The 72,089-nt window shown below is 35.0% G+C and overlaps 1 long non-coding RNA gene across 1 annotated transcript; it reads left to right on the plus strand.

Moving 5' to 3' along the window:
- The first annotated feature begins 14,340 nt into the window (after window positions 1-14,340).
- On the plus strand, window positions 14,341-32,662 carry LOC116662109. Its single transcript, XR_004318092.1, has 3 exons — window positions 14,341-14,425; window positions 22,782-22,787; window positions 32,652-32,662. It is a non-coding gene; the product is annotated as an uncharacterized LOC116662109 (long non-coding RNA).
- The last annotated feature ends 39,427 nt before the right edge of the window (window positions 32,663-72,089 follow it).

Here is a 72,089-nt window from a genome sequence, read left to right on the forward strand (position 1 = left end):
GGGAACTAGACTAGTTTATAATAATGAAACACCCCCAAAGGAGAAGAAAATGCTTCATTCTGATGAGTATTGATTCAGAATGGTCTTCCATATATAAAAAGTCATCAGTGTCATAGCTCATATATTTTATTTATTACTTGAATGAAGCTAGAGATAATAACACTCTCTAACATTAATGGGTGACTTACAGGAGTCATCCTTGTTTCCTGTCTTTCCTTCGTCTCTAATACTGAATCCATACACAAATTCTGTCAAATCTAATTCCAAACGTGATTTGAAGTCTATGAACTCCTTCTGTTTACACTGCTATCACCCTGGGTCCAGCTGCCATCATCTCTTAACTGTCTGCTGAACTTCCATCCTAACTGGCCTTTCTGCTTTCACTCCTTCTATAGCTACAATCTATTCTCCACACAGCATTCAGGGTGGGGTTTAAACAAAAACAAACAAACAAACAAACAAAATGTAAACCTTCTAAGGCTTCCTAATGGACTTGTAATAATGTCCAAAATCTTCCCATAGCATAAAAATGCCCTGAATGATCCAGCCCGTGTCTGTCTCTCTGACACATCTTGTCCTTCTCTCCCTTATGTTCACAGTGTGCTAACAACACTGACCTTCATTGTGTCCCTTGCCTGCTATAATCTTGCTCTTTCCTCGGGGTCTTTAGCCTGCTGTTTTCTCTGCCTGGAGCACTATTCTCTCAGTTATTCATGTGGCTGCTTCCACCCTCTCACACAGGTATCAAGAATAAAGCCTCTTTAAAGATTGTCTCCCTCACTCATTCCTTTTTATCCCTCTAGCTTATTTTTCATAGCATTTGCCACTCTCTGAAATTATTTTATGTATTCATTTTTATATGTTTATATGTTTATTGTCTTGCTTTCACATCTCCATCTCAGAATGTAAGCTCTATGAAGGGTCTTTGTCTGCCTGTTCAATGGTATATACCTACCATCTCTTAGAATAATGCTTGAAAATGATTAGTCACTCAGTAAATGCTTGTTGAAGGAATCGATGAAAGACTCTGCCAGGTACTATGTTAAATTCTTCATAAATATTATTACATGTGATCCATATAATAACACTATAAAGTAAGTTTATTATTTTCCTCATTTTACTGATAAAGAAGGTGAGCTTAGTCAAGCAAATTCTCAAAGGCAATGGAGATATTAAATGTCAATGCTGGGACCAGGATGCAGAATTTAACTCTACTTGACTTCAGAGCCCATTCTTTTAATCTCATGCTATACTTCTTCTTATCTAACTTAGGAAATCTTTACCAAGTTTTCAGATTTTAAAAAAATATAAAAAATAAGCAAATATAGTGGAGGACTGAATTACAATCCCTTAAATTCACTACTACAGTTTGAAATGATGATCCAAAACTAATAAAGATGAAGTTTATTGGGATAAGTTTGAAGTCCTGCTCTTAATGTTGGAAGAATCAGCTGAGAAAGAATGGATGACAGGAGCCTTGACATATAAACAGCCTTTGTGAAAAAAAAGTCCTGGAAGTTTTATTTGACTTCAAGTTCCATGTGAGCTAGCAGGATGATGTGACTGCCACAAAAACAAAACAAAAAACAAGCTGCTACAAATAGGCTGTATTTACATAAGTCTAGTCTCCAAATACAGCCACACTGGACTCTTCACTGGCCAGAGTATCACAATCAATTATGGAGGTCAAATTTTAAGAGAGAAATAGGTAAACTAGACCTTGATCAGGAGAAAATGACCAAAAACAAGAAGGGTCTGAAATGTATGCAAAATAAATGAGAATGGGAGGAGCTAGGTGTCTATAGCCTACGTCAGAAAAGGAATAGGTTATACATTTTAAGGGACCACCATTTAGGGTTGGATTATTCATTATTTTTTCATAACCAAGAACTTTGGCCAGTCAATAGAAGTTAAGTGAGCTAGATTTCAGATCAACATGTGGAACAACTTTCTAATACTTTTGTTAACAAAGGACCCAGTTGACTCACAAAGGATGTAATTCTGTCACTAGAAATTTTTAAATAAATGAAGGAAAGCACTGAAAAGGAATACTGTGGATGCATTTCTGCATAGGGAGTGGAGGTGGACTAGACTAGCACTTGCCAAACCTCAGTCCAATACAAATCTCAGTCCAATAATTGGTGCTAGGCTGTAAAACAAAAACAAAAACAAAAACAAAAACAAAACACATATGCCTGGGCAGCACCTAGTATATTTGTGTTGGTGGGGGAGACAGAGTAATATGTATTTTCCAAAAAGACCTGTAGAATACCATGGAACCCTGGGAAGATTCTAAGATAAACAGTTCTTGAGTCCTCAGCGCCTTTATCTGCTAGATTTCTAAAATCTCATTCACACTTAAACTGCTGGATTGTGAGCTCCTTTATGATAAGGACTACATCATTGCTTCTTGTGTAATGCCTAACACATAGTAGGTACTCAATAAATGTTTATTAAATATATTAAATATTTATGAATAGATAGATCAAAATTCTTAGGTACATTTGTACAGAGCCAAGAAATCTTCCAAATGTCCTTAACAGGAAGCAAATGACATATATACAAAAATTCAGGCTTTAAAAGTTCAAAATGGTGCTAAAAAGTTTATAATTTTTTGACTATTTAAAGGTAGATTTCTCAAAATAGAAGGCAATAGTACTTAATTTTTTGTGAGACAAGGAAATGAAAGTAATGGAAGGCTTATTACTTTCCTGGGGCTGCTGCAATAAATTTGCTACAAAATTGGCAGCTTCAAACAACAGAAATTTATTTTCTCACAATTCTGGAGGCCAGAAATCAGAAATCAGGGTGTCAGCAGGGCTGTACTCCCTCTGAAGGCTTTAGGGGGATAATCCTTCCTTGCCTCTTCTGGCTTCGGCTGGTTCCTGGCTTTCCTTGGTTTGTAGTGGTATAACTCCAATTTCTACCTCTGCCTTCATGTGGACTTCTCTGTGTCTCTGAGTCTCCAATCTTCCTTTCCTTTCTCTTATAGGGACTCCAGCTACTGGATTTAGGACTCAACCATCAAGGCAGGATGATTTCATCTTGAGATCCTTAACTTAATTATATCTGCAAGGACTCTTATTTCCAAATAAGGTCACATGCACAGATACGGGTCGGGGTGAGGACATGGACATAGCTTTTAGGGGGAAACTCAAGCCATCATGGGAGGACACATTCATATAACCTCTAGAAGTAATAGTTAACATTTAGTAAGTCCATACTGAGGACAAGGTATTCTTTACAGCATTTTAAATGTGACAACTCATTTAATTCCTCATGATGACTAGGTAAGATGGAAATGGAAGCACAAAGAGGTATTTTACTTTTTTAGGATCGCACAGTGGTAAGTGGTAGAGCTAGATTTCAAAACCATTCTGGCTCTAGAGCTCATGCTCTTAATTGCTCTACTGTGCTGCTTCCTAATTATTGTTAATGCTATAATAATAGTAGTAATAAATGTAGCTGTTTCTATTGAAAGCTATGTGCTAGGCATTGAGCTTAGTGCTTTACATGGATTAAGTCACCTAACCCTCATGACAGCCTTGTAAGGAAATTACATTTATGATTTCTACTTTTATAGTCAAGAAAACCAAAGCATGGAGAGCTTAAGTAAAGTTTCCAACATTATACATGTAGGATGTGGGAGATTCAAAGTTAAGTGACTTGACTCTGGAGTTGATGTGCTTAACAACTCTATGACACTGACTCTAAGACCGAAACTTTTTATTTATTCATCATGTATCTCTCTCTTCCATAGTACTTGTGCATATTATGTGCTCAGTGAAATTTTACTGAGGGAATGAACGAATTACATTAATAATGCTACAATAATCACATTTTGTCCAGGCTCTCAGCCTGTTTCATTGTTCTTATTTCTCAGTATATAGATCTCTGCCTGACTCTGTCTCTTCCTTCATGCCCATATGTCGGTATTGGCAAATATGCCATTCTTCAAGGACTTGTATAATGCAGCCAGATGGACGTATGGAAGGAAGGTTCTTAAGAGACATGTCCACAGGGAGACGTGCTCCAAGCAAGCATTCTCTCCAAACCAATCCATTTCATAGGCTTATCAAACAATTTTTGAGAACAAATTAGAAGCCACACTAAATATGCTGAAAATATTCCACCAGGATAGTCCATATGCCAAAGCAACTGGGTGTCAACATCTTCCCTACTATGCTCATATTTCAGCTGTCAAATCAATAATTTTTAAAAAAATCTTACAATTAATGCCTCAAGAAGGAGTTAAAGTAACATGCCTCCACCAGTCTTGCTTTACCTTACCTCTTTGAAATTAATAATTAGTGTAAAGATCTAATTTTAAACAAAGATATCATTTAAAAAATACTAATAGGAAATTAGAGGTCAAATTAAATTTGCAACAGGATCCACAGTCCCAAAGGTAGACTCTGTAAATATCAGCAGCCATGCCAGACATATTACACAATTCCAGGGGGTCGATATTCACATTCTATTCTATGTGAATGGCATCCCCTGGAGTTGTAAAGTGCACAACTTGCAGGGCTGTATCTGGAGACCCTGGTCAGCAGAACTGATTTAGGGTAACAAAGGACCAATGCAAAAAAGCAATTGATTACAAAGAATGCTGATCCACACCAGTGATAATTCAAGTTTTAGCAAAGTCAAAGAGACTGTTACTCTTGCAGCTTGTTAAACCTGAGTTCTGACCCGGCTTTGATGAGCTGAAGGAATTCTAGTGAAGGGCAAAGCTCAAAAATTTGGAGTTTTATCTGAACCTTTTCTCAATTCTTCAAACCACCAGGTGCTGGATACCTCATGGGGGCTAGCTTTCTTGTGAGATTTTGTTGTAATTTCCATTAAAGGTTGTTAAGAAGGGAAAAGTATATCTTAAGAGACTAACTGAAGGCACTCCAGTACTTCTAATAACAGCAGGAAACCCGGTCATGCATAAAGACCTAGGAGATCAAAGCCAGCTCTGCAAACAAGGAGGTGCCCATGCTGGTCCTGGACTTTTAGTTCTGGGCACTTCCTGCATTTCTCTCTCCTGCCATGGGGGCAACTACTGTATATTTTACCCAAACCTAGATTTTCTGTTGCATTTGACTGTTGCTTGTGCCTAGGAACTCTTTTCCAATGGCTGACTAGCATTTAGCTTATATCTAAAAATCAGTTTGGCTTGGTTTTGGTTTGAGCATCCAATGTGCCAGAAATGGTGAAGGTGAGAAACAGACTTTATAAGATCCTATACTTCACTGAATGCCCTGTGTGCCAGGGAGAGCTTTAAATAACTTTACCAATTGTCTCAGTGCTGGGAATCAAACCCAGGACTCTTTGATACCGGAGCTCAGGCTATTAACTAGTAAACTGTACCAGCTTTTTACAAATAGGCTTAAAAAATTATTAAGCCCTTTAACGTGCCCTCTTTTATACTGGACACACCCAAAATATATACCTTGGCTTTTCCTCTCTTCCCCATCTCCCTTCTTTATTTCACCTCTGTCATTAGCTGAAGAGGACACAGAATTGTGACAGATAGCTCAGGAGTTTCTCTAGATATACATTCCCATGAAATAACCAAATAGAAAGGAGACAGCAGCAATGTTAAATTGCTATTGAGTCTATCACAATCTTTTGATTAATCCCTACTTCCAAAACCCTAATTTCTGTACATTTTTTATGGTGTGGAAAAAATGAATGGTTTATTTTTATGACTCCATTGTCATCTTTAAAACCTTATTGTAAAGGAAAATTTACAAAAGCTCTTATAATTAGAGAATCATCGTTATTTCCTTTTTACAGAAAAGGAAACAAAGATGTGGTGAAGCAAAATTCCCTCATCCATTTTTCAGACGAATCACAGTGTCAAACAACCAGTTGGTCTGAAAATGACCTAAATGACCCATTTAAAAAAAAAAGACTTGCATCTCCTGAATAAATTCTTAAAGTTGCCACAGATTCTGGCATCCAACTTTATTCTAAGATTCCCGTAATGTGGGCTATGGAAACTACAACAAAAATTGCAGTTGCATCTGATTCTGAATTGCAAATAACATACAGCTGCAGCACCACTAAACCTCAACATCACAAACATTAGATAAAATGACATTTAAATATTTGTAATATTATTAGCTACTCTGCTTCCCTAGTCTCCCAAGGGACTGGGAATTGTTTGAAGGAGATTACATCTTTTCTAACCTATTTCCACCTAGCCTTGGACCACCCATCCTTCCCCAAATTTCTATGTTTTCCTTTATATTAACAATGTGATACAGATCCAGGAGAACTGTGGTTTTCTGATGGACATAGAGCAGGTCTTGGGAATTCACAAGACACATCAACACTTTATACATTCCTTGGGTAGAAGTCTGTGAGGACAGTAATGATAGTCATGATTTGATTGATTTATGTCAGCTATGTATCAGTCTTCTTATAATCATGTCTATTCCTTATAAAAATCCTATAAATTAGGTAATACTAACTCCATTTAACAGAGAAGAAAACTGAGTCTCAGATTTTTTAGGAGTTAGAAACTAAATTAATATTCCTTTGATTTGGATTAAGGTCCAAATTCCATGATCCTTCAATTTCCTTTAATGTCTAAATTAAGTTCTGCCTACTGCCATTTAGACTTTTTGTTGTTGTTGTTGTTCTATCCTTGGAGGGAAGCAAATACAAGGTTTCTGATTCTCAAGTTAATTTTTTTCTCTTTTAATCCATATTCTTTCTTTCATAACTTAAAACAATACCAACAAAAAAGTATAAACTGAACTTTCTTATGCCACAGAAATTCCCCAGTGTGGGTCTTCCTGGGTTAAATTCAATACTGGGGCAAAGGTTCAATCGAGTTGATATTCCAGCAAATTTAAATTGATCTATTTCCTTCCTTCTGTATGCTTTTTCAGTCTTCTCTTTCCTTTAAAGAAATAATGTGAACCACCAGTTTGTTCTCTGTGTCTAGGAGTTGGCAGAGGGGAGGGTGTTAGGGGGACAGACAAAATAGTTGAAAGGGATTAAGAGGTATAAACTTCCAGCTATAAAATAAATAAGTCACTGGATATAATGTACACGTAGGGAGTATAGTCAATAATACTGTAACAACTTTGTGTGGTGAAGGATGGTAACTGGTCTTATTGTAGTAATCATTTCATAATGTATAAAAATATCAAATCACTGTGTGGTAAATCTGAAACTAATATAACATAGTATGTTGATTATAACTCAATAAAAAAGCTCCCCTAAATGATTTTTGTTTATGGAGATTCTTTAAATCCATATATATATGGACCCTAAAAAAAAGAAGTAATGTGAAAAGAGAAGGCTGATGCAACATCACAGAAAAACATAAAAGTCCATTTTATTCTTTCTCCTTTGTTTTCTTGTAATGAATACTCAAAAAGGAAAAATAGTTTATGGGTAGCCTACTCTGAAATTGTCCACACTAATATCAGATGGAAAGTGTTTCCTCATTAGGAAGGAGTTCCCAAAATATATTCAGTTCTTCAACTGGATATAATTAAAAATGCCGAAGTTGTTTGGTGATTATTTTATCCCTGCATACTGCTAGCTTGCCCCACCCGAAAGCTCAGCTATTTTGAATGTTCCTGTCAGTTTCTTTGACGACAGATATGCCTGGCCCTTCATTGCCCTCCCTCCCGTCTCCTCTCCCCCTTCCCTTTGTGTCTCTCATCAAACCAATTCAGTCACAAAGGACTTTAAGTGTGAGTTAAAGCAAGGAAATTGGGCTGCTTTATGGCATCTAACCTTCAACTGGAATTTTTGCTTGGAATACTATATTTCTGGGCCCTGTTGACATTCACCCTTTCTTTGCCCTTAGGACATATGGCATACATTCATGAATTTTAAGGAGTATTCCTTCTCTTCATCTCCCAGCCGGGAAAACACCTTGCTATGTGAAGCTGTAACCATTTCTTTGCCTGAAGAATTTATATGGCCACAGACCCACTGTATGTCCATTGAAATATTAGCAAATAGCAATATAATTAGTCTTACAGAAGGAATAAAAGAAAGATTTATTCTAATACTGGCAGAAATCTTGGAGAAAATCATTTGTCTTTTGAGTTGTTTCATTTATTACATTTTTAATAACACAATTCTATGAATGTCTTATCTTTTAATTTTGTAAGTCCTCTATTATATTATCTTCTAAAAATTCCATATATGCTTACACATAGAGGACAGGGTGGGAACTTGGGGACTGTGATTTACGCCTCCTCTTTTGAGGCACAACTGTGCTTTTAAAGAAGTTGGTTTCCATTTTCAATACAATTTTAGCTGCCCATGAGTAAGTGTACTGTACTTCTCCCCAGGGGCCTCCTTCTGATAACAGGAGCGGCATTATTAAACAGTCACTTGAGAACAAGATGTGCTCTTCATTTCTTAGAAACACCAATGGTAAAGTAATGGGAAAGAAAGGCACATGTGAAAAATAACAGTGGAAGCCTAAGCGTTGGGAGCAAGTTGAGGGATATGCCTCTGAACACCCGCATCCCTATAAGAGTGAGGATTGAGCTCCGTTCAAGGTGATGACAAGAATTAATGAAACTGTTTCTCAGCTTCAAGTTTGCATTTCTCAGAATATCAGAAGTTTCTTTTTTTTTTTTCTATCATTTTCTGACAAAGTTGACCAAGTGCCAAATTTATGAATTTGATATAATAAAAGGAGAGAAGATCAGAGCAGACAGAAGGACCCAGGTTTTGGGGGTCTCTACCTGGCTGACTCCTGAGTCATTTTCTTTTAGATGAAGGCCAGGACTCTAGTGTTAAACAACACGGCCCATCATTGCAAACTTTAATAGCCAGGGCACGAGCAGCAGCTGCACTCTTGGTACAATTTTAAACCTAGAGTGATCACTCATTAACCGCAGAAGGAGAGTGTGTCTGTCGCTTTGTAACGTGTTACTGCAGCACAGGCGGCGGCGGCAGGCTGAGCAGCTTTCTCCAATGCAAGGCCAGGAGGGAAAGCTTTGCAGCAAGGCGAGAACCTTTCTGTTTATCCAGTGAGATTGAATGAAGATAGGACCAGGTCAAGAGTAAGGCTGCTGCTCGGAATGGACCCATTGAAAGAGGATCAGAGAGCTATTCTGATTTGGGTTCTCAAGATCTGTTTAATTTAAACAGAAACATTTACAAATTGGCTAAGCAATGTGGAGTGCAAGTGTTTAATCAGTAAAATGAATGCTGCAAAACTGAATGTAGCACAGAGTGGAAGGATTTCAAAAAGAAGCCCATTGGCTGCAGAATGCACAAGCCCTCATAACTCTGCCTGGAACAAAACTCTGTCATCTATCCAAACATTAGTTGTTCCTGGGAAGCACTTTTGGACACTTTACAGAAGTAAACAAATTTTCTTATTGTCCATATTTGTTCTAGCCAGACCTTGGAGTTAAAGCCTTATAATTATCTTAACCCTTCAGGTGCTGGGGTAAATACAGACTAAATAGAAGTATAAGGAAACTGTTAGCTTACCTCCTTATTGCTAGTCACTGTGATAACACCATTGTCTATAGTACCTCATTTAAGTCTCTTAACAATCTTCTAAAGGGAGTTCTATTACTCAAATATCAGGTCTGCCACCAAAAAAAAAAAAAAAAAACCCTACTATGCTAATTTCCTTCAAGATAGTTAAAGTCTAAAACTTTTACGTCTTATCTGCTATATGAGTAAAGACTACACAGAAAATAGAGCGAACGAGAATACATATTGACACATTCAGTTTTAGTGTACTTCGAATACATACTTTCAGCTTTGTCCTTACAAATGCACCTCTCACAGAGGAGAATAACATCTATAAAATAAAGTGAGAAAGGATGGCCTGAGATGCAGGTGCATTGAAACCTACTTGTGTGTTAGCTGCAATCCTTTTGTATGGAAAAAGACCAGTTTCCACTTCCAAATGTGACAATATATGGGGTATGCATTGTCGACGTTTTGGAGTTTCTGAATTGTGATGGCCAATCTGTCTTCGCTGAAAAGACGTGAAACAGTATTTCACCATATTGTCTCTGTTCAGAAATGCAAAAAAGAATTTATATTCTTAGATTTTGTAAATTAAAAGAAAAGTAGTTTTGTCATATGGCATTTTGCCTTTCTGGCTAGATCTACATTCAGCATATTGGACGCAAGGATGCTTTATTTTAGAGGGTGGCTCTCAAGGAGGTATAAAGAGCTCATAATATATTTATAACCCTGCTAAAGATGGTAAACAGGAATGTATACCTTACAAATAATTTACAATATATTTACAGCAAAGAAGTTAAAACACATCAATGGCTCTTGCAAATGCATTTATTGCAATTTTGTATTCATACATTTCATTAAAAATGACTTAAATATGTTCAAGTGAACTATTTATAATGAAATGGAGGCTCCAGGAATAGCAATCAATGTGTAGTAATTGTTGACCAGACAAAGCTATGGTAAGCAACTCAAGATCAAACTTTTGTGTATGAATCCATACCAATCAAACTGCATCTAATAAGGTCTTAAAAAATCTAAATCCCTTAAAGGGAAAGTAAAATAGTATGAGAGGAAGAGAATTTTGTACCACTGATAGAGCGACTTAAATATAAGAGAGGGCTCACACAGCATTTCTCCTCATTGACTATCGAGGTCATTTGCCATGAACTTACTAACCCTTCTCCAAACCCGATTTTTTTCCCCTTAGATGTAAAAGCACATAAGGACTGGCCTAAAACGCTGAATGGATCTTGGATATTTTCTACAGGACCATATGATCTATTTTCATCTCTTTTTGCTTTCCTCAGCAGACAAGCCCAAGCCCCACATTCTGCCTTTGTGTGTGAGAAGCCCTAAATTCTCAATAGTTCACTGCATCCTGAAAGTGATGTGATCATAGTCACGATGTTCCTATTTTTGTACACTTAAGGATCCAGAGGTGACTAGGACATATACAGTTTATCATTTTGCCATATATAAATTCACAAGATCAATGTACAGCTTCTGTATCAGCCTCAAACCTAAGTTTCAAGATGTTTCTAAGCCCATGTTAACCTCTTCCCAGCTGATGTTTTATCTTTGAGCATTTTCTATTGGTATTTATGAGCCTTAAGGATGTTTTCCTGTTAAAATTATCCGAGCATATTTTTGTCATCTCTCTGTCTTAATTTGAGGACTTCTGAAGGCTAAGCCTAAGTCTCTTCCAACTTTTCTAACTCTCCTAGCACCCATCACAGCACTCTGAACACCGAAGGTTCTTTATAAAGATATCTGCTTGACAACCCATACTTCAAGTTTCACTCTACAGCACTCACAACATGAATTGCACAGTATTATTCATTATGCTGGAAAAAAGCATTTGTATGAAGTGTAGAAAGCAGTAGATCAACTTCATTGATTTAGACACATGCTTAAGGATCTGACCTGAAGTTGGTCACTTATTATCAACGAGGCTGCTGTGTTCTTTGTTGCACGGTAGGAGCTAAGCAAAGATAGGAGGGCTGGCATTAGAGACTGTACCAGAAAGTAGGGTGAGGTAAAAAGCAAGGATAATCCAAAACTTGCATGATACTCACTAAGTCCATAGAAAAGTTCTTATCTCAGCCCTTTGAAACAAAACAGCGAATGCAAAATTGATTCTGTTCTCAGCTAGGTTTGACAGGGGCTTTGAGGTTTTTGTTTGTTATAACCTACACAATGTTAGAAAAAGAAAGATAAAACGAGGCTTCCCTGTTCATAGTTATCTATTCCTGAACGGCAAGGCGTACATGCTTCTATTTCCCCTAAGATGCATCTCTTGAAATGGCAAAGGTTCCATGGGTTCTCTGTGATTTGTCGGAACTGTTCTCCCTGTCTCTGATCCTTCCCTTGCAAAGCTGGCTGCCAGCATGAAGCCTTGTTTTCAGACTCAAAATATTCAAACTCAGGGTGTTGAATTGCAGATCTAGGATGCAATTGGAAAACCTAAATGAATCTTAAACTTCCTCTCCTGAATTAACATATTAACCATATTTATTAGGCTGATTTGCACAAATAATGGAGAAAAAAGAGGAAGGAGTACAATAAGTTGATCAATAAATTCAGTGTAGGGGGAATTTCAAAGGTTTGGGGTTGATTTGTACCTGGATTCTGGAACTTCCCCAAGTGTGCAGATTGCCCCCAATGCTTGAACTATCTCATCCTTTGAAAGATGAGTGAATTCCAACTAGACTCTGGCAGAGCTGCAGCTGTTAGAGCATGTCAGCCAACCTAGCAGAGAAGCCAGGGGAGCGCAGAACTAGAAATCTGCATGCTCTCTTTCCTCCAGCCTGACCATCTGTGTATGGACACAGAGCATCAAAGTTGTGCAGCTGTGCTGATAATGCCCTATGGAAGGAGATCAGTTATCTTCAGATGTAATTCATTTCTCTGCTGTCAATGGCTATAGGATGTTGCTAGGCAGAGTGAGGGGGTTTGGGATGGGGACAGAAAGTGGACAAGAGCTTTCATAGGTTTTTACATGAATAACATATACCCATGATGTCACAGTGATGATTTGGGCTTGGAAGATATGCTCTAAAATCCACCTGCATTGATTCAATTATCAGTTTGCAGGTGGTGAACAGCAGCACATGTGCTATTGTGAGCACTTTGTGTCTACAACGTGAAGCAGCATTTTTAAATGCCATGGGAGCATTGCACCGATAACCTGCCTGGTTTTCCAAAAGCAATTTTGTTCAAAGAGACAGAATCCACTAATCCACTTTGGTTCAGAAAATTTACATTAAACACAGGCACTCTCCATACTCAACTCATATATAATCTTAATAGGGAGAAACACAATTTTATAACAAAAAACAAAAAAACGAGAAACAGTCTACAAGCCCCCGGCTATAGGCAGACATTTCACTAAATGTGGCAACCACTTTGGGGGAGACTGCAAGCAATTTTCCATCCGAGTCTCATGTAGGTTAAACCATTAACAAAGTTAAGCTGGCGATGTACCTTCTGGTTTGAAGTCGGAAAATTTTTCATAGAAAAATCATGTTATCTATCTTTGAACCTCCTAGGAAAGTTCCATTAGATACAGTTTTGTGTGTTTATTTGTTTGTTTTTCTTAGACTCTTGAGCAGGAAAACTGAAAACTGCTCCAGGGCTAAGTCAAAACCCAGGATATTTTATTTTTAAAATCAAGGCCATAAACATGCAGGAGCTCATGGGCCTCCTTAGTCCCAAGCTGCATATTAAGAAAGAAAAATCAGGGAGAACGTATTTCTAAAAATACCTCAAATCTGAAAGAAAACAGAAATGATGATAATAGTCATGTAAGGGAAGGAAAATCCCTTAAGATAATACATGAATTAGAACTGCCTGTTAGAAAACATATAAGGAGATGTCATTTACTAGTCTATCCCCAGGTCTGTATTTTTGTGTTACATATCTACTTACATGTAACCCCTATTTGATACATAGCAGGGAAAACATTTGATGATATGGTGCATTCAAGTCTATATAAATCAAGAGGCAGGCTTGGGAAACTTAATCAGACACCTAGACAGGAAAATTATATGTACAGTAAATACTTACGTTTGACTGTGCTGTAGTTAATAAGTGATGTCACTACCACTGCTGTCTATCCCTTATGGTTCAGCAACGCAGAACTTACCCTTTTCTTGTCCTTTTTGGTGTATGTTTCTTTTCATAGTAATAATGCCTAGTATGAAAAATTATATTTGATGATTTCAATCTGTCAAGCCTTCTGAGTCCTGCGCTCAATACATTTTGACTGTTAATTCCTTTCCAATGAAGAAAAAAAAACTCCTTATTAATTTCTTCCCACCCTTGGTGTTTGTCTGAGAATGTTCATTCACAATCTACTTTGAAATCCGAAAAGTAGTACAGACAGACTATCAAAACAAAGAGTAAAGCACTAAAAACTTGACCATTTTAAAACTGTAGTTAAAAAACTCATAGCATGAGATCTACTCTCTTAATAAATCTTGAAGTGTACAATATAGTGGTGTTAACTGAAAGCACAGAAGTTTTACAGCAGATCTCTAGAACGTTTTACATCTCTTATGTCTAAAACTCTATACCTATTGAACAGCAGCATCCAACTTCCCCCTCTACCTAGCCCTAGGCAAGGACAATACTACTTTCTGTTTCTATGAGCTTTTTAGTTCGATACTTTGGATACCTTATATAACTAGAATCAAACAGTATTTGTCCTACTGTGACTGGCTTATTTCATTAAGCATAACATTCTCAAGGTTCACCCATGTTGTAGCATATAACAAGATTTCCTTCTGTTTTTATGGCTGAATAATAATCCATTGTACGTACTATATATGCATTTTCTTTATCCATTCATTCATAAGTACATTTAAGTCGTTTCCACTTCTTGGCTATTGTGAATAATGCTGCAATGAACATGGGAGTGCAAATATCTCTTCACGATCCTGATTTCAGTTGTTTTGGATAAGTAACCAGAAATGGGCTTGATGGATCATATGGCAGTTTAATCCTTATTTTTTGAGGATTCTCCATATTGTTTTCCAGAGAGACTAACATTCTGCATTCCCACCAACAGTATTACTAGGGTTCCAATTTCTCCACATCTTTGCAAACACTTTTTATTTTCTGTTTTTTTTTTTTACTGTATGTAATAACCATGGCAACAGGTGTAAGGTAATAACTCATTGTGGGTTTTATTTGGATTCCCTGGCGATTACTGATATTGAGCATTTTTTCATATACCTGTTGGCCATTTTATGTCTTCTTTGGAAAAAATATCTATTCAAATCCTTTGCCCATTTCTAAAATGGGGCTATTTAATTTTTGCTATTGAGTTGTAGGAGTTTCTTATATATTTTGGATATTAATCCCATATCATATATGTGTTTGCAAGTATTTTCTTCCATTTGTAGGTTACTTTTTCACTCTGTTAACTGTTTTCTTTTCTGTACAGAAGACTTTTAGTGGTCCTACTTGTCTATTTTGCTTTTATTGCATGTGATTTTGGTGTCAAGTTCAGGAAATCATTGCTTAGCCCAATATCCAGGTGCTTTTCTCCTAGGTTTCCTTCTAGGAGTTTTGTGATTACAGGTCTTACTTTTAAATCTTTAATCCATTTTGAGTTTATTTTTGTGTATGGTGTAATATGTGGGTCTAATTTCATTCTTTTGCATGTGGGAATGCAGTTTTCCCAGAGCCATTTGTTGAAGAGACTATTCTTTCCACATTGAGTACTTTTGGCATCCTTTTTGAAATCATTTGACTGTTTATGTGTGATTTATTTCTGGGCTCTCTATTCTTTTCCATTGGTCTATGTGTCTGCCTTTATTGCCACTACCATACTGGTTTGATTATTGTAGCTTTGCAATATGTTTTGAAATTGGAAAGTATGATGCCTCCAGCTTTGTTCTTCTTTCTCAAGATTGTTTTGGCCATTTGGAGTTCCATAGAAATGTTAGAATTGTTTTTCCTATGTCTGTAAAAGAATGCCATTGGGATTTTGATAGGAATTGCATTAAATCTATAGATTGCTTTTGGTAATTTAGGCATTTTTAACAATATTAATTCTTCAACCAATTAACATGAGATGTATTTCTACTTATATGCTTCTTTAATTTCAACAATGTTTTGTAGCTTTCATTATTTAACTCCTTTATCTCCTTGGTTAAGTTTATTCCTAAGTATTTTATTATTTTTGATGTTATTATAAATGGGAATGTTTTCTTAAGTTTATTTTTTGATTGTTCATTTTAGAGTATAGAAACAAAACTTATTTTTGTATGTTGTTTTTCTATCCTGCAACTTTACCGAATTCATTTATTATTTCTAAAAAAAAAATGTATGTAGAATCCTTAGGGTTTTCTACATATAAGATCATGTCATCTGTGAACAGAGGCAGTTTTACTTCTTTCTTTTTGATTTGAATAGATTTTTTTTTCCTTGCCTAATTGCTCCAGCTAGGACTTGCAAGAGTATGTTAAGTAGAAGGAAGGACTATATTAAATAGAAAGAATGAGAGTGGGCATCCCTGCCTTGTTCCTGATCTTAGAGAAAAAGTTATCAATTTTTTATGATTAAGTACAATGTTACCTATGGGCTTTTCATATATGGTCTTTATTATGTTGAGGTATTTCCCTTCTATTTTGTTTTTATCATGAAGAGGTGTTGAATTTTGTCAAATGCTTTTTATGCATCTATTGAGATATTCATGTGATGTTTATTTTTTTGCTCTTTTTATGTGGTGTATCATATTGATTTATTTTGTACAATGAACCATTCTTGCCACTCAGGGATAAATCTCACTTAGTCATGATGTATGATCCTTTTAATGTGCTCTCAAATTCAGTTTGTTACTATTTTGTTGAGGATTTTTTCATCTGTGTTTATCAATGATAGTGATTTGTGGATTGATTGATTCATTGTAGTGACTTTGTCTGGCTTTGGTACCAGGATAAGCCTGATCTCATAAATGAGTTTGGAAATGTCCTCTTCAATTTTTTGAAACAGTTTTAGATGAATTGGCTTAAATTTTTCTTTAAATATTTGTTAGAATTTATCAATGAATTGTTGACCAGAAACTATCTGGTCCTGGGCTTTTCTTTATTGGGAGATTTTTATTGCTGATTCAATATCTTCACTAGCTATAATCTGTTCAAATTTTCTATTTTTTTCATGACTCTAGCTTGCTAGGTTATATGTTTCTAGGAATTTATCCATTTCTCTTAGATTATCCAATTTGTTGGCACATAATTTTTCATAGTAGTGTCATAATCATTTCTATTTCTATGGCATCAGGTATAGTGTCTCCTCTTTCATTTCTTATTTTTGTTATATGAGTCTTCTATCTTAATTTTTTAGGTAGTCTAGGTAAGTGTTTGTAGATTTCATTCATTGTTTAAAGAAACCAACTCAGTTTTGGTGTGTTTTTTTTCTGTTTTATTTTTCTGATCTCCATTTTGTTTATTTCATTTCTAATAATTATTATTTCCTTCCTTCTGGTAACTTTAATCTTAATTTGTTCTTTTTCAAATTCCTTGAGGTGTAAAGCTAGATTTTTGAGATCCTTCTTCTTTTTTTTATCACTGTAAGCTTCCCTCTTAATACTGTTTTTCATGTTCTAGCATGTTATGCTTTTATTTTCTTTTGTTTCAAGATAATTTCTAACTTTTATTTTTATTTTTTCTTTAAATTAATGGGTGTTTAAGAGTTTGTTGCCTATTTCTCACATATTTGTGAATTTTCTAGTTTTCCTCATAGCATTGATTTCTAGTTTCATTCCATTGTGGTCAGAAAAATATACTTGATATGATTGCGGTGTTCTTAAATTTGTTAAGATTTATTCTGTGACCTAAAATGGTAACTCGCCTGGAGAATATTTTATGTGCACTTGAGAAAAATGTATGTTGCTGCTATTGTGTGGGATATTTTGAATATGTATCTGTTAGGTCTATTTGTTCTATAATGTTTTCCAAGTCCTCTTTCCATATTGATCTTCTGTCTAAATGTTCTATCTATTATTAAAAATGGGATATTAAAATCCTCCATTTTTATTGTGTTGCTCTCTATTGCTCACCTTAGTTCTGTTTTTTTCTTCCATTTTTCAGTTCTATTAGGTAGAATTGTTCCAATTTGACTGCACATATACAATATATGGCATGTAAATACATATACACGATATACTGCACATATGTTTTTAAATTTACTTGTATGTACTGTTCATTGTTTCTAAGAATGTTTAGAGCTTTACCTTTTTAAACTTACATAGTTATCAAAGGAATAAAGCCAATCACAAAATAAGAATTAATTCAAAAAGATACATACACCCCACTATTAACAGCAACATTATTTATAATTGCCAAGATATGGAAGCATCATAAGTGCACATCAATAGATGGATGGATAAAGAAGATGCAGCATACATATGTAGTGGAATACAACTCACCCATGAAAAAAAGGATATTTCACCATTTGCAGCCCTTCATTCACTTTTTTTTTTCCACTTCAAAAACCAGAATTTTATAACTGGTATAAATATTTCTATTGCATCAAAAGCAACAAAACACCTAGAAATAAACTTAACCAAGGAGGTTAACTATACTCTGAGAACTGTAAAACAGTGATGGAAAAAATTGAAGATGATACAAAGAAATTGAAATGTATCTTGTGCTCCTAGATTGGAAGAATCAATATTATCAAAATGGCCACACTACCCAAAGCAATCTACAGATCCAATGCAGCCCCTGTCAAAGTACTCAAACATTTTTCACAGAACTAGAACAAATGATTTCAAAATGTATATGGAACCATAAAAGACCCCAAACTGCCAAAGCAATCTTTTGTAGGTAATTTTTTTCCCTCTTTCTTCTTTTTGTTCTCTTTTCTTATGGTTTGATGACTAGACAAGTTCCTTTAACATTTGCTGTAAAGCTGGTTTGGTGGTGCTGAATTCTTTTAGCTTTTGTTTATCTGCAAAGCTTTTGATTTCTCCATCAAATATGAATGAGAGCCTTGCTGGATAGTGTTCTTGGCTGAAGGTTTTTCCCTTTCATCACTTTAAATATATCTTGCCACTCCTTTCTGGTTTGTAGAGTTTCTGCTGAAAAATCAGCTGATAACCTTATGGGAGGTCCCTTGTATGTTATTTGTTGCTTTTCTCTTGCTAATTTTAATATTTTCTCTTTATCCTTAATTTTTGTCAGTTTGTTGACTATGTGCCTTGGTGTGTTCCTCTCTGGGTTGATCCTGTGTGAAATTCTCTGCACTTCCTGAATTTGGGTGACTGTTTCCTTTCCCAAGTTGGGGAAGTTTTTGGTTATTATCTCTCCAAAACTTTTCTCCAAAGATTAATTAACACATCTATCACCTCAGATAATTACCATTTATTTTTGGTGAGAACACTTAAGATTCACTTTCTTAGCAACTTTTGAGTATTGTTAACTGTAGTCACCATGCTGTATGTTAGATTATCAGAATTTATTCATCTTCTAACTGAAAGTTTTTTACCCTTTGACCAACATCTCATTTCCTCTATGCCCCAGCCCCTAGCAATCATCAATCTACCTTTGATTCTATGAGCTCTGATTTATGATTTTGAGCTCTTCGTTAAAATTCTGATTTCATTCATGTGTTATTTCCTGATTTTGTTGAATTGTTTCTCTGTATTGTAGTTCACTGAGCTTCTTTAAAGCAACTACTCCAAATTCTTTATCATGCAATCTCAGATCTCCATTTCCTTGGGGTCATATACTATAAAATTATTGTGTTTCTTTCATGGTGTCATGTTTCCTTGATTTTTCAATGTTCCTTGAAGTCTTACATTGCTGTCTTCAGATATGAATGAGCAGTCACTTCCTCCAGTCTTTACTCACTGGCTTTGAAAGGCAAATATCTTTGTTCAATCCTGTTAGTGATTCTGAGACTTTCTCAGACCTTTTCTATGGATCAATCTACTCCACATTTCTTATTTCTTCTTGAGATGGAATTATTAAGATTATATGCCTTCTCTTGACCCTGCAAAGCCAGGCTGGATGCTGACAGCCTCCTGTTTGTTTTTCCAAGGGTGGTGCTGAATGCTCAAGTATGTATACTTTCTCTCAATCTTGCATATTTGGGCTGGCTTTCTGCACATGATCACTAGCCATCAACAAAGGCTTGCTCTCAGGGCTTGCTCTTACTGCCCTCACTGTGTAACTGGGGTGCACACAAGGAGCTGTTTTTTTTTTTTAATGACAGTGAGTGTGGGTGAACTGTGTGCAACTTGGGGAGTGGGGTCTGCAGGAGAAGCATCTCTAGTAGCTTGTGGGTAGGCTTCCTGAGGGATTCCGCAAATACGGTTATTAGGATCCACGTCTTTTTTACACTCTCCAAAATCCTTGACTGATAGTCTCCAAGACACTACTTGCCCACTTCCTCTCCAGTTATTCAGCCCACTTCAATTATCTCGGTGAGGGGAGAATAAAGTGAGTCTCTTTATCCGCATTCTACACTGCTGGAGAAGCCTGAATGCTTACTCATATGGTTTTAGTTTCCCCTGCGGGAAAAATTGCAGGCTTAAAGCACCTTTTTTAGCACTAAACTGTGTAACATTGGGTAGGAATTACTGGTATGGGTAAAGTAAAACTTGCCCTTTTACCCTCTTCAATGCACCTAATTTCAGATTTATTTTGCTACACCAGTGTGCTGGTACTTCTCTGCTGGACTCAAACTTTCAAAAGGCACTCTCATCCTTGGATAATTGTCTGTCAATGTTCTTTGTAGAGAAGACATTAGAAAACTCCTTTTTTGCCTTTTTTTTAATGTCACTCCTATATCCCTCAGTTCTTTTAATGTTTGCTTCATATAATTTGATGCTTTAGTGTTGGGAGCATTTATGTGGATAATTGCTATGTCTTCCAGGTGAATTAACTCTTTTATCATTATATAATATCCTTCTTTATATCTTGTGACAATTTTTGACTCAAAGTCTATTTTGTCTGATATAAATATAGCCACAATTGCTCTCTGTTATTTACCATTTGAATGGACTCTCTTTTTTCCACCGTTTTACTTTCAGCCTATATGTGACTTTAAATCTAAAGGGAATCTCTTACAAACAGTAGTTGGATCATATTTTATTATCCTTCATCTACTTTATGTCTTTTGATTAAGAGTTTAATCCATTTACATTTAAAGTATTAATAATAGGAAAGGATTTACCATTGCCATTGCCATTTTGTTTATTGTTTCCTGTCTGTCTTATAGGTTTTTTTGTTTGTTTGTTTGTTTTTCTTTTTTTGTCTCTCCTTAACTCTTCTAGCTTCTTTTGTGATACATTGCTTTTTTGTAGTGAAATGCATTGATTACTTTCTCATTCTTTTAAAAAAATATTTAAAATTGAAGTATATTTGTTTTACAATCTTGTGTTAGTTTCAGGTGAACAGCAAATTGATTCATATATATATATATAGTCTCCAAGACGCTACCTGCCCATCTCCTCTCCAGTTATTCAGCCCACTTCAATTATCTGGGTGAAGGGAAAATAAAGTGAGAATATATATATATATACACACATACATACACACTCAATATATATATATTCTTTTTCAGATTCTTTTCCATTAAAAATTACTAAAATATATTGAATATAGTTCCCTGTGCACACAGTATAAACTTATTGTTTATCTATTTTATATATAGTAGTGTGTATATGTTAATTCCAAACTTCTAATTTATCCCTCCTCCCCCATTCCCCTTTGGTAATCATAAGTTTATTTTATATGTCTGTGAGTCTTTCTGGTTTGCAAGCAAGTTTATTTGTGTCTTTTTTTAGATTCCACATATAAGTGATATCATATGATATTTGTCTTTGCCTGACTTACTTCACTCAATATGATAATCTCTAGGTCCATCCATGTTGCTGCAAAAGGCATTATTTCATTCTTTTTATGGATGAGTAGTATGCCATTGTATACGTGTGTGTGTGTCTGTATGTGTGTGTGCATGTATATATATTGCATCTTCTTTATCCATTCATCTGCCAATGGACATTTAGATTGTTTCTATGTCTTGACTATTGTAAATAGTGCTGCCATGAACATTTCAGTGCATATATCTTTTTGACTTAGTGTTTTCTCTGGATATAAGCCCAGGAGTAGGACTGCTAGATCATATGGTATCTCTATTTTTAGTTTTTCAAGGGACATCCATACTGTTCTCGATAGTGGCTGCACCTATTTACATTCCCACCAACAATGTAGGAGGGTCTCTTTGTCTCCACACCCTCTCCAGCATTTATTACTTGTAGATTTTTTAATGATGGCCATTCTGACTGGTGTGAGGTGATACCTCGTAGTTTTGATTTGCATTTCTCTAATAATTAGTGATGTTGAGCATCTTTTCATGTGCCTGTTGGCCATCTGGATGTCTTCTTTAGAGAGGTGTCTATTTAGGTCTTTTTGTCTTTTTTTTTATTAGGTTGCTTTTTGCTTTTTAATATTAAGCTGTATAAGCTGTTTGTATATTTTGGAAATTAGTCCCTTGTCAGTCACATTATTTACAAATATTTTCTCCCATTCTGTAGGTTGTCTTTTAATTTTGCTTATAGTATCCTTAGCTGTGCAAAAGCTTTTAAGTTTAATTATGTCTCATTTGTTTATTTTAGCTTTTATTTCCATTCTCTAGGAGACAGATCCAAAAAAATATTGCTGTGATTTATGTCAAAGAGTATTCTGCCTATGTTTTTCTCCATAGAGTATCTGTTATTACATTGAAGTCTTTAATACATTTTGATTTTTTTATATGATGTTAGAGAATTTTCTAATTTCATTCTTTTACATGTAGCTATCCAGTTTTACCAACAATACTTATTGAGGAGACTATCTTTTCTCCATTGTATATTCTTGCTTCATTTACTGTAGATTAATTGACGAGAAGTGTGTGGGTTTATTTTTTGGCTTTCTGTTCTGTTCCAGTGATCCATGTGTCTGTTTTTGTGCCAGTACCATACTGTTTTGACTACTGTAGCTTTGCAGCATAGTCTTAAGTCAAGGAGCATGATTCCTACAGCTCCATTCTTCTTTCTCAAGATTGTTTTTGCTATTCAAGGTCTTTTGTGTTTCCATAGAAATTTAAATTTTTTGTTCTAATTCTTTGAAAAATGCTATTGGTAATTTGATAGGGATTGCAATCAATCTGTACATTGCCTTGAGTAGTATGGCTATTTTAACAGTATTGATTCTTCCAGTCTAAGAACATGATATATCTTTCCATGTGTTTGTGTTGTCTTCAGTTTCTTTCATCAGCATCTTACAATTTTCAGAGTATAGTTCTTTTGCTTCCTTAAGTAGATTTATGTTTAGGTATTTTATTCTTTTTGATGCAATGGTAAATGGGATTGTTTCCTTAATTTGTTTTTCCAATATTTTGTTGTTAGTGTATAGAAATGCAACAGATTTCTATACATTAATTTTGTATCCTGCTACTTTACCAAATTCATTGATTAGCTCTAGTAGTTTTCTGGTACTGTCTTTGGAATTTTCTAAGTATAGTATCATGTCATTTGTAAACAGCGATAGTTTTACATCTTCTTTTCCAATTTGGATTTATTTTATTTCTTTTTATTCTCTGATTGCTGCTCCAAAACTATGTTGAATGAAAGTGGCAAGAGTGGGCATCCTTGTCTTATTCCTGATCTTAGAGGAAATGCTTTCATTTTTTCACCATTGAGTGTGATGTTAGCTGTGAGTTTTTCATATATGGCCTTTATTATGTTGAGGTATGTTCCCTCTATGCCCACTTTCTGGAGAGTTATAATCATAAACGGATGTTGAATTTTACCAAAGTCTTTTCTGCATCTATTGAGATGGTCATGTGTATTTTATTCTTCGATTTGTTAATGTGGTGTATCACATTGATTGATTTGCAGATATTGAAAAATCCTTGTATCCCTGGGATAAACCCCACTTTATCATGGTGTATGATCCTTTTAACGTATTGTTGGATTTGATTTGTTAGCATTTGGTTGAGGATTTTTGCATCTATGTTTATCAGTGATATTCACCTGCATTTTTCTTTTTTGTAATATCTGTGTCTGGTTTAGGTATCAAGGTGATGGTGGCCTCATAGAATGAGTTCATAAGTGTTCCTTCCTCTGCAATTTTTTGGAATAGTTTCAGGATAGGTGTTGACTCTTTTCTAAGTGTTTGGTAGAATTTACCTGTAGAGACATCTGGTCTTGGACTTTTGTTTGTTGGGAATTTTAAAATTACTGTTTCAATTTCAGTACTAGTAATTGATCTGTTCATATTTTCTTATTCTTCCTAGCTCAGTATTGGGAGATTGTACCTTTCTATGAATGTGTCCATTTCTTCTATATTGTCCATTTTATTGGCATATAGTCACTTGTAGTAGCCTCTTATGATCCTTTGTATTTCTGTGGTGTTGGTTGTAACTTCTCCTTTTTCACTTCTGATTTTATTGTTTTGGGCCCTCCTTTTTTCTTTCTGGCTAAAGGTTTATCAATTTTGTTTACCCCAGCTACCTTTTCTTGGGACTTCTGAAACCTTTTTCGGGAGGAAGAGACTTCTCTGGATCTGTGCATAAAATTTCTTAATAGAGAGGTTTGCCAGTTTCTTTTCCTGGAGTTTTAATCTCTGCTCCCTTTTCTTCTGTCTGTTATCTGCTGATTATCTGGAGCTACTACAAGCCACCTAGATCTCTAATGTTCTCAACATCTCCCAGGTTTCTAGAGTTTGTTGATTCCCATCTGTACTCCATTCACTCAAGTAGCTCCCTTGAATCCACAACATTGGATGCATGTTTCACTTTTCTCTATCCCCACAAGGGAGGGGCTGCTGAGCTGCACTGGCCTCTTTCTAATATAGTATATGTCCTCTGGACCAGCAGCAAGCCACCCCCACTTTTCCTTGTTCTCAGTGGTCCCCAGGCATCTAAACTATGCTGGTTCCACCAGTACTCTGAATGAGGCAAAAGAGAAACCACTTTTTAAAAGGGTGACCTTTTAGTTATTTTTAGCTTTGTGCTCACCTGGGGTCCTGCTGCTTCCTGAATCCAGAATTCTCATTAGGGCATTTTTGTCCATATATTATTGTTTAAACAGTGTATCTGTGGAGAAACAAGATAAGGTACTTACTATTCTGCCATATTTCTCTGATGATCTAGAACTTTACCATTTTTTCAGTAGCTTCCATAGCCAATTTAATTTTGTGCACAAGGGATTAAAAAAATTTTAAGTATCAACCTATATAGCCTCCTTTTTCATACAGCACCCAAAAGTGAATCAGTATATTCAGCCATTAAAAAAATAAGCTGATCTTTAAATGGCCAAATTGGATAACTGAGAAAAATAAAAAACTAGACAAAGCTAAACAAAAAAATTAACATATTTAATTAACTTGGAAGTGGCTACTTCTATATATTTTTTAATTTGTATCAAACTACTATATGTACCAAGTTTTGAGAGTCAAATAGTTGGTTGACCGTACATTTCAGTTTGCCTGAGACAATCCTGGCTTACACCTCTTGTTCCAACCTAATGCAAAAACACTTTATTTTATTTTCTACATTGTTCTTTTACAATGATAAATGACACAGCTATATGAACAATAAGGCTAATAATGAAAAATGAGTCTCCTGTCCCACCTCTCCTCATTCCTGTTTCTCAGCTCCCCAAAGCAATGGCTTTTAATACTGTCACATGTTTTTGGTATATACTTCAGTGTATATCAAGTACCTTATTATTTGGTATATATCAAATAATATTTACATTGTCATTAATTGATACATTAACGTTAAGCATTATGTGTTGAATTTGTTCCATGAACAACTTGCCATTAACTTTCTCATACCACTTCCCTATATCACACATACTTCTTCCCTCATGTTTCTAATGTAGATATATCAAAATTTAGGGCTAAAGCAATATTTAAAATGTTCATATAATTATAACTGCAAATACTTTTCTCACTGAGACAAGTGATCTTTAATGATTTCATTTCCTTTCTTACATAATACCTTTCCCATATAAATATATATACCCAGGGTTATGACTTACTGTTTTTGGCTTAGCTTTTATTTTTAATTTAACTATTCCCAAATTCATAAAAATATTAAAAATAGAATTCTTATATATTACCAAGTTCTGTCCTATCCTAAGCATTTTGCATATATTAACTTAGTCCTCACAATAGACCTTCAAAGCAAACACACATAGTATACAGTAAAAAATTATTGCTTAGTTTTCATTATTTTTAACTTAAAAAAGCACATTATGCTATTATGCAACATTTTTAAGCTTATTTTTTTGTTGATATTAAATTGGAAATATTTATCCATATCGATGCAGGTAACTCTGTTTCTTTCTCTTGACTACTGTATAATATTCCATTGTGTGAATAAACCATAATTTATTTACCCATTCATCTGTTGATGAGTATTTGCATTATTTCAAGAGAGTTTTGATGTTATAAACAATCTTGTGCTATGAACAATCTTGTTCATGTCTTTTGCTTAAGATATGTAGGAGTTTCTCTTAAGTCTACAACAATGAGTGAAAATACTAGCTCATATAGCATATGAATATTCAATTTATAAGATAATAATAAATGTTTTTCCAATGTGACCAATTTGCTTTACAATTTTACCAGCAATTTGTGTGACACACTTTTTGAGCCACATTTTCTGCAACATTGAATATTATGAGATTTCTCTTAGTTATCTGTAGGTTAAATGCATATGTTTTATATATTAAAATGTTTATTTTCAATTTTTGGTATTTTTTATATGATTTTCTCGTAGTTCTATGAAGATATTATATATTTGGGATTTTGTAGTAGGCTGAAATTCATGAATTTTCATTGTTTTCTCAAATTTTTCTCTTTTCTCTTTTTTGTGTCTTGATCTTTAAAGATGAAACCTTTTCTCAAATGTACTGTGAACCTTTATTATCTACTTATAGTTAAGTCTAGTGCACCAAAAACCTAATCAAAAGCTCCATGTGCTTGAGCAGGACCTGTGTATAAGCAGGCCTCACCCTAATTCAACTTAGTACAAACCTGGCCATTTCACCAAAGGTTCAGTTTCTTCAGAGATGAATCTTTAATTTCCTACCTTTGAAACTGCAGTCCTCACTGTCAATGTTCTGGGAACCAAATAGGGACTTGGCATTTCACTATTCAATGTGTTGACTTCACTGAATGCATATTTCAGTACAGCATCACACTCCTCTGTTCCACAGTGTCTGGTCTGGTGTCCCTGACTTCAGAGCCTCTGTGATTCTGTTGTTGTAAGAATGAGGAAGGAGGCCTGCAAGTTTAATGGCTCCATAAGCAGTTTTCAAACTCTCTCCCTGTTTGATCTTTTGTCTCAGCCTGGTTTCTGAAGTAACTGATGCCTCCCGTTTTGAAATTTTTTTGGAATTATTTAGCCCAAGTTTATTGGGATCTGATTGGTATTTCCCTCTGAACGTCCTTAGAACCTAGATTTGTCCCATCTCATAAGTCATTACCACTCGTGTGTCCATCTTATATCCTTCTCAAATGTGTGGACATCTCTTATTTACTAACTGTTATTATCTTTCTCATTACTTTTATGGTGTGACCATATTGTCTTAAAATCATATTTTTGCCATTTTATTGGGTTTTCTGGAAGCAGCAGAAAATTAACACCATCTCACATGTTTAATCAGAAAATAAAAATCAATTAGTTCTTCAATTTGTACTATATTAGACTATGGCCAACACAGAATTCTGTATATGACTGCCTTGATAACTGCTGATAACTGTACAACTGCTCAGATTATGAAATGATTGATGTGATTAATTATAGTGATAGTGTAAATAAAAGGATCCACCTTCACATTATTTCCTCATTTGAAGCTATCTGTATAATGACATTGTATTGTAGTATGGGTCACATCTATTGTTACTACAGATATCCAAAATAAATCATCTCTACTTGATTCAGCCTTGACATATAGACATGATTTTAGTTTTATTTTTTTGAACAGATTTGACAAAAATATAATTTCACTCTCCAGCTGAATACTAAGCTCTTATACACCCTCATCAGATTCTAATATTACCAAATAAAGTACATTTTAATCCCTTCTAGTACAATGCAAGAAAAGTAGCAATTACAGGTAATTTTTGAGTTATGCAAATGGCTAAAAATTACTTTATTGCTCTTCATATTAAAAGAAGAAACCTGATTTACAAAAGGCATTTTTCAAGCCTCTGTGCCTAGTACATTATCAAACTTTCAAGAGAACATTTTCACTGAAATGAACAAGTTAACCTTATCTATTACTATATTTTTTAAATTGTGTTTAAATAGTACTAGTAAATAATTTTTAAAATAAGTGTTCAGTTGGTACTTGAATGCAATTTCTATGGTTTTCTAAAGAAAGAGTAAAATTAGGAACTAAAAATGACTAATCTTTTTTCTCACCTTTCTATGATCATAATAACTTAAGGAAGTTAATTAGCTGCATTTTTTTACTTGTCTCAATATCTGTCGTCCCTGGTTCATCATGTAAATATAAGATGTGGGAACATTATCAATAAAAGTGCTCTTTGATAATGATTTATATATTTTCTGAAATTTGAACAAATAATAGCATCATTAAAATAGTAAAATAACTAGACTCTTCAATTATCTGAGAACTCTAAAGGGAAAATTTAATTATGGTGTTGTAATGGTTTATTCTATGTGTCAACTTGGCTGGGCAACAGTACCCAGATATACAGTTAAATATTATTCGGAACATTTCTGTGAAGGTTTTTTTTTTTTAAGAGATTAATAATGCATCAAGGATTTTTAGTAAAACAGATTACCCTCCATAATATGGGTAGACTTCATATAATCTGTTGAAGGTCTAAATAGAACAAAGACTGACCTCTCCCAAGCGAGGGAGAACTCTACTAGCAGACTGCCTTTGGACTCGAACTGTGGCTCTTCACTGTGTCTGCAAATGTGTATGTCTGTGCGTATGCATCCTTTTGGTTGTGCTTCTTCAGAGAACCCTGACTAATATAGGTGTCTTCTATGGAAAGTTACTTGACCTCTCTGAGCTTCTGTCTACTTGGTTATAAAATGGAGCAAACAACCCTTAACTTGCAGGGTAGCTGTGAGAACAAGATGAGATATATATGGGTACACCTTATTAAACCATAAAGGACTATTTTGTCTCTTCTTACGTTTTTTAGGTTACTAGGGGATATGTGAGTTGCAGTTTTTGCTAATACTACCACTAGTTCACACAAGAGTACAGCTCATTAGAACATTATTGAGGCTTTTCTGGTATATCAGACGAGGACTTTCATTTAGCTATTACCTCAGTACCCTAGGATTCCCTGGGATTTCCCTGTTGCATTGCAGCAAAATAATACCCCAAATTAAGAGGTGAACTGTGACACAAACAGAGCAATGTCCAAATTATAGTATAATAATGGGGCATGAGTTACTAAATCACTTGTTAATTATCTGAAAGACATAGGGTAGTCTTGAAAGTTGGTCAGAACTAGGAATGAACAGATCCAAATCACGTGTAGAAAATGCTTCTACATCACTACTCTAATTTTAAACTGTGGTATAAGTTGAAGAAAGAGTAGTGATTTAGATTCAAAAAACCTGAAGTTGAACTGGCTCTCCATTTACTAGCTGTGCGATTTGGGGCAAGAAATTTTATCTCTTGGAACAATAGTTTTCTCAATTGGATGACCAGTGATCAAAAAATGAGATGAGATTTTCTTCAGCACCTAATAGTACAATGCACATAGTAAATAACCAATATATGTTTCTTGACATTACAAAAAAAAATTGAATTTTTTACAAATATAATATATGTTCACTTTAATAAATATATAAAAACATATGAGGATGTATAAATATTATCCATCACCTCCAAAAAGATTTCTTATGTCTCCTTGCTTTTTGTTTTTTTGTGACAAGACATCTTACCACAGATGTGTTCATTTCTTTGCTCGTGGTGATGGTATCATGAGTGTGTGTGTATGTCCAAACTCATCAAAATATATGCATTAAAGATGTTCATTTTTTGTATATTAAGTATACCTTAATAAAGCTGAAAAGCATAAAATAAAATAAAGAATATATTCTCTCTAATCTCATCTCTTCTCAGATAAGCCATCTTAATAGCTTTTTTCCCTCTGTTTTCATTCACATATGTACAAATATGTGCACGTGCAATGTTTTAAATTTTGTTTTGACAAAAGTGCAATTATATTATATGCATTATTTTCCTTAAACATGTGAACACTGACATTTTTCTATGTCAATACATGTAGAAATCACCTTTCTTTTCAATAAGTGAATCATATAGATGCACTTCATTATATCCAACTACACAATCTGTATTTCTTCCTGGCTGCTATATTGCCCCAAAACCCCGACAATAGTGGCCCCTGGTGTGGGTTTTGTGCTTTAGAGGGCCTCAGTCTATAACTCCTTCAGCAGCTCCACTGCCACAGAATGAAGAGCCTGTGGGGTCAACGGGAGGTTCCCACCAAAACTTCGAGACTTCCTTTTAGATTAGACTTTGTTATCTAGAATTCCAAAATTCTCTTCTCAACTGCCCTGACCTCTCTTCCAGTCTTGCCCAAAACTCTACATTAAATCTGCTCTCCCACTGTACACACCACTATGTGAAATGGTATTCAAGGAACAACTGCTTGCAGAGGTTGCAAATGGGCTGTAAGTGAAGGCTTGGAAATTCCTACGCATATACACAAGGTTTCTTTTGAGTGGCAAAAAGCTGTGTCTAATAAGAGAAGGGTAGTGGGCCAGAGACCAGATCACTTAACAGTAACTCTTCCTACACTTCTATTTTCTGGTGCAGAATTCTGAGGAATTCAAAAATTTTATATTCATACCTGAACTTTCAGGTCATTTGAAAGTATACTTGCTTTTCAAGGAAAGTGAATAAAAAGTTTTATTTAACATTTTATTAGTCATTTAAGTATTAAGTCATGGTATGTCAGCAGTCATTTTGTACTCTTGCATGGATCCCCAGAAATATTAGAAGCATGCTTATATAACTAAAATAGTCTTGTATTGTACATGTAATCTTACCAGATTCTACACTGAAGGGCAAAAATTCGTCTCCCACTTTGTGTTTGTTATAGATACTAGCATAAAATCTTCCATATAGCAGATACTTCATAAATGTTTGCCGAAATAAATTAGTGAATGAATGCTCTTTCCTAGTACCTATTATACTGGTTGGAACCCAATAGACATTCAATATATATTGCTGAGTTTGCAAGTGAGCCTATGCTTTTCCATTGTATGAGGTTTTTTCTTTTGCTTAAGCATGAATACATTAAGCAAAAAGGTATATTCCAATATCTCCTTTGGATGCATTAAGAAAACCAATTTTAAATGATGGAGATACATTATTCTCTCAGAATTAATTTAAAATTATATTTAATTTTAAATGCTAAATTAATCTTTTGGATGAAGAATTTACACCTTTGGCTGTACAGCATAACTGAAGTTATGCTTTCCAAGTTGACTAACAGAGCAATAAATCAAAGTATCTTAACATACATAGAGTAAGTTCCCACTGTGTTGAATCAACATACCATCTCCAGCTTGTAATTTCACTAAAAATAGTCTACTCTTATAAGTTTGAGAGTTACAATCATTAAGAAAAGAAAAAAAATCCATAATCACCATCTTAGGCTATTTTGCATAACCTTGCTGATTAACAATGGAATAAAGAAAGCCCAACAAATAATTTAAGATATATTTGGATCTTTGCTTATTTAATTAGTTTAAGGAAAAAGCAAAAAATAAATAAAAGTAGTTTATTTTTAAATGCCTCATTGTAATTTCCATAAATAATGAGAGCAATAGTTGACCCTAACAATGGAAAAGGGTATACATCCAGATGCCATATTTCAAAAGTGTACCTTTAATTGGCACCTGTGAAGATATGTCATCACTTTTTTAGTCCACATCTTCTATTAAAGCTGGACTCACTTAGTTGGGAGGGTATAGCTCAAGTGGTAGAGCTCATGGTTAGCATGCATGAGGTCCTGGGTTCAATCCCCAGTACCTCCTCCAAGAATAAATAAACCTAATTATCTCCCCCCAGCAAAACGAAACAATTTTTTTTTTTAAAAGCTGGACTCACTTGGACAATGAATAGATAACTGGGAATTCAAAAACGAAAACAAGTTTTCGAGAACACATAAAAATAAAGCAAACTCAGGTATAAGAACTTTTGCTATCACATGAAGAAAGAAAACTGGGAAATTTCTGACATCTCTTGCTACTCACCACCTCCTTCTGTGAAGCTTGTTCACCTTTCATCATGTTTCCTCTCCTATCAAATTGCTTTCCCATAGAAGAGATAAACTACTCTGTAAAATCTAAGTGTCTATTGCTACTGTTGTAAGAGTAGGAAAGTAAATAGGCCCTCACTATGTGTATACAAGGACTGCTACATCTCATAGCCTTTTAGCTATGTCAAGAAATTCAAAAATAAAACCACTGATTTCTTTACTGCCTTTCATGCCTAACTCACTGTACTCATTGTCACTTAACAGAATATCTCTTATGGGAATTCCAATGCCCAAATGAACCAGATATTGTAATTATCTGACAAAGATTTGTAAGAAGCTATCAAAAAAAATGCTTCAATAAACAATTAGAAACTCTTGAAAAAGTGAAAAAAAAATCTCAGCATGAAAATAAAAGTTATAAAAAAGATACAAAGGGAAATTTTAGAACTGAAAATTCAATAATCAAAATTAAAAAAAAAAAACAGAAAAACCTCAAAGTATGATCTCAATAGTCAAGTGGACGGAAGATAAAATCAGTGAACTTAATACAGATCAATAAAGAGAAAACAGACTGAAAAAACAATGAACAGTCTTAAGGTTCTGGGGGTCAATAACAAAAAGCTAACAATATCACTGGAGTCCCTAAAGAAGAGAAGAGAGAAACCATTTCTGAAAAAATATTTGAAGAAATAATATCAGAAAAAATACCAAATTAGGCAAAAGATAGAAAGCTACAGATTCAAGAAGCAGAGTAAACCCCAAAAGGATAAATCCAAAGAACTCCATGCAAGCAGACATCATACTTCAACTTCTGAAGACTGAAGAAAAATAAAAAACTTTAAATGTAACCAGGGAGAGACAGTATATTACACATAGAAAACACTAATTTAGATGGAAGTGGATTTTCATTGGAAACTATGGAGACCAGAAAGAGGTAGAACATTGTTTTTCAATCACTGGAAGAAAAGAACTGTCAACCATGAATTCTTTTTTTTTTCTTTTGTGGAGGAGGTAACTATGTTTGTTTATTATTTATTTATTTATTTATTTACTTACTTACTTATTTTAATGGAAGTACTGGGGATTGAACCCAGGACCTTGTGCATGCTAAGCATGCACTCTACCACTGAGCTATACCTTCCCCCTCCATGAATTCTATATCCATTAAAAATACCATTAAGGAGAAAATAAATTGAAATAAGTCATTTTCAATGAAGGAAAACTAAGAATTTGTTGGCAGCAAACCTGTCCTTAAAAAATGGCTAAATGAAACTAAACAGAAAGGACATGATAACAGAAGAAGTTCTGGAACTATAGAAGAGAAAAAAAGAAATTGGATTGGTAAAAGCAAGTAACTGTAAAATAGGTAAATGTAGTAAGTTATTTTTCTCATGATACTCTTAAATCATACTTCATTGAGTCAAAACAGAAATTATAGCACCATCTGATAAGGTGTTCAGCATAAATTTAGAGGAAATATTTAAGATAAATTAATTTAAAAATTGGAGAGTGTCAAAGTACATCAATAGAAATAGCATTTCTATATTTCACTCAAAGTGGTAAGATGTCAATGTTGGTAGATTGTGATGAGTTAAATGAGTATATTGTAATAATTGGAGAAGCCATTTAGAAAATCATATAAAACAATATACTCTAAAATGCTATAAACAAATCAAGATGGTATCTTAAAAATGTTCCTGTAACTCACAGGAAATCAAGAAAAGAATACTTGAAGGATAAGAAATAAGAGAAACAGAAATAAAGCAATAAACTTGCAGCTTTGAGTCTTACTATACCAGTAATTATATTACATCTAAGTGTTTTAAAAGCACCAGTTAAAAGACAGAAATTTGCAAAGTGGATGAGTAAAAACAAAACAAAACAATCTTTTACATGAAAGTCACTTCAAGTACAAAAATAAAAGGTTTAAAGTAAAATGATTAAAAATAAATAGCATGATACAAACATTAATTTTAAAAAGTAGTGAATATATTATTATCAGATAAAGTAGACAGGACAAAGAAAATTATTAGAGACAAAGAGGGACATCACATAATGACAAAAGCTCTGTCCTCCATGAAGACATAAGCATTCTTATTGTGTGCCCACCAAACAACATGAATACATTAAGCAAAATACGTGGCACAAAAACCGATAGAGTTGAAATGAGAAAAATATAAATCCAGAACTATAATTGAGGATATCAACATCCTACTCTCAGCAAATGATAGAACAACTAGACAGAAGTAGAATAGAAATAATTGAACAACACAATTAACAGAATCTATTTGACATGTATAGAATACTACACCCAACAACAGCAGAATACACTTTTTTTAAATTGTCCACAAAACATTCATGAAAATAGTCCATATCATGTACCATAAAAAAGAAACTGAACAAATTGAAAATAATTGAAATCATACAACGTGTTCTGTGACCTTAGTGAAATGAAATTAGAACAATAACAGAAAATATACAAACATTTGGAAATTAAAAACACACTTCTAATTAATCTATTGGTAAGAGAGGACCTTTCAAAGAAATGAATACACAATGAACTGAATAACAATGAAAAGTCAACATATCAAAATATGTGGGATGCTTCTAAAGTAGATCTGACAGGGAAATTTATACTACTAGATGCTTACATTATAAAACAGAAAATGTTTCTAAAAATCAGTCTAAGATTGTACATAAAGAAACAGGAGACAAGATAGCAAAATACATTTAAAGCAAAAAGGGAGGAAATAAAGATAAAAACAGAAATAAAATAATAAAACAAGAAAATAATAGAAAAAGATTAAGGAAACAACTGTTTCTTCAAAAAAAATCAATAAATTTGATTAACCTCAAGTGAGGCTGATAAAGACATTAAAAAGGAGACACTAATTACCAATATCAAGAATGAAACAGGGGCTATCATTAAGGATTCTGAGGTCATTAAAAAATAATGAACTACTATAAACAACTTTACACCATAAATTCAACAGCTTAGAAGAAATGGACCAATTGCTTGAAAACCACAAGGTACCCAATCTTGAGCTAAATAAAATAGACAACCTGAATAATCTTATAGCCATTATAGAAATTGAATCAATAATTATAAAGCTCCACCCAAAAGAAATACCTCAATAGAGTCATTGTTGAATTCTAAAAGATTCAGAAAAAAATTAGCTCCAATTTTATACAATCTATTCCAAAAACTAAGAGGCAGAAACATTTCCTAATTCATTTTATGAGGTCATTATTACATGTATATCAAAACTAGACAAAGACAGTATTGAGAAAGGAAATCTAGAGAGCAATATCCCTCAACAGAAAATGAAAATCTATAGAGCAATATCCCTCAACAAAGTATTAGCCAATGTTTTAGTTTAAGTTTGAAATCTGTCTACTGGCAGAATTCCATCTTGCTTGGGGAAGGTCAGTCTTTGTTCCACCCATATTATGAAGGGAAATCTGCTTTACTCTAAATCTACTGGTTTAAATGTTAATCTCACCCCCTCAGCACCCCCAAAAACCCTTACAGAGACCACCACAATTATATTTGTTCAAATATCTGGGCCCAGCGAAGTTGACACATAAAATTAGCTATCATATTACCCATTAGGGAAATGAAAATTAATACCACAGTATGATATCAGCACATATCTATCAGAATGGGTAAAAGAAAAAACAATGGCAATGACAAATGCTGGCCAGGATGCAGAGAAACTAGACCACTCATGCATTGTTGATGGGAAAGTAAAATGGTGTAGCCACTCTAGAACATAGTTCAGCATTTTCTTATAATACTAAACATGCAATTACCATACGACCCAGAAATTGCACTCTTGCACATTTATTCCAGGTAACAAAAACTTTGTTCACACAAGAAGTCTGTACACAAATGTTACAGCAGCTTTATCCATAACAAGAAAAAAAAATGGGAACAGTCCAGATGTCCTTTAACAGGTGAATGGTTAGACAAATATGGTATATTCATATAATGAAACACTATTCAGCAGTAACAAATAATGAGCTATTGACACATGCAACAACTTGAATGAATCTCCAACGATTATTCTGTGTGAAAAAATCCTATTCAACAAGATTATTATACATTGTAGTGTTCCATTCATATAACATTTTTGAAAAGACAATATTTTAGAAATGTTAAACAGATTAGTTGTTGCCAGAAATTAGGGAAGAGGGTGTAGAGGTGCAGACAGGAGATTCATGTGAATATAAAAAGGCAACACGAGGGATCCTTGTAGTTAATGAACTCTTTTGGAACCTGACTCTGGTACAAATGTACTTCTTTACACATGTTCTACAACTATTTTGCTAAACTAAACATTTACCCCCCTCCACACACGCAAACACATACCTGCATATACAGAGCACAAGTAAAAGTAGGGAACTCTGAATAGGATTGGTAGATTGTATCTATGTCAATATCTTGGTTATGTCATTATACTATAATTTTGTAAGGTGTTACCATTGGTTGAAACTTGTTAAAAGATACATATAATCTCTCAGTAGTAGTTCTTACACAATGCAAATCTATGTAATCACAAAATAAAAATTTTAGTTTAAAAAATTGGACAAGGATATTTTCAGATATTCAGAGGCTTAGGAAAGTACCATAAATGTGTGTATTGAATGGTATATGAATTAAATTTCAATAAAGCTGCTAAAAATAAGCATAACAATCTGAAGAAAATACTCCAAGGACTATTGCAACTGTCCTTCATATAAATTAAAATGAAGATTTAAATAAAGGGGAAATCATGGTAGTGAAAATGAAATCTACTAAACATACAATTGTGTCTTGAATCATATTAAGCAGTGTGACAAAACAAACTAAATGCCAAAAATAGCTCTTGGCTGAAAATATTAAAAATGTAAATAATAATTTAATAGTAATTATATTGCCCAAATTTCTAAACTTATACTAACAAAAAAGGGAATTGTTAGGAAACAAGTATATAAAATGATTGCATGAAAATATCTTCCATTTTCATATCCACACATTAAACGGCCTTTAATTCTAGATAATAAGAAAATATATGTTCATTTTTCAAAAGTGATGCTGCCAACTTGCAAATGAGATATTTAAAAAACAATAAAGAAACCCCACAGTTAAAATGTAAAAATAGAAAACAAAGATAACCTCAGGGAAAGATAAAGTCAAAATGTATAAAACAAGATAACAAAAGTAAAGCTCTATCATAGAAATTATGAAAAAATGGAAATGGTTTGAGTTAGTCCATTCAAAGACAGACTCCAAATTTAATAAAGCACAATTTTAAATTATGGTTATTTCTAAGACATGCAACTATAAAAATATGCCTTAGAAAATAAAGATTCAAAGAATGTTCCATGCTGTATCAGGAAATGTTAATAAAACAACTCACAGGTTGTAATGCCTTTTAAACATAGTAGTATTTAAGGCAAAATGTAATAAACAGGGGAAAGAAGGGCATGTGTTCATAATGAATGAGTGATAGGTAAAACAAACTAGTACAAAAGCTGAAAAAACTTTTCAATAAATTCCAAACAGTAGAAAATTGTAAAGAACATATGATCTGACCATTATGTAAGAAAACTAGAAATTAGCATCAAACATGATTCAAATTATTGAACATTTCAAAATACTTCCCAAGATAGCTTGAGTCATGTATATATGAATGCATGTGTGTGCGTGTGTGTGTGTGTGCGTGTGTGTGTGTGTGTGTGCGTGTATGTGCAAACAAAATCAGGATGGATAAACTCTAAGCTGTTCCTGCTATGAATATATATGGGGTAAGTTTACACGTTTTAGTTTTCTACTTAACAAATCTAAAATGTATGAATTTTAATATCATCTTGTATTAATTTTATTTTCTATTAATTTCTGCTTTATTAATTCCTCCTATTTTTAATTTTCTAGCCTCTTGAGTTATAGGTGTAGTTCATTTTCTCAAAATTATGTATATTTAAATTTTTAATTAGTTTTTATGACAAGGGTAACACATGTCGTAACATGTCAGGCAATTCAGAGATGTGTTAAAAATGTAATAATCTTCTCCTATTCCCTCATTATAATGGTAATCTCATCCTACCCTTCTGAGGCATTTAGTAACTATTCTTCTTTGTTTTTACATTTGTCTGTATTTATAGATATATATGATTCTTAAAAATAAAATAGGATCATACACATTATATACATAGTTCTACACCTAAGTTTTTTCACTCAGTATACAATAGACATGTTTTCGTGTCAACACATATTATGCTAGTTATTTTAATACTGACAAACTTTATAATGCCATGATCTATCATAACATTCTCAGTGATTTCCTTATTGAGGCGCACTCAGGTTAATTTCAGGTTTTTCTAATACAATGAATATAATTGAACATGTGTCCACAGTACTGATACTTTTATTTCTGTAATAAAATATATTAGATTTTAATCGCTGTGTAACAAATGTACCACAAACTTAGCAGCTTAAAACAAGGCCCATTTACTAGTTCATAGTTCTGCAGGTAAGAAGTCCAGCACGGTGTTGCTTGGTTCTCTGCGCAAGATGTTTCAAAACAAAAATCAATATGTTGCTGGCTGTGTTCTTGTCTGGAAGCTTGACAATGGCATACATTCATTTCCAAGCTCATTTATGTTGTTGAGAGAGTCCAGTTTCTTAAGGTGATAGGACTGAGATTCTGGTTTTCTTGCTGCAACAGGGGACTGTTCTCCTAAAGGACATTCACATTACTTGCCATCTGGCTCCCATCATCTTCAAAGTCATAATATTGATTCCTTTCCATGTTTTGAATCTCTGACTTCCTCTGTTTCTGATTCATATTTAAAGAGCTCATGTGATTAGTTCGGGCCCATCCAGAATATGCTCATTTGATTAACTCAAAATCAACTCAAAGGTAAATTTAATCACATCTGGAATATCTCTTTTGCCATATATGTAACGTCACGGGAGTGATGTCTCAGCATATCCCCAGGTTCAATAATCAAGAGGAAGAAATTATACAGGGTGAAGGTCACTGATACTCATCTTAGATCTACTACAAAAAATTCCCAGAAGTGGAATTGCTTGATCTGTTTTGGACATTTATCACTTGAACTTTATTTTCACTATTTTCTCATTTTATCAGAATCAAAATACATTGCAGGGAGGTGAAACATGGTTTTCTTTCCTAAATTTTGTATTTTTTGTGGGATGGCAATTTATAGCAAGTAATTTCCACCAAATGATACTTATGTTTCTACTACAAATACTCAAGGAACATCAAAGAGTCAGGTATCAGAGTACATTCATATCTCAACTCCACTACTTAACTAGCTTTGTGATTATAGAAACATTATTTAACTTTGTTTACAAAATAGAGATAAATTCTTTAAGGTTGTTTAGAAGATAAAATGAGATGTTGGCTTAAAGAGCTTAAAAGAGTTCCTGGTATTTAGTAGCTACTCAACAAATATTAGTTATTATCTTCTTCCTCTCATTGCCCTTGTACACTCGAAGGATGGACATGTACTTAAGCTCAGCAAATGGGACACACTCTTCTGGGACCATGAATCTTTAACAATTGATATTCTTCTCAGCAGTTGGTGCCCTGATCTGTCACTGCTATAGGCTGTTTATATTCCTGCTTAGAAGTAATGTAGGGACTATCTTGGTTCCTATTTTCAAATCTAATTCACAAGCTTTCCCTTATATCTATGCATTCCCAGTATCTTTGCAATAAATTACCCTCTTGTTTAATTTGGTTTGTAAATTTTGTGTGACTTGCAATGCTCTTTACATGAATTTTAAATTTAAAAAGATACTGTCAGATTACTTAACAAAATAACTGCAGTGATTCAGAAGTAATACCAGTGATATATGAAACTTATTTTTCCCAATACCCAATAGCACCAGATATTATTGGAAATGAATGGATGTTCTATATATGAAAGTCCATATATTTACTTTCCATATGGGAAAAATTGAAAATTACACCCTCACACCATACAAAAGTCAATGAATCAGAGCCATAAATCAAAAGCTTAATTTTTATAGAAAGGGTGGGGTTAAAAATATTAGAAAAATTATAATAGATCATGTTTATAATTTTATAAACTACAATATTTTACATTTCACATATCATAAAATACCTTTTTTTAAAGAGTACAATTTAGTGATTTTTAGTATATTCAGTTTCACAACCATCATTACTGTCTAATTACACAATATTTTAATCACCCCAAAAAGAAACTCCATATTCATTAGCACTTACTCCCTAAAACATCCTTCATACCAATCCAAGCAACTACTAATTTACTTTTTTTCTCTATGGATGTGCCAATACTAGAAATTTTACATAAATTGAATCATTCATATACAGCCTTTTTTGTCTGGCTTCTTTTAATTAGCATAATGTTTTCAAGCTTCTTCCAAGTTGCAGTATGTATGCAGTTCTTCATATTTTATGGCTGAATAATATTCCATTGTATGGATATACCCATTTTGTTTCTCCATTTATCAGTTGATAGCTATTTGGACTTGTTCTACTTTTTGGCTATTATGATTAATGCTGCTATGAACAGTCTTGTACAAATGTTGGTATGAATATGTATTTTTAGTTCTCTAAGATATATAACTAATAGTGGACTTGCTGGGTCATTTGATATTTCTGTGTTTATTTGAAGAACTGCTAGATGTTTTCCAATGTGACTGAAATATTTTACATTCCCACTAGCAGAGCATGAGAGTTTTTGTTGTTCTGCATCCTCGCTAGTATTTGGTGTTGTCAATGTTCTAGATTTTGGCCATTCTAGGGTGTGTAGTAGTATCTCATTGTTGTTTCAATTACTATTTCCCTGATAACATACTATGTGGAGCATCTTTTCATATGCATATTTGCCATCTGTATATTTTCTTTGGTGAGGTATATGTTATGGTCTTTGTCCCATCTTTTAATAGGATTGTTTGTTTTCTTATTGTTGAATTTTAAGAGTTTTTTGTATATTTGAATAACAGTCTTTTATTAGATGTGTTTTTTGCAAATAATTTCTCCTTTTGTGTGGCTTGTTTTCTCATTTTCTTAGTATTGTCTTTCACAGAAAATAAGTTTTCAATTGTAATGAAGTCCAGCTTATCAATTATTTCTTTCATGGATTATGCATTTAGTGTTGTATCTAAAAAGGTATCACCACACCCAAGATCATCTAAATTTTATCCTACGTTATCTTCTGGGAGTTTTATAGTTTTGCATTTTAAATTTAGACCTTGATCCATTTTGAGTTAATTTTTGTGAAGGTTGAAAAGTCTGTGTCTAGATTCATTTTTTTTTTTTTGCATGTGAATGTACAATTTTTCCAGCACCATTTGTTGAAAAGACTATCTTTGCTCCATTGTATCGCCTTTGTTCTTTGTCAAAGATCAGTTGACTATATTTATGGGAGTATATTTCTGGGTACTCTATTCTTTTCATTGATCTATTTTTCCATCTTGGTATGGTATTGGCATAAAAACAGACACATAGATTAATGGAACATACTAGAGTCTTTGATTTTAAACAATGGATTAAAAGCTCTGGGTAGTTTAAGCAAAAAGAAAAATATCAGTCAAAAACTATCATATGGCTCACAGAATCAATGCCTGGAATACTAAGGATCAGAACATAGAGAGAAACAAAGGGAGCATCCCTACAGCCAGAATATTATCACAGGTACAGTCTCCATAGGTCACTGCTAATGGAAGAACCACTTGCTGCCATCACTGCTAGTATCACTACTGTAGAATATGTCTGTACTCTCACATTCAATGTAGCATTTGTGAAAAGTTTGAGAACATCCAACTGTCTAGCCTTAATAAAATGCTTATGTTTTAGCTGCCACAGAACTAGAAAAGGGATTACCTGCAACCATCCCCCACTGTCAGATCCTGTAGTAAAGGCAGATCCTGTCTTTTACCTATATTGCTTTCCTCCAAATATAAAGTGACTTTAGATACTAAAAACAGAGAAAAGACAACTACCTACTGCATGAGTAATAATGAAAATTGATGTTAAAAGTTAGATATTATGTGCCATATTAGAAAAAATAAAAAGTATGATAAGACCAAGTATTGGTTGAAATATAAGGAAAGAACTCTCATACATATTCTGTCAGAAGTGCAAATTGGTGCAGTCACTCTGGATCATGATTTGGTATTATCAAATGAAGTTGAAACTATGCATATTCTACAAACCAGATATTTTGCTTATAGGTGTGTACCTTAGATAAATCCTTATACCTGTGTGCCAGGATATTTGTAGAAGAACATAAATTGTAAAAGTTGAAAAATAGCTAAATAAATTATGGTTTATTTTATTAATACATTACCTGACACGCAATGAATGAACTTGATCTAAATGTATCAATAAGAATAGCAATCAAAATGTAATTATGAATAAAAAGCAAGTTGCAAAATTGTATGTAGAGTGTGATTGACATTTGTATAGTTTTTAAAAATATATAAAGCAATATTGGATACATATAGCAAATAAGAGCAAAAAAAACACAACTGGTATGTGTGATGGTTAATTTCTTATGTCATCTTGACTGAGCCATAGGGCACCCACATATTTGTTCAAACATTATTCAGAGTATTTTTGTGAGAGTGTTTTGGATGAGAGTAACATTTAAATTGGTAGACTGAGTAAAGCAGATTGCCCTGCCTAACATAGTGGGCCTCACCCAATCAATTGAAGGCCTAACTAGAACAAAAGGGTTGACCTTTCTCCAACTAAGACACAATCCTTTCTGTCTGATGGATATTGATTTTTTTCATGCCTTTAGCTACAACTTTAAACATATATTGGATCTCCCTGGATCTTGGGCTGGTTGGCCTTCTTCTGGAGCTAACCCATCAGTTCTTCTGGGTCTCTAGCTTGCCTACTCACCCTGCAGATCTTGGGGCTTGCCAGCCTCCATGAGCTAGTTCCTTCAATCAATCAATCAATCAATCAATCAATCAATCAATCTCTATACAGACATAGAGACATACAGATAGAAATAGAAATAGACTTGTCTTATTGACTTTGTTTCTCTGGAGAACCCTGACTAATACTGTAAGATAGTTGCTACATTAATGAGAGAAGATACTTCCAAGAAGGTAGGAAGGAGTATGGGACTGGTGAGGAAGAAAGGGAAAACTCCAATATTACCTATATGATCTTTGCTTTTAAATAAAAAATAAGTGAAACAAAAATAAAATGTTAACATTTTCAATAATGAAGAAATTTGTTGTATTTTTCTCTGCATAGTCCTGTATTTAAATTTTTTTATTTAATAAAGTTTCTCTACATAGTACTTTCACTAATACTCAACTATAAACATCCTCATTTGCATTGTAATTTTTTCTTTGAACTGATTTATTTAGGAATGCATTTGGTAATTTAAAAAAACCTTAAAATGTTATTTTCTGATTTTTTTTACATCATGGTCAGAGACTGTGGTGTGCATGTTACCTGTTATTTAAATTCAGGACTTTGTGACCTGGTATCCAGGAAAATTTGTAAATCTTCCTTGTGTGCCTGAAGATACTTTAGTTTCTTTATTTTTGAAAGTTTGATAAAGTTTATCATTATCAAAATTATGATGCAAATGATAGGACATCCAAGCTCAAGTTCTAATGTTGTATATATTAACCAACATTTTGTCTGTGTGATATATCAGTTTCTAATAACAATTTGATAAAATCGTCTACTATTTTTATGATTTTGGTGTGAAGCCCATGGATCCAGAATCATTCTATCTTATTGCTCTGTCAATACTGGGATGTTTTCCATACACATGGTATAAGAAATCTCACCATTTTGACCATATTCCAAGTAACAGAATAAAAAAAAGAAAGAAAAGGGATGTATTTTCTAACTTTAAGGGCACATCTCAGAAATTTCATACATCACCTCTCATCACATGTCCTTAGCCCAAACTTGGTCACATGGCCACCCAGGGATGTAAAGGAGATTGAAAACTGTAATTCTTATTCTTGGTGGTCATGTGCACTCATCAATTTGACAGTAGTAACACTAAGAGAGATGGAATCTAGGATTCAGAAAGCAAGTAGGAGCCTCTATCAGCCATGTCAGGAGATCTTGTCTGGAATGGATGAATGGCAACTGTTTTCAGCATCTTTGCTCTTCATCTCAAGGTTGAAATTTTAGGAAGGGAGCACATGGCATGCACTCATCCTTTAGCTAGGGGTAGGGGTGGATGCTGATTACTTTCCCACCAGGTTATCTCAAGCGGGAAAAAGGTATTTGATGTATTTGATCAAAATGAAGTTGCAGCGCACTTTAGGAAAATGAATGGATGCTAAATAATCAAAAATCAGCAAATATCCACTGGAAGAACAGATGTAAAATGTATTCAGTCATAAAGATATTTTTGAACTGCCATTATTCACCAGGGATCATGCTTTATAATACAAATACAAAAATAAATAAGGCACCATCTCTATCTTCATAGAACTCATAGTCTAATTCAAGAGCTCAGGATTATATAATATAACATGATATAAGATATTTTAGAAGTATAAATAACACATAATGTAAATAAATTTATCTTGCACATCTGACATCTGACACAAACTAAGCTCTCTAACCATATTATAAAGTCTATAGGAAGCAAACCACTCTGAGTTGACTAGAAAATCCAATTGACTCATTTCCTGAGTATTTTTTCCTCTACAAGTCATAAAGTATTTTTGAAATATATACACTATATATTTTGCAGCAATAATCAGTTTTTCATTCTTAAGTTTTTATTTTGAAATAGTTTTTCACAAGAAGTTGCAAAAATAATACAAAGAGCTTCTGTGTACACTTGTTTCAGCTTCCCCCAATGATAATAATTTACATAATCATGGTATATTGCCTGAGCATCTTTCTTTAAATTTTTTTCTTGTAGAGGGTAAGTATATACTATATACACCTGTGTTAGCCAGGGTTCTCCAGAGGAAAAAACCAATAAGAGGAGATTTGTGATTATGGAGACTGAGGGATGCCACGATATGCCATTCCCAAGCTGGAGAACCAGGAAAGCCAGTGTTATAATTCAGCCTGAGTCCAAAGCCCTGAGAACCAAGAAGCTGCTGGTGTAAGTCCTGGAGTCCACTGGTCCAAGAACCAAGAACTCCAATGTCCAAGGACAGGAAAAGATGGACATCCAAGCTCAAGAATAGAGAGAATTTGCTTTTCCTCCACCTTTTTGTTCTATTCTGGCCCTCAGTGGATTGGATGATGCTTGCCTATATCTGTGAAGGCAGATCTTTATTCAGTACTAATTCAAATGTTAATCTTTTCCAGAAACACCCTCAAAGACACACTTAGAAATAATGTTTTACCAGCTATCTAGACATCCCTTAGCCCATAGCCATTGTAGCACCTTAGCTGTCCTATTTCTACTTTTCTCTTATAAATTCTTCTCTGACCAATTTAAATGACATTTAAGTGGCATGGTTAGGCATGCAGGAGCCGCGTATTATACTTCATGGTTATTAAGAGTTTTGAAAGAAAAGGAGTTAAGATGGCATAGTTGCCTAGCTCTCCTATTTAGCACGTGCACATATGCGTGTGTGTGTGTGTGTAATATTTGTGTGTACGTGTAGAGAGAGAGAGAGACAGAGAGTTCATAAGCACCAGTAAGAAAGTTGCATAGCACTCCCTAAATTTTAGAGAGAAATCCATTTTCTTTTCCTGAGTTTTGGAATAGCTATTAGATTCCTTTCCTAACACACAAAGTAGGATATTTATGAGAAACTTATTTTGATTGGAATACAATAGACAGAGATGGTACGGCCTACCTAAATTTTATTTGTTCCTCATTGATACTTTGTGTGTTACCAAATACTATCAGGTAAATAATTGTTTCTTTTTGTACCAAAATGTATAGAGGGAGATTGTTTTCATGACTAAATAATCACAGTGAACCACCTACCCTGTTAGAGTAAACCAGGGCCTGTGGCACTAAATATTGCTAACATAATTACTTAGGTACCTGTGTACTCACTGACTCCCTCCCTCACCCACTCATATATATGTTTGTGTGTATAAATATATATATATATATATATATACACCCCTAAATAAGCATAGGGAGAAGTGATACCACTTTTGTTCTTTGAAGCTTCTCACTGTCAGGAATAAAATGGTCTGTCTTGTGAGAGTCAATGAAACTGGCCTTAAGGCTGTCACCCATGCAGCAGCAGCTTTGTATCGGGCCAAGAGCTGGGAACCAGCGTATAAGGCAGGGTCCAAGTTTGCCTACTTTGATCAGGACTGAAATTTTTTTCTGAGTTCTCAGTTATGAGCTCAAAGAACTAAATGGATTGTGGTGGTATTAGCTCAGAACATGTAGTAAATTTTATTTAGGTGGCTAGCTGTTTACTATCAATGGGATTCCATTTTCTCTGATGCACAAGTCCCCACCCTTGTTATCCAATTCAAAACACTACATAATATACCCACTCTTTTAGTAGTCTTTGACCATTATTACTGCATTCTATATTACCATTTAAAGTAAAAACAAGATTAATAAGAACTTAATGAATTAGTGCCTGCATTTAATTCAGTTTTTTCTATGATCTGTTTGTGAGAGATAATCAAATCACAAGAAAGTAGGTCAATATTGAGATTTTATAAGTATGTTTGTTTTTATATAGCCCTCTTGTCTCGGACAGACTCAATTTATTTTTGTCCCTTTTGTATCTGAAAAGGAAAATCCTATCAGCAGAGTATGTAAGTGGCTACATACTACAAGCTACAACCAGTCATTTCACCATTATATTTTATCCCTTTAGGTCCTTTCTTCTCTGTCATGAGTCCCCTTTAAAAAGCACAAATAACACTGACAGGAGATATGCCTTAAACTGGTTATTCTCTAATACCCTAATTATTAGCTATCAAGTGAGTTGACATCCAGGTAATAATTGCAGCTGGCTAGGAAATAGGCAATTGGGTAGGAAGAAGAGCATGCCAAAAAGGAGGAGTAGATAGTACTGGGGGGCATGGATGTAGGAAAATAGCCAAGGACAAATTTGGCTTCCCTCACAGTTTTGTTGGCTAATGTTTACGTTAGCAAGGGTTAGTGTTAACAAGGATGTGCGTAAGGCAACTGAACAATCCCAACCCATTAATGAAAATATTCAGTTCTGTTGACTAGGTTGAAATTACTAAGGTAAAAAAAAAAAAATGGCCACATCACTTTTAGAAAGTGATCCCCAAGCCAATTCACAAAGGACAGTATAATTCAAAATAAAGCTAACCTAACATTGCTATTGAGTTGGGGCATGGGTGTATAATCTCGAAGAGTTTTTCTCTTCTCTCCATCTCTATTCCATGCATCAAATAAGTTTTCAAATATTAATTGCTTGGTATATTTATATAGAAGATACTTTAACAAGTCCTTCAAAAAGCAAATTCAATGTTCATTTTTCATGTTCATTTTGATACTCCTTAATAAATGAATCCTAGAAAAAATTATATAATACAAAGAAATTACTCTATCACCCTACAGTTTCAACATATTTTCTCCATCCATTTTTTATGTGAGACAGAACAAATATATCATCATCCCCCACTTTCAGATGATATTGAGTACAGAAAAGTTTAAGAACTTGTTCACATTCACTCAGCTAATAAGCAATGGAACCAGAAATCAAACTCCAAATCTGATTCTAAACTCATCCTCTTTCACCACATGTTGCTTTTTCTCTTAATGGTAAGTGATGATCTGAAAAAGGGAGTTTAATATTTTTTGACTAATATTATTTTTCCTAGCTTGGACCAAAGAAATATGCAGTTATCAGAGTGAAATGATACCCTATGAAACCTAGTTCAGGGCCTTCATTAGCTCATTTGAACATGTTCTGCTTTGGAAAAAAAAAAAAAAGGATGAGGGGAGGACTAAGCAATGATCTTTGAGAATAAAAACCAAGTGGAGAGTATTGTCAGAAAATTGCATCCACATTAATTAGTACCCTATCTTTAACCTTATCACAAAGGCTAAATTTAACTAGGGCCCTGTCTTTGATTTCCATTGTCATCTTGTGAAAACATTGCTTGCCCTGTTAGAAATCAAGACTCTTAAATTTACACTTGATTATGAAAGTCAAGCACACTTTCATTTACTGACAGCTACTGATGTTTTTAATGAAGTCAGGTGACTGTAGTTCAAATAAACAAATAATTATGGTTGACAGCAAAAGTGTAAACAAGGTCCTAATTAAATTAATGAATATGCTAACTGTTGTGGCTGTCCCCTAGGACACAACAACCTGTATTTATTTATCAGCATTCCCACACAAAGGGGGAAAAATGAATGTTCATAGTAAGAAAGTCAAAGTACATAGGATGATGAGCAGGTAAAAGAGTAGGAATCAATGACATTTTGTCAGTTTGTAGCCTCTTTCTACATGTAGATGGATGGTTATATTGTCTTTTAACCTTTCATGCAAACTACTTAAAACAGTGAGAATGGAAGCCATCCTTTCAAGCTTACACTACGCTTGCCATTTGGTGTTGGGAATGGAGGTCATTACAGACACCTATTCTCATATTCTAGCAAAACTACTGAGCTCTAAATGAAACAAAAATCTTCTGGCATATAGATTTAAAAGGGCATGAAATTTACAACAGAATGTAAATGAGATTGTCAAGTTTTTTGTTTTGTTTTGGGTGTTTGCTGCTGTTGTTTTGTTTTTGCAATGCTTTCAACCACAAGTAAATGGGATGACATACCTATGGTACTCAAGAAAAGGAAATATGAGCCAAGATTCCGCATGCAGAAGAACTGACTTTAGAGTTAAGAGCTCACAGGAATAGAATAAGCAATCCTAAAATTCATATGGAACCACAAAAGACTCCAAATAACCAAAGCAATCTTGAGAGAGAACAAAGCTGGAAGCATGACACTTCCTGATTTCAAACTAGATTACAAAGTTGTAGTAATCAAAAGAGTATAAGAACAGACACATAGACCAATGGAACAAAGTCAAGAGACCAAATATAAATGCATGTGTATGCAACTAATACTTGACAGGGGGAGCCAAGAATACTCAGTGAGGAGAAGATAGTCTCTTCAATAAATGGTCTTGGGAAAACTGGGTAAGCATATGCAAAATACTCACAAAAAATTAACTCTAGATGGATTAAGGACTTAACCATAATAACTGAAACCATACAACTCCTAGAAGAAACATGGAGAAACGCTCTGTGACATTGGTCCTAACAATGAATTTTTTTTTGGATGTGACACCAAAAGCACAAGCAACCAAAGCAAAAATCAACAAATGGGGCTATATCAATCTAAAAAGCTTATGCACAGCAAAGGAAATAATAAAAAAAATGAAAAAGCAACCTAGTGAGTGGGAGGAAATATTTGCAAATCATATATGTGATAAAGGATAAATATCTAAAACATATAAGGAATTCATACAACAAAGTAATTTTTAAAAACCAGGTTAAAAAATAAGAAGGGGAACTGAATAAACTTTTTCCAAAGTGAACATTCAGATGTCCAACAGATACATGAAAATGTGCTCAACATCACTAATCATCAGGGAAATGGAAATCAAAATCACAATGAGAAATCACTTCACACCTGTTAGAATGGCTATCATCAAAAAGACAAAAGAAATGCTGGTGAGGATGTGGCAAAAGGAATCTGTGGTGCACTGGAGTTGGGAATATAAATTGGTATAGCCACTATGGAAAACAGCATGGTAGTTTCTCAAAAAATTAGAAATAGAGCTACCATATGATCCAGCAATCCCACTTCTGGGTATATATCCAAAGGAGATGAAATCACTGTCTAGAAGAGAGATCTGCACTCCCAGTGTTCAGTGCAGCATTATTCACAACAGCCAAGACATGGAAACAACCAAAGGGTTGTTGAAAGATGAATGGATAAAGAAAATCTGGCACATATCTACAATGGAATATTATCCACCCATAAAAAGAAGGAAATTCTGCCATTTGCAATATGATTGGACCCTGAATGCATTCTGCTAAATGAAAAAAGTCAAACAGAGAAAGACAAAACTGTATGATCTTGCTTACATGTTGAATCTACAAAGGCCGAACAATAGAAAAAAGTAGAATGGTTGTTGCCAGGGCTGAGGGGGCATATGAGGATATGTTGGTCACAGGGTACAAACTTACCCTTAGGAATAAGTTTTGGGATGTAAGGTACAGTGTTGTGACTATACTAACTATTACTGTACTGTGTACTTGAAAGTTGCTATGAGAGTAGAGCTTCAATGTTCTCACCATAATAAAAAAGCTGGTAATTATCTGAGGTGAAGGATGTGTTAACTAACCCTATGTGGTAAACATTTCGTAAGATATATGTGTATCAAATCATCATGTCTTAAATTTACATAATGTTGTATTTAAATTATATCTCAATAAAGCTTGAAGATGTGTAAAGGGCAAAAAGAAAAAAAGTCATTAACATACAAGAACTCAAGGAATATCTTTCCTAAGGTCATTTTCTGGAAAATCTAGAGAATAAGACTTAACCAACTAAAATGACTAAAAGGGACAGAAACATAAGTACTGGTGACCAATAAATATGTAATAATGATCTATGTAACTGATACTAAGTGGAAGTTATAACAAAAAGTATATATCAAAATGGCTATGTGTTATATCAAAGTAGAGATAATACAATTATTTAAAAAAGAGATCATACGGAAAAAACATATAAAAAGTTATTTTCACTAATAATATTGGGGTGATAGTTTTAGTATTATTTTTCTGAGACTTTCATGTGTTATTGGATAAAGCAAATGAGCATTTATGTCATAACTGATTTTATCATTCTCTATTTTTGAGAAGCAGGGTTCTTCCTGTAGAAAGGAGATACAGATGTAACATAGGATTAGATAAATTAAAAATCCCATGCTACTGCATTAGATTTGCAAGTATTGACGTAAAGTCACTTATAAAGTGTCTCCAAGACAGAGATTAGAATGCAGGAGGTTTATCAGGGAGTACTCTTGGGATCTCCACATGAGAAAGGGAAGGGAATAAAGTGAAATTGGGAAGGAGAAGTTGATCTGTCATGTAGTCTCAGGGAAGTCCTCAGCTGACCCACAGGGATTTTAAAATTAAAGATGGCTCATCATAGTTGTGTCACGTTGGACAAAAGGACCAAGCTTTTATTTTCCTCTCCATTCTGAACGGGGGCAGGGCGGGGTTACAGATTGGACACCACCAGGGCAATTCTGAAGAGAGCTGAAAGCTGAGAGATGTCTGCTCACAGCCCTCCTAGAAGCTGGAAGAATAAATTCTTCAATTGCAAAGGGATCTGGGTGGTACAACACTGAATCGTCTATAGTGATTACTTCCTGCTTCTATATGTTTCCTTTCTTGTTTCCTTCTATGTGTACCCATTTCTAAACTATTCTATTTACATTACAAACACAGGGTCATAAATCTCAGTACCCTTGATTTGGTGAAATCTTGCTTCAATTTTACCAGTAGGAAAAGAGGTTCGGGAAGGTTAACAGCTATAGTAACACTGCACTTTGGGCTAACTTTGGATGGAGCATGTTACCTACAGTATTTCATTTGACTATCTCTATAGCCTTGTGAGTTAAGCACAACTGGTTCCTTTGTTTTACAGATGAGGAAGATGAAGGTCATCAAAGTTAAATGATTTGTCCATCTAGTCAGTACTGGAGCCAGGATTCTAATCAGATATGTCTGAATCCAGCACCCTATTTTCAATCAATATACTATACACCTCTGCAGAAATTGTGTAGATTCACAGAATAAGTAAAGGGGTGACCCAGGAATTTAATTCTGATTTCTCATCTCCAGGTGTTCAATTCCTTTCTCATAGCTTCTCATAGTGTGCTGTTTTCTCAAAAAGGGCTGTATCTAAGGAGGTAATGGTTACCCCTCTTAACTAGCAAATAAGAGTCTTCAATCACTTAATCCAAAGAAGTCACAAAGATAAACATTTTATTCAAACTGTTGGGCTAATGGGCAAAAGTGTTTTGGGGGCATGAAGTCCTTTTGAACCTCTCAAGTACCACCAAGCACACTAAACCAATTCTTCCTATGTGGAGGTCACCCTACTGGCCATAGAATAATGAAAGGAATAGAGGGCATAATCAATAAGAACAAACAATAAAAGATAAAAACTCCAGTCTGGAGGCAATGAAAATGAAAGGTGAATTGTTCTAAGGTAAGTAAAAGTCTAGATTGTGTAGAAAAAAAAAAAAAGAAAGCAAACATCTCCTATGTCTAAGAGCATTAGAAATTTTTTAAATGAATTTTTTGAAGATTCAAAGAGGTCAATTTAGGGCAAACAGAAAGGAAACATTCCTCACAACTGCAGGTAGCAAATCACCAAAGTTCATTATACCTGAAAAATAATATAATAATAAATTGGTTCAAGATGGTTCTAGCTAATTTATGGATGAGAAATTCAGAATAAGAGAAGTGTGAGATGGCCCTGTCTGAGTGTGTACTTGTAGGGGAAAACCCTATCCTTCCCATGCTGTCTTTTGGTATAACTGTTTGAAAGCAGTTCTGTGCTATGTGGACTCTAGCACTGATTCATGCTACATGTATGTTTCCTTTATTGACCCTGAAAATACCACGTCCTTGTGCCTTGGGACAGTTACCTGTGCTGGGAATGCCCTTCCTTCCACTTCTTGTGAAACTGGCTCCTTCTCATTCTTCACATCTCAGTTAACAAGTTACCTCCTGCTCCTACTCCAAACCCAGCCAGTCTTTGACTTATTATCCTTCTGTTTCCTTCAGAGCACTTATCACCAACTGTCATCATTTTGTGTATCTATCTATCTACTTGTTTATTATTATATGATCCTCGACTAGAAGGTAAGCCTCATGAGGACAGGGCACTTAGAAGTTTTGTTCACAAGTATAGCTCTTGCATCTAACCCAGTGCCTGTCATAACACATGTATTTATGGAGTGAATGAATGAGTAAATAAATAAATGAATGGTTCAAGACACTTGTTTTGGGTAAAGGGAAAATTCTCCTCCCTAAAATTCAGTGTCATCATGTGACTTTTTTTCTTATTTTTATTTTTTATTATGATAACATTCTAAGAAATCATTTCATGAACTAGCATGGACACACACAGACACACACAGACACAAAGAAAGGAACCTTGCCTCTTCTATTTCTTATGGAGAGCTTTGATGGGAGTAGACAAATATACATGCATTAAGTATGCATATCTGACCTTGAGCGCTTTGTTCGTCAGATTTCCTCGAACACTTATTCAAATCAGCCTGACATTAGCAACATCCAAAGCCCATCTGGATGCCTAAGGACCTAGTACCCATTATGTTACTGCAGAACATGCTGTACTTCATGGCAGCCTCGTTTAACGTGCAGTACCTGGAATGCCTAGGAAATCTGCTTCCCCTGAAAAACCCTCCCTGAATTGGAATAGACACCCAATTACTATGGCTGCCAGAATGCATGCATCATGCGGTGGCAGAAGAGGACTTTGTAAAGAGATAGTCTCTTCAGTTTACAGCAAACAACTAACTAACTAAAAAACTAAATACATAAGTAAAGTAGCTAGATAAAGTAAAATAAAAATGATTCCAGTACTTTGGAATTAAGTTCAGAAATCTAAATACATGTGACTTGTAAAATCTGGAGATTTCAGTTGTTCAAAGTGAATACCAATGTGCTGTTCTCCTAAGGATGGAACAGCTCTGATTATTTATAAAGAGCAACTTTGCAGTTCCTCCAGGGTACTGCTTACTATAGACAATTCACAGAGCTTTTCAACTCACCAGCAGTGTCATCTCAGGGCTAGTGTTGATTTAGACATGAATATTGAGGAAGAAATAGGCCTCAAAGGGATCTCTTTGTATAATTTCTTTGGTAACAGGAGGCTAGACATGTTTCTGTTGGTTCCTTTGTTCTGTAGACTGCATTCCCACGATGCACTTGGAGGTATCTCAGTTCCTTAATGAAGTGCAGCCAGTGTGTATCAGTGAGTACAGGGCCGGTCAGGATATTTTAGGCCCTGCTGCTGGGGTGTTAGCAACTTATTATGTGAAAAATGGATCATTAAGAGTCAGCTGGAAAAAAAATGCAACTCATTAGCAACCTCCTTTGGTAAAGAAATGATAGCACCAATCTGCTGAAATCCAACCAGTTCAGGAAAGATTAGAAAAAGTCTGATGGTGGAAATGGGACACAGGAGACTAGCATATAGAAAAGAGAGGAATAAGATATAGAAAAGGGAGTTGATTTCTTTAAGACTTGTGTGTTTTATTATCTCGGCTTTTTGCACTTTGCATCACTCGGGGGTTATCAGTTTTTCATTTCAAATATTTTATGCCCTGAACCCAAAATCTTAAGTCCATGAGAAACTAGGATAAGATTTTTCTTAAATTCAAGAGTCAGTTCGTTTTTAATGGGTCATCTTTTGGCCAAAGTGATGGAAAATGCAGGCAACTACCCTCTGAAGGTGAGAATTACAGGGACACCTGCTAATACTGGACCAAATAGGTGAGGATGAGTGAAAACTTTCCACCATTGCTTTTCTTTTGTTAATACTCAGCTCTGCTGCCCCTCTCAGATAAACACTTGAAGCTTTCACAGAAAGGCAGGAGGCAAGCAAGACCTGAGAGGGTGATGAAATAAAGCCAGTAAGCATCGGGGTTTCAAGAAGAGTCCACTGTTAAAAATGACTTTTTTAAAAAATTAAACTCCAGTTTATTCATCTTTCAATTGAAATTCAAGGGTAGAAGAATATATCACTTACTTTTTCCCTCAGATAAATCATATCCTATAGAACATGAACGAAAAAAGTCATCAAGATGTTGTGTAGTAAATACATATGTCACTGATAAGACCAATCAGAAGGTTTTGTTCTCTTTGATAAGAACTCTTGGTTTAAGGGCTTTGCTTCTGTGTGCTTCATTGCTTGAGTCTGGGCCTATTCCCGAATGTTACTAAGATGTCAAATGCCACTGGATGCAATGATCTGACACTGGAGACGTAACTTTTCTAAATCACTCTCAAATGAGTCCTTGGTGAATGCAAACCAAACAACACAATGAAAAAGGAGCAGCATAAACTGCTTCAGTCCCCAGTGAGCATCAACCTCCATCCTTTTGAAAAGTTTCACAATCAAATAGAAAACAAAATTTAGGAATTTGGTGAAATCACTGTATATTTATCCCAGGGCCAGATAAAACCCTGGGCCTAGAGAAAGGTTTTGCTTCTAAACATTCATAGAGTTCTCACCCTACAGGGACTCAATGTTGGAGTGAGAATAAAGAGCTCATACATGTGAAATGAAATAAATTACACTAGAGTAACAAACATCATGGACACTTTTGTCCCGTCTAGGAGATGGTATCTTCAGGGGCCATTTTTGTACTGCCATTTCTGGCATATTAATGATGAGCTTAATTCTCCTTTCTCTGTTCTCTCTCCTTCCCCACCCACCACACACACACACACACACACACACACACACACACACACACGAGGGAATATGTTTTTTCTAAAGATTAAGGCAGCTTCACCGTTCTTTTTTGGCTCCAGGAGGATAGTTTTCTCTCCAAAGAACCTATCCACAGCTACCAGTTTAGCACTTATATCTTTGCTGTGCAGAACATATATTTGAAAAGAAAGAGAGTTGGCACTAAGGAAATGTTGCTGCACCTTCTAGAGAAATGGAATGCCTACTAAGTGGTCAGTAGAAGGCAGGTACACTTCTTGTTCTATTACCATAAAGAGAGAGCTGAATTGTCTCACTTTGGTTCACAATTGTGTAGCCTACTATCTAGACCACAGGGAAGAGAATCATAAAGATTCTCTCTTTTCTAATGATGAGGAACATAATAATGGTGATGATGGTGATGATGATGAAAATGAAGCCATCAGAAACCAAAAATGTTCAAACCACTACATATGCAGTATTCTGATTTAAAACTACGCAAAAGGTAGGGCAGGAATGCATATAGCCTAATTATGACCTAATCTCTTCTTCTGTCTCATAAAGATCTGCTTCCATTGGTTCTTAAATTGGCTTCCCTCCTGGTCTTGGGATTTAAGAGAATGGCTCTTACTTTTCTGAATCTTTGCTACCTGTGTCAGATGCTGCTTCTGGGCTTGTACCCTAACATCACACCCATGCTATGAGGTGCCATGCTCTTAGCCTCTTCCTTTTGTCATTTTTGCTCATCAGACTGATGATACTAGAGACTCTTGTATTGATGCCAGGCTCTGCTTGAGAAAGTATGTTCAAGGTGCAATAATGTCAACCTTATGCATAGGGTCAAAGGTTTCCCTTGTATAATGTTGCTGATACAGAACAGTATTTCTTTTTTTCCCCTGTAGTTGCATGCATGCCATTTCCGTGGCATTTCAGGTTCACAGGATACTTTCCTGGGAATTGTTATGTCTACATCCTTAGAGCCCAGAGCTCTACAATCAATTGCCATTGTGGAAAAAAGATATATTGTAACATTCCGGGCAACTCAGCTAACTGTGTTGTGACTTTTCTGTTACCCCATCTATAAACCATGGGGTTTATACATGTCACCTCAGGAAGGTATTATGAGAGTTAATGAACCAGAGGTTGTAAGGGGGATTTAGCCTGTCGGATGACAGGTGCTACTTAAGTATAGAGCATTCTAGTTTTATGTGGCCTGATTCTTCAGGGCCAAAGCAACATATCAGAAAGTCACGGTAGTGCTATTAAAGGGCAGAGGGCACCATCAGTACATTCTCAAGGTAAGGTGTAAACACAGTCTCTGAAAGGAGTGGCTTGGGGTTTTATAACTAACTGTTCAGTGGTGGCTCCTTTCTTTGCTGCAGCTGCCTCATCCCCTGCATGATAAAATTAGTCTCATTTTGCCCAATTTGTCCTTGGTTCCCTTGACACAACATGCATTCCCTCAAAATCCCTTCTGGATGAAATGAGCTATGGTACAGAAATATAAGGTGCACAAATACATCAGCTAAAATGGATGATAAGAGAACAAGCCTGCAGGGCAAGCAGTGCCTCTGGCAGGTTTTTAGCTGTTCCTTTTGAGATACAAAAGCAAGAGGACATCTGCAGCTAAGATGCATTAAAGGGTTTTTGTTATCACAACAGTGAGAGAAGGTACAGCAAGCCAAATGGGGCAAACATAATGTGCCACCTCCAAGTAGCATTTGTGAGACATGTCGTACAGAAGAGACAAACACTCAGATTATGAGACCTTTCTAAAGGCCTCTCATTCCGCTTACGTTACTTAACATTGTGACAATTATTCAGGGCTCATTTCTATTTGACCTGAGGTTCACGTTCTGCTGAGCTGATTCCCCTACTGACCACACAGACTCATCTGCTCTGATTTCAACCTCTTCTGCCTCGCACTGGCTGCTACCAATAATCCTTCCCCAAAGGCTCCTGCGGAAATGCTTAGAATTCACGGCTTTGGGGGACATTTATTTATTAACATTTTATTTATTTTTTAATTAAAATATAGCTGATTTATAATGTGTTAGTTTCAGGTGTACAGCAAGGTGATTCAGTTATATATATATATATATATATATATATATATATATATACACATATATATACACATATATTCTTTTGCAGATTCTTTTTCATTATAGGTTATTACAAGGTATTTAATATAGTTCCCTGTGCTATACAGTAGGAACTTGTTTATTTATTTTATATACAGTAGTGTGTATCTGCAAATCCCAAACTCCCAATTTATCCCTCCTCACCTCCGTTTTCCACCCCCGGAACCATAAGCTTGTGTTCTATGTCTGTGGGTCTGTCTCTGTTTTGTAAATAAGTTCATTTGTAACCTTTTTTTTTTTTTTTTTTGAGTCCACATGTAAGTGATATCATATGATATCTGTCTTTCTCTGACTTACTTCACTTAGTATGACAATCTCCAGGTCCATCCATGTTGCTGCAAATGGTATCATCTTATTCTATTAACATTTTAAATTAGTGTGTTTTAAATATAGTCTTGCCTATGATCATTGAAGAAAAGTTCACATTTATAATGAGATTAGTTGTAAGGAATTTAAAATGCACTTCGTTTTGTTTGTAATTTCTGCAGACACTTCTCACTTTCCATAATAAAGCTGGTTTTCCTAACCAGGGGAAAAGACCATAAATATTCACAAGTTTGGAGAAAATATATATATATATATATATATTTTTCTGAATAATGAAAGAAAAACCAGTAGTCTGAAAGCAGAGAAATTGGGGAACAATGTTTCATGATTTTTTCCCTTCTGTGCATGCTCCTCGCATTCTTTCCTTGACTTAGTCCTACCCTCCTTGTAAGAATAAGTAAAGCAGAAATAAAAGACTCCCTCTTGGCTTTCCCCCACTCAGAGATACCCCAAGGCTTACAAGATGATACCTTCTCCATTATAGCCAGTTGCTGTAAATCAGCTGTGTGAATAAGAACACCTGAATCCTTCTAGACCTGCATGTTTACTAAGTTTTACAAGCTGAAAAGCATGGGCTCTTGGGGTATTAGGGGCTGTTTTAACGTTAAAACACTTCTGCCTGATGCTGTGAATACAGCTACAAAAACACAAAAATCAGTTTTTTCCTTCCTTTGCCATGGAGCTGCAATTTTTCCCAGGAGCCTTTGACACTCTCTACTTTATGTCCCACTTCCTCCAATAGTGTATAGTCTCTTTCTTTTTATTCCTTTTTGAAATACTTTAACGTTCAGGATTCATTCACATTTTAATGGGAGGACAGCAAAGTTTTGCATGTTTTTGAAGATTAACGGTATTTACTCCCTCCCGCGATACTGGTGAGAGGATTTTGGTTACCGCCTACATTTGGTCTCTGCTGCAGAGGCGGGGGAGATATCCACACTGTCAAGTCTCAGCCCTTTAGGTACCTGCTCTGCTTGGAGGAATGATTCCAGCCCTGTGTTGCATATGGAATGGCAAAGTGAAATCGGCCTCTTTCACACGGCATGGGGCTTGGGGAAACCTGAAAAATAGTTGAATTTTTAAAGAGTCAAATATCAAGAAAGAAGATATTTCTTTCATTTTCCTTTGCACTAGCTAATTTGCAGAGGTGCTGATTTTTCTCTCCAGATTTATAAAGCCCAGAGACACATTTCTGAAATGGCACAAAAGAATCAGAAGGGAGAAAACCGCCTAACTAAAAAGGAAGAGATGCATATAGATCCTAACGGGTAAATTCTAGAGGGTGTTTTGGTTTGGTTCGGTTTTGCTTCTTCCATGGCTATTAAAGTTTGGGTCTATAAAGGTACCCTGTGCTTTGAAAGTGTAGATCAAAGGCTTGATGGAGTTGCACCTTTGCTGCTTGGTGCCATACATGAAAGATCAGCAAAACATTGTTGCGTTGGAGGTATGAATTCTTTGCTGCGTTTAACTCCAATTTGAGCATCGTGCCATTGGCTTGTATATTTTTTCTCTAAAAGTAAAGCAGAAAGAAGTTATCTTTCAGGCAAATAATATATATGAAATAAATGAGAGGTTTCATAGCATGGATCTAAATACTACTGAAGCATCCACTACCGTCCATGCAATGAAATCAGGGACTCATTTCCACAGGCGAATTTTATCATTGAACAAAGAGGATAAAAAGTTCTGTGGTGGTTTACATCTCAGAATTTAAGCTCTACAAGGATCTTAGACAGAGCTACAGAATGTCCTTCCTGATCTGTAAGTAAGCATCTGATGAAAAATGAAGTGATCGTAAAATGCAAGGTTGGTTTGTTTGCTTTTCACATTTGTAGGCATAGGCAGAACAATGAATTAGCTTTCGAAGGAACCTGTTTCTGTGACACGACCTTGAGTTTATGGACATGTTCTAGTGTTCACTGACTGTCTCTAAGAAAGAGGATATAAAAGCATATAACTCTATGATGATAGTGGTCAAATTTGAAATCTGCAGAAAATGTCTCTTATTCAGTCTATACTCAGCTTTGTTTCCTCCCCTTCCCCTGCTTTCCTCCACACACTCTCTCATTTCCTTCATTCTTTCCCTTTCTTATTGTTATATGAGTGTACCTAACTTCACTCACTAGCTCCTCAACTCCACTGAGAGTATTTTTATTCGTCTGAGTTAGCATATACAGGTGAACAAAAGACATTAAATGGCTAGACAAATACATACAATGGATTGCTCAAAGTCACCAATCTAATAAAACTCTCACATTTTCTATTTCCTCTTTGTGTTACAAAGTGTCTGTCACTATAACCCCTGAGGTGCACCAACTGTATGTCTATGCGTGAGGATCGATGATGAGAACAGATTGAGGGAATGCCACCTATGCTAGCTCAATCAGCTGCAGTTAAATGCTGCCAATAATATCAATCATGGAAATGTCTTAGCACAGTGCCTGGCACATGATAACCATGCAGTAAATGGGAGTAGTGGCTTCTGCTGTTGCTCTTGTTTTTATGGCCGTTATTTTTATTCACCTACACATAACACTTTTTTATTATTAGAGGTTCTTGGAGAAAGAAAAAAACATAATTTTTATAGAAATACCTGTATGCTACATAAAGTTGCTCTCTCTTCTCACTCATTCGACATAACAGCTCACAGTTCTTCATCAGTGAAATTCCTGAAAACCTGTATGCGTGGCATGGTTTTCACTCTCCCACCCTTAAAATTTGCTCTCTTGCCATCGTATTTTCTCACCACAGGCCTCATCATCCCAGAGGTGAGATGGCAAGTCCAGATGATAAACAAATAAATTGTCCTCAGTCTTCAGACTTAAAGCGTGTGTTCTATTTCTTATCAAATGTTCATTGAGATGAGTGGAAACATTTCCTAACTCTTTGATGTATACTTTAAGTTGAATATTAAATTCAATGATCATTCATTCTGATGCTAAAAATACTATTAAAATGTCATGAGCTTTTGGGTTTTTTTCTATGAAAGCTCTTCTTAATAACTAGAATATTTTGACAAACGTCATTCAATGGGACCAAAAAAATTAAAGTCACTCTGGGGTTCAAATGAATTCATACTAATAAGTGTATTTATCATTTCATGATGCTCTGTTTCCAACCACTGTTGACAATGTGATAAGAAATCCATAAGGGCTTCGACAGAATTATATCATCTACACATGAATCCAGCAATTTTTTAAGCTAAAACATCAACCTGCATTTAGCCCAGATATTCCTGAAATAAAAGAAATGTATCATGATTAAAGAAATACTTTACCTGCACTAAATAATCAGAGGGGAAGCGAGGGGATACATTTTGACTGCATTTCCACTGGTGTCTAACTATGAACATTGATAGTCTTTCCCTAAGTACTCCTCTCAGAAAATAAACAGTTTTTTCGAAGATTGATTTGTGGGCATGCTTTACACATCATGAAAAGTGAAGCATTAGGTCAACTATAGAAAATGATCAATGGATTTGATTGGACTTAAAGTAGGAGGGTATTTGTCATGTACTTACTTAGCTTCACAGTAGTTATGGCTACCCAATGAGTCTACTTATTAAATGTGGTCCCAGTTATACTAGGTGCCTACACACTTCAACCTTTAGAAAATCCCAAATGTTCTTCCTTTTCATAGGCCCTTTTACCCTTCCATGAATAAAATTAAGCAACGGAACCAGGAGGTGTGACTTTCAGTGGATGGGATAAAGGATTCTAAGTAGAACTTAAGTGGAGCCATCAATTTCTTGGCTCTTGCTATTGAATTTCTTTGAATTGACCTCTTCTTCTTTCCCTCTCATGAAAAGCTGGTGTAATAAGATGAGCCCGTAAGAAAAGATGCCCTCCTAACTTCCTACCGCTGCCTTTAGAGTAAACTGAGATCCAAGGAAGGCCCATAAAAGAAGTAGAAAAGGGGTCCACCACATTTACTTTTACACTGACTTCCACCAATGTGTACTTGTACCAACTCTGTGCCAGCAATTCTAGGTACTGGAAGACAACAGTGAACAAGGACAGTGTCCCTGCCTTACTGAAGCTTGAGGTATATTTAGGGGGATAGGCAAGTCAAAATGCTTCTAATCTGGTCCTGAAATGAGAAGAGAAAACAAAATAGAGTTCCAACACTCACATTTAGTCTTAAATTAGAATTTGAAGCCAAATTTTCAGATATTAGTAAGTATTTATTCTCCTGTATTTTCCCCTTAGTACTACGTTGTTATAAGGGACAAGCTGAATACCGCCAGTAATCCTAGGCCAGTGCTGAGCAATTTGGGGATTGGGATCTTGGCTTTTTTCCCTGAATATTGTGACTATCAGTGTGGACTCTACACCTGCTGACACTGGAAAGAAAAAAAAAAAAAGGCACTTCTTTTCTTTTTAATGAGGATGTACAGAAGAGCAGTGATTGAACAGGGATACTTTATTTTTATCATACAAGGGGCTTCTCATTGTCCTTCCTGCCTGTGTCCTGGATGATTCTCCTAATCAGGGTAATATAGAGAACAATGGTTTCAATAATTTTTAATACTTTAAGAGAAGTTATTTTTATACAAGAATAAGGGGATTTTATAGACAAGTTTCTGCTACATTTTCTTTCTTTCTTTTCTTTTCTTTTTTTTTTTTTTTTTGTTTGTTTCATTTTTTTCCTGAAAAGTATATTTTGGGAACTAGTTAAAAAAGATCAAACACACATTTCACTTTTTTTGCAGCATCAATCTCATGTTCTATTGCCTTAGTTCTCTTTCTTTCTCTCTCTTTTTCTTTCTTTCTTTTTTCAATCTTTCTTTCTCCTCGAGTTTTATACTATTCCTGTGCATTTAAATAGCAGAAGCATGCAGCCAAAGATCCTTTTTTCTAGTGCATTCTCATAAACTTGTTCATATCCAAAATCTGTAACATTAGTACAGGCCCTTGCTTCCTTGTAGTCACAAGTATGAGGACTTAGATGACATTCTCTTTACTCCCACATCTACTATTTTTTTTATATATTGAAAAAAATCTCAGTTTTCAAAGCACACAACTTTTACTCCTTTAAGTTTCCTAATATTATTCAGATCACTTTTCTCATCAGACTAATAATATGACACTGTTTTCTGGGGAATTTTGGCATTAAAATTTCCATAAAAAAAGATCATCATTTTCTTCAGCTCAATCATTAGATAATTTACTGCATGACTTAATTTGGCTCTGTTCCTATTTGGCATGCTTTTGAAACAGTGAGAACGTGGTCTTCTCTCAATTGTTAATATAAAAAGTGTAATTTTGATTTGGGTTTTAGTAGATCCACTTGTGTGTTCACAAATAGTTGCAGCAAACAAATTAAATAAAAAACCAGGAAGATGAAATAGTCTTCTGTGTATTATAGTTTGAGAGATGTTATTAGGTACCCATATCTCCGTAGATGCCTGAAGTTTCCAATGACCTTTTATTGAGTTATGAGCCTACTCTGTGCCTGTACTTGTTCTAAATTTTGGAGAAAGTACCAAAAAAAGCTCACAGTCTACTGAAGCAGAGGCGGGGGGGTAAACAAGTAGTAATAATTCAACAGTTAAGTACTATGATCTAGGAGTAAGGAAGGATTTTCCAGATCATGGGTGGGTGGGGGAAAAGAGAAAGTTGGGGAGATTTCACATGAAAATATCTGAGTAACTTGATCAATATGATTAGCTGATTTAACTGGTATGTTTGGAGTCCCTCAGTCAACCCCACCTTGACCCACTCTTTTATTTAATTAGTGCTATATTTATTTAACTATTAACTAAATATTTTTTATATTGGAAGTCCTAAGTTACCTTCTACCAACAGAGACCCAAAGAGTCATGACTGTCCTAAGAGATAGGAATCAAAAATTACATAATAAAAGAAGTCTTTAGAATTAAAAGGTATCATTGGATTCCAGGGCTAGTAAAGACTCCATTTCTATGGCTTTCTCAAGTCAAGACCCCATTAATGCTTTACTCTTCTTTATGGGGAATCTCCCTTTAAGATCTGGTGGGGTTACATCATGGGGAGGGCAGAATATGAGATGATCATCTGCTGCTAAAACCCAGCAGCCTTCTTCATCTAAAGGATGCATTTAGCATTTAATACCAGTAAAAGATATTCTGGGCAGTTTTGTTAGGTGCACATATCACATCCAAGATAAATGGGAATTCTACAAATACAGAAACCATGCATTATGCTTTTTTTTTTTTTTTGCTTATCATTTATTTAGTCACAGTCCCTTGTTTATAGTAGACTTGCAAAACTACTTGTTTTTTTTTTAATAACCTGAAAAAAGATAACAACCCAGGAAGTATGGTATAGAATTGAATTAATTTAAAGATGTGCTTTATGAGCACAAAGACAAAAATAGATAACAAGTTTGCCCCTTGAAAATATAAAGGCAGCATTTTGACTATTCTAACATTAGGGTTTAGGTTCATCAGATAGTTTAAAAAAAAAAAGAAAAATTATTTAAGCACCATCCACTAGAGGGCAATCAATACATTAGACACAGACACTTCCCCCCACCCTGACTTGGAACCTAATAACTTTACGGGGATCCGGAAGATATGAAGAGAAGAGAGTTATGTATGAAACTCTTCTCAACAAAAGTAGCACTGAAGTTTCTTTTGGACTCCCTTCATGGATAGTACGCCTAGAAGAGCCAACTAAAGGTGAGCTAGACCTCTCCTTTTGGCGTCAAAGCTCTGTCTCTTCCGAGAACTTAAAATAGCTCACAAGTAAATAAGCATTTCCTTGTGAGTAAAGAAGCACTTACCTGAGGTAAATGAGATTTCGCTCTAAATGAAGCAGCATTTGAGTTTGTCACAGAGTTCACTATATCCGCTGCCTCTGCCAGGATGCAATGATAATGCGTATCCAGACACAAGCATTGTGTATAACGCTTGTCAAGCCATCTTGGAGATCAGACTATTTCTCTTCTGATGACTTTTCCTACTAGCAAATCCCTCTACCTTTTGCTAACACTGACATCATGAATACAAAAATAGCTTAAGAAAGATAATTTGAACACATTATGATAAACTGAAAGGACTTGGAATCAGAAACACACACACACACATATGACCTGCTGTTATTACAGGGAGCACTCACATCAAGCATGGACCTTTATTCTGGAGGCTTCAGTATTTGGGGGGATCTTCTTTGAGTCATTGTAGGGATGAGATCCCAAATTAGTTATAGGTCACTCATTCCTCTTCTGTAAATTTGTACAATAATATCTACCCATCTCATGCATGGGGCTTTATGAAGTTCTCACAAATCAAAAGATATCTTGATATTCTTAGGAATACCAAGGAGATATCTTCCTTCAGAGTTGGCTAAGAAACCACATGTGTACATGAGATATTCTTTTTCTTTTACTTGGTTGCATATTATAAAATTGTAGATACATCCCTCCATAAACAAAGGAGGATTTTATATAGTAAAATCTTTCTTAGGAATTTGGCAAAGCTTTAAAATGCCTATCTTCAAACTATATCAGATTTACTTTAAGATAAAAATTAATCATAATTCTCAAATTACTTTGCAAAGTAAAGGTACTAGAATCTAGGGCAATTGCTTTGTGAGATTGATTCTTAATGTTTTCTTCATTTAATGATAATGTTCATTCAGCCTGAGTTTGTTCACACTTCCTTAGATACCTTAGGAATCCTTTCTTGGGGAACGGCTGCTTCAATTAATGCAGTGAACTTGTTTTCCCAGTTTCCATTGATTTAATACAATTTTCTAAACTCTAGCTTTTCTCTAGACTTAACTTATCTAACATGTAGGACTATAGGCATATGTTAACACATCTAGTTTGCACCCATTCCTAACTTCCTCAGTGCTTCTAATTTTAAATCTAAGGCAATGTTTCTAATTTTACTTCTAAGGTAAATGAATATTTTTTTGGCACTTTTGCTATCACTTGTACATAGTGACCTCTTTCTAGATAGTTTTAGGCTCTCAGCTTAACACAAAGTTTGTAAAAGGCGGAGAGATAGACATTTGTGTTATACTGAAATAGACACTGATCTTGAATTAAACATTAATCTTGAAATCAAAGAGTTTGGCTCTTGGCCCCACAGTTTACTAATTGAGTGACCTTGGACAAGTGTCTAGTCTTTCTGAGGCTCTTGTTCCTCATTTAAAAATGAGGATAATAGTACCTACCTCTTTGGAATACTGTAGGGGCTAAAAACATACAATATACAATAAATGGTGGATTCTTCCTCTCTGCTAAACTCACATGTACAATTCTCTCAACAAAGATTTCATTTGCCTCTCAGTCCTTTCCTACCTCCACCTTCACTGTCCCATAAAGCCTGAGGCAAATGCCTTATATCTTTCCTCTTCTTCAAGACTAGAAAACAGATGATATCGGCTATCAAAGAAAAATAAATTAGTATGACATGGCAAGTCCATCTTTAAAAAATGTCTCATTGTAATTTTATTTAATTCTACAAATTTATTAAGTGTCTATGATGTACAAAAACACTGTGCTAGGGTTAGGAGAAAGAAAGTTATTTCCCTCTTCTTGTCCTAGTGATCTGGGGAGGAGACTGACATCTGCAACATGACTCTGAATCGAGGTAGACTGGAGTAAGCATTATCACATGGGTGCAAACAAAGTGTTTACAGGAGTATGTGTCTTCATTCATTTTGGGTTTGTAGTGGTACAAGTCTGAGGAATGCCAGAAACCGAGCTTTCTTCTGAATCAGAGATACAGAGAAGTTACATAATAGGAGTTAGATAAATATAAGATTGCATCAGCCTCTTTCTCTAATCACTGAGTTACAGTTTAGTAAAACTGTCTATAAAGCAGAACATTTTTCGGGACAGGCACTATTCCATCCATTTCAGTACAGTGTTGTTTTCCTACCGTATTCCCCGCAGCGTCTAAAGTCACATGGTCTCTTTCTCACTAGACATCTCTGCTGATGGCTGCGCTTGGTGCCACAGAACACTCTTGCAGTGAATCGGCACTGTTGTGCATTCCTGCTTGTCCTCAAAGTCACCATTACCTGAAAGGGGCAATCCCGAATGCAGAAAGCTAGTGATAACCTTAGGGACACCTGAGGGAGACAGTCATCAAATCTGAGCAGTAATCCAGAGAGCAGCAGTGGGTGGCATCGAGGCTGTTAAGGCTGTCAGCTACTTACGCTGCATTGGCAGCCTGTGGAATTGGCTTGAACTCCAAGGGTTTGAGAGAGTAGAGCTTCTTTTTTGCATTCACAAATCTTTTCATGCTACATGAGAAAATAGTGAACACTACACTCTATGTATTTCACAGTGAATGTAGTTTATGTTATGTTTACGAACATAGTTAAATTCAGGTGTTTTGTGTATTTCCCCTCTACCTTTATGTATTGGTGATCCACAGCTTTGAGTTTTTTTTCTGAAGGAAGGGTGCTTAGAAATTTTGCTTTACTTTGGTTTAGATTTCCCCCCAGGAGTTTACTATAATAAAAAAAAAATCTTTTGCATATAATACTTCACATTTAAATTTGTTGGACCACTATACAAGAAACGTGGAGTGCGCTTTTTTTTAACTTAAGAAATTGTTGAGGAAAACATGTATCTAAATAATATACATTGATGTTCATATGTAAGTATATCGGCATTTCCACATGTACTGAAAAAATGTATTTGTTTGTTTGTTTGTATTTTGGTCAGGCCAGAGATATTTTTCTTTCAAAACCCAGTAGTGTCCTTGGAGGAAGTGACCTAGATTTGGCCAGAGTTCTTCTCGTGATTGGCTATATGAGCTTTAGTTTCCTAATCTGTCAATAACAATGTTTGGCCTGAATACCTCATCAGGATGTCATGAAGATCAACCAAGTAATGTTTGTGAAAATGTTTGGAAAATACAAAGCTCTGCAAAAAAGAATCCAACAGAAAAGGGACATCTACTTTGTGCAGGGAAATTATATTTTCCCATTCTGCACAACAACCCTGTAAAGTGAGTATTATTATCTTCACTTACAGTGAGGAAATGAGAATTTTACTCATATCAGTTCATATAGCTAGTAAGTGGAAAAGGTGAGCTTCGACCCCAGATAGAGCTGATTACAGAGCTAGCTAACACTGCCTCCCAGCAACCAAAAAAATTAACAGTTTCTGAAGAGCATAAGAAAAGCTATTGTCTCACTGACCGTTGCTAAACTCTGATCTCTCTGGTTTTTGCTGGCATATGGCAGGGGCAAGGAGTGGTTGGTTATCCAAACATTTGAATGAGAATTTAGCTTCAGAGGGTACTGTGGTTATGAAATGTCTACAAAATTAAGATGAAAATGTGCAGATTAAAATATGACAGAGGTGTGACAATGGCACAGTGCCCAGAATGCCTTCTTTTTCAGAGGGATGGTGAAATATAACTTACCAGTATTATCAATATACCTACCACAAAAGGTTTTCTTCCCTTTTAAAAAAAGTGTTTACACACACACGTTAAATTTGTGGATATGGCTGCCCTGCAAAAATGGTCGATGCAATAAAGAATAAAAACAGGCTTATCCCATATATCTCATCATTCTTGATACTAATTTAAGTGCAATAATTATGAGCGTGGTTTTCATGAACCAGCAGTGTGTCACATCCACAGTATCTTAGCAATACTAAAACACAGTGGCTGTGTGTTCTCAACATTAGCAAGCTACATTCAGAGACATTGTAAATATATGCATGTTGCCGATGAGTAGGATAGCAGGAAAGTAAGAGACGAAGGATTTAAAAAGCAAACAGAGAAAATATCCTTATTATCCTGAACTCGAAACACAAGTAGAAATCTGAAATTGCCATTTCTTGCAAAGTGAATATATGGGGATAAGATTATTAATTCACAGAGGTCTCCAGGTTCTTGTTGGAGATTTTGCCTCTTAAGGCTGATTTTTTTTTTTTTATTTTCTTAAGTGAGGAATAAGCACGTACAAAGAACATCATTCTTAAGCATTTCCCTTCATCAGAATTCATTAGAGCAGATCTGAAGGTTTCATTATTCTTTAAGAGTACATTAATAAAACCACCACACACTTATTTTTAATACTTTGTATATGAATTATTCTGACAGTCAGTTGCAAAGCCAACATATCAATCCTGAAATTAAAAATGTAGTAGGACAAATGAGTATGTTCCAGCCACCACAGGCCAAGCAGAACAATACACTATCTGCTCAGAACCCAGGACAGAGTTATTGTACAGGTGAAAAATGACAGGGACCGCTAAAGTGGCAAGAAGCTGGGGCCTAACTGGTATTTGAATAAACAGAATGTGTTTCTCCATATCAAACGTTTCTCTCCAGCCCTGTGGTGACTTGCTCCCTTCATCCCCTCAAAAGCCAGCTTTCAGCCATGCCTCTTGCCCTTAGGTGTCCGTCTTTGAAAGTGCTGACACACTGCTTACAGCTCAGACAATACCAAACTAGCAGTGGCAATCTTTTTTTCTTCAGTTTCCCTCTGTGTGTATGTGTGTAACAAAACATATTAAAAAAATATTTGGAATCAAAGTGTGTTGCTAACTTACTGCTCCATGAAGTAACGCACCGCACTAGGTTGCATCAGTTCTCTAGGCCTAATCTAGCTTTCCCCAGTGGCTCCGGTGCCCCGGGGAGAGATGCTGTATCTGTTCCATTTATGAGTAGAAAGATAAATGGTTTTGCCCTTAATAAATGTAGAGGACTAGATGAAGAGCTCAGGACAACCTGCTTTTTACTCCCTTAAGCAGCAAGGCCTTTTTAATCCTCCTCATTCCCTCCTCCACTAATTTTGCATGAACTACGCTGTTAGCCACATAAGATGATGAATGTTTGAAATAGTCCGGTAAGGCTGAGCTAATGAGAGTGTTGTCATTAAAACTGTGCACTATAGCTAAGAGGCAGGACCCAAACTTCTGAGGACACTTAGGTTTTATACTTCTTTTCCCACTGCTGCCAATGTAGAATTACATATTTAGTCCTTTTCAGCACTGAGGCTTAGTCAATGGAGAGCTGAGTTTTCATGCAGTGTTGATGACGTTTTTGATGGCCCTTAGCTAGGGTTTGAGCCATGTCCTCTGTGCTTACCGGGCTCTGAGTGTTCCCCATACAGTGGCCGTGTGCCAAGCCTGCCCCTACAGTGTCACACTATGAACTGTGACTGTTAATAAATTATTTGCAGTGTGTCCTTTTACAAGTTGTTAGACTTCCTCAGGTAGAGAAGAATATATGAAAGGGTCAAATAACAAGCTAAAATGCTTTGTATCTTGTTAGCAAAAATCATGTGACTTCCACAGAGGCCATTTCTAACCCTCTACTTTAATCAGCTAGGGCAGACAAAAACATGATTGGCTAAAATTAGTTGATCATCAGTAATTATATTTATCAATTATATTGGTTTATATATTTCTTTTCTTTGAATTTATAAAAGGTACCCATCATCACACACCCTTTGGGCACAATTAAAGAAATTAATTAAAAGTTTGGTGTAGTAGAAAGGTTGGCTTTATCTACTTCAATAAATCCTTTCTGTTTCAAATCATGCTAACGACAAAGTCCAATATTAAGTTTAAATGTCTACTATATGGTTCCTCTCTTATTTTTAAAATTGTCTAGTGAGAAGGTAAATGTACATCTAAATACTTGTTTACCCACTTTCCTCTTTGATCTGATTTCCTCCCCCCAATAAATCCATCAGAGTATCCCAGAAATAAAGAATAGGAAGCCAGTAAAATTAAAATGATTCTGATTTAATACATCATAACACATCAACATTAAGATGGTTTGTAGGCAACTATATACAGGAATACAATTAGGAAAATATTGAGAGCCATTTTAAATAGTGCAGCAAATCAGATTGCTTTTTCTATGGTCTGAATTAGTAGAAAGGAAGGAAAGAAGGAAAATGAACCAAAGGATAAGAAATAGAACCTAATGGCTCTTTTTCATTCTATAGAATTAATATCAGAAGACTTTTAGATCATCACATCCAAGTAAGTTGATGGACTTCAGTTAATGATACTAAGATCATTATGTTAACTCCTTTGGTACCATAAATCCAAGGATTCCCAGCTTTCTCTCTCTCTCAAAAACTAACATATGTTTTTTTTTTTTCTAAATTAAACACAGGAAAGTGTTGTTTTTCTTGGATATTTTTAGGGGGTGCATAGGGTAAGGGAGGAAGAGGCAACATATGACTGATTACTGAACTATTCTTTTAATCGATTATGCAGAATTCTAAATCACTCATGTGGTGAGCTAATGCAGCAGATAAAATTGCAAAAGTAACTATGCCAACTGTGTGCAATCAAGTTTAACTTTGGATATGTTGTGTGTCCTGAGTCTAGAAAGACATGAAATGTGTGTCCTGAGTCTACAAAGACATGAAAACATGAAATGAAATGGATAGTTGAATATTAACCACTGAATTAAAGCAGGTGAGATAATTTGGCCTCAAGACCAAGGGGCTTCACTATCCACTTTTAGAGATGCACATTGGTCAAATTAATGAGATCCATACGACAAAGTTAAAATTTGCCCTGTAGGTACAGCTTTGGTACACAGTAAAGATACAATTTGTTTTTAGTCCAACTCTATGATTGTCTTTTCAAATTGCCAGTTCATTCTAATGATAAAATTAACCAGATCCAGTAAAAATATTTTTTAAATTATATTTTGCCCTAATAGCCATAGTCTTAGTGACAATCCAGTTTTCTTAGTTCAGCTCTCTGATTGTCTTTTCATCTTGCCAATTTCTTTCAAGTCTTGAGCAGCTGGACATGTGGTAATTTGTGCTGTGAGTATCTAACACAGTGGTTAGCTCCATATGTGGATGTCTTTGATAGTAGTCCATCAAGCCATCAGGAGAATCAAAGGGGATATTGCCTCAGATTTATATGGGACACCAGATGCCATCAGTTTGGATATTTTAGATTTTGTAAAGTAGAACTTGCACAAATATTTCAATCTCAGTATTCATGTAAAGATCTCTTTAAAATTTTTCATCTGTTCAATTTCAGTTGCATCTTTATTGTCTTCGTGATAGAGAATACTCATCAACAAAACAAAAGTAACCACCACCATCACCACAACAAAAAGCAATCAAATAGCAATCTGTATCTTTGATTTTAAAATTGCATAGCCATTCCAGGATCTGTTTATGTCACCTGTTTTGGCTGATGCCAATCAGACATCAAATTACTGACTGATTCATCATTTCTATCAAGTAATCATTCATCTCAGTGGAATGATTTGTTGTAATGGAATGGATGACTTGTTGCTGATGGAATGAAATGACTATTAAATTCCAGGCAATATTTAATCACTTCAATAACACCACTTATCTACACATACAAATATATTTTAGGTGTTATTCTTGAGCTATATTCATAAGGCAAAAATAAGTGAAATCAGTGGTTCTAGTATTTTTAA

The sequence above is a fragment of the Camelus ferus genome, chromosome X (genome assembly GCF_009834535.1).
Source record: "Camelus ferus isolate YT-003-E chromosome X, BCGSAC_Cfer_1.0, whole genome shotgun sequence".
Lineage (NCBI taxonomy): Eukaryota > Metazoa > Chordata > Mammalia > Artiodactyla > Camelidae > Camelus > Camelus ferus.